Source organism: Lagenorhynchus albirostris, chromosome 1 (genome assembly GCF_949774975.1).
Source record: "Lagenorhynchus albirostris chromosome 1, mLagAlb1.1, whole genome shotgun sequence".
Classification (NCBI taxonomy): Eukaryota; Metazoa; Chordata; class Mammalia; order Artiodactyla; family Delphinidae; genus Lagenorhynchus; species Lagenorhynchus albirostris.
In genome coordinates, this window is record NC_083095.1 from 167,352,969 (window position 1) to 167,425,057 (window position 72,089).

The 72,089-nt window shown below is 45.4% G+C and overlaps 1 protein-coding gene across 1 annotated transcript; it reads right to left on the reverse strand.

Moving 5' to 3' along the window:
• Positions 1–9,955: 9,955 nt before the first annotated feature.
• On the reverse strand, positions 9,956–52,666 carry IL2RA (interleukin 2 receptor subunit alpha). The gene is made up of 8 exons (XM_060121003.1): positions 52,448–52,666; positions 22,751–22,933; positions 21,029–21,142; positions 18,420–18,641; positions 17,191–17,277; positions 16,777–16,848; positions 15,512–15,578; positions 9,956–10,231 (listed from the first exon to the last, which is right to left on the reverse strand). Exons 1-8 carry the CDS (start codon positions 52,509–52,511, stop codon positions 10,207–10,209), a joined length of 834 nt encoding a protein of 277 aa, XP_059976986.1. The 5' UTR covers positions 52,512–52,666; the 3' UTR covers positions 9,956–10,206.
• Positions 52,667–72,089: the final 19,423 nt, after the last annotated feature.

Consider the following 72,089-nt stretch of genomic DNA (forward strand, 5'->3'; position numbering starts at 1 on the left):
TTTGTTTTAAATTCTACCCCAGGATTCCATTACCCGCTTCTAGGAGGGGGGACGTCTCTCTTCCATTTCTACCCCGATGTCTCCAAGTAGTAAGTGAAGGTGTCCTGTTCCAGGCCCTGAGGCTGACATCCTGCAGGTCCTTGGGTGCCATCAGGTCCTGGCAGGAGATCCGCTGACATTCTTGGCCTCAACTCCCTCCCTGCACCCAGGCTCCTTCCTCGCTGAGGCCTGGAGAGTGTGCGGTCCTTGCCCGCAGTCCCCTCTGGTCCCCATATGGGCACCTGGAGACATTTGGATTCTGTTCAGGCCACGTTCGCCCCGAGGGGAGCTCAGAGCTTAGACCACCTCTGGAAGCTCTCTCTGGCTTTTCCCGCTTCTAACGGTGCAGTATTTGTGTTCCTGCCTACTCTCAAAACAGCCAGCCTTCCCTAGGCTCTTTTTTTTTTTTAAACAGCTTTATTGAGATATCTTTGACATATAGAAATTATATACACTTAGGATGTACAACTTGATGTTTGATACAAGTATACATTATGAAAATATCACCAGGATCACGCTAATAAACGTCTCTGTCACTCTACGGTTGCCCCTAGGTTCGTGGGTGTCCCAATTTAATGGGGTGCCTGTATCAGAACCTACCCCCTCCGCAGAGCGTGGAGCAAGGGAAGGTAGAGGCGCTGAGCTAGACCGCACCCCTTCTCTTCCTTCACCTTGAGGAGGACCGGGGAGAGTGTGCGTAGGGAAGGAAACCAGTTCTCCCGGTTGTCCCGCAATCCCCCACCTGTTTTGTCCCACACCTGATGGAGTGTTCTTTGAACAGCAGATTAACGTCTGGTGACTTTGTTTTCATGAGTACGAGTGTAGGTGGTTGCAGGGGCACAGAGGAGAGTTTGGTGCCTTAATCTCTAGCTCTGCCCAAACATCATACTTTACATATCACCCTATCACATTGTCTATGGAGCCGTCTGTCTGCAGGTTTCCCTAGAGTGGTGCTACGTATTTGTAAAACAAATATATGGAAAACTCAAAGTCCAAGGGCCCTAACAGAGGTTTCAACACTGTCGTCTTGATCTACGTGGACTGGATGTCCCGCTCACTGAAATTCACATGTCTCTGGGTGTGTCTGGTGAACCTATAGGGACAGGATGCAAGAATCTATTTGCAGTTTTGGAGAAGTGAGCCCAGGGGACAAGCATAGCGAGGAAGGAAGGGAGGACATCCTTGTGTCTGTCTGAGACTGTCCCGTTGGTCTGGCCCCTTGGCCGTGAGTGAGAACCTGATGGCAGGAAAAGCTATAGGCATGAGCTGAGGGTACAGGATTCACGGAGGACTTGGTGAGACTCCAGGGCACATGGAACTTGTTTTAGAGCAAATACAGTCCTGACAACCAGATCCCAAAGGTGTCTGAGTGAGACGGGGTGTGTGTGTGTGTGTGTGTGTGTGTGTGTGTGTATGAGACTGTGAGTGTTATGTGTGTGCCCATGGGTGTGTGCAGGGCTAAAGTCCTACACTAGCAGGTAGAGCAAGAGCAAGGAACTCTGGGTTATCACCAACAGCCTGGCTTGGTCTGAACCTACTGGCTTGTGAGGCCAGAAGACATTTCAGTCAGAGACCAGTCCCCTACCCCAACACCCCAAAAACCCAGAACCCTGCCAGGAATTTCAGACAGAAGTGAATTCTTTAGAAAGCATTTTATTGGGGGGTTAATTGAAACTGCACATATATGAAGCGTACAATTTGATATGTTTTGACATGTCTGGACCTGTAAAACCACAATCACACAAATGCCCCTTTGTAATCCTCACTCTGCCCCTCCCTGCCCCTCCCCTGACAACCTGCTTTCTGTCACTGTATATTAGTTTGCATTTTACAGAAATTTATATAAAACAAATGGAATCAAGCAATAAATACTCTTTAAAAATTGGGGTTAAAAACATAAAACACAAAATGCACCCTTTTACCCATTTTTAAGTGTACAGTTCGTAGCATTAAGGACATTCAGAATGTTCTGCAACCATCACCACCATCCATCTTCAGAACTCTTTTCATCTTGCAAAATTGAAATTTTGTACCCGTTGAACAGTAACTCACCGTTCCCTACTCCCTGCAGCCCTGACAACCCCCATTCTACTTCATGTCTCTGATTCTGACTACTCTAAGTACCTCATATTAGTGGAATCAGACAGTATTTGTGTTTTGTGATTGGCTTATTTCATTAGCACAATGCCCTCAAGATTCATCCATGTTGTTGCATATTGCAAAATTTTCTTCGTTTTTTAAGGCTGCATAATATTCCATCGTGTATATAGACCACACCTTATTTATCCATTCATCTGTTGATGGACACTTAGGTTGCTTCCATGTTTTAGCTATTATGAATAATGCTGCCATGAACACGGGTGTACAAATATCTTCTTGAGACCCTGCTTTCAGTTCTTTGGGTTTATACCCAGAAGTGGGATTACTGGATCATATGTAGTTCTATTTTTTAGTTTTTTGAAACTCCATACTGTTTTCTGTAGTGGCCGCACCGTTTCACATTCCACCAACAGTGCACAATTTCTCCACATTTTTGCCACCACTTGTTCTTTTTTTTTTTTTTAATTTAAAAAATTTTTTGCCTGCGTTGGGTCTTTGTCGCTGCACACGGGCTTTCTCTAGTTGCGTCAAGCCGGGACTACTCTTCGTTGCGGTGCGTGGGCCTCTCATTGCCATGGCTTCTCTTGTTGTGGAGCATGGGCTCTAGGGCGCACACAGACTTCAGTAGTTGTGGCGTGCATGCTCAGTAGTTGTGGCTCACAGGCTCTAGAGCGCAGGCTCCATAGTTGTGGCGCACGGGCTTCGTTGCTCCGCGGCATGTGGGATCTCCCCAGACCAGGGAACCCCTGAACCCATGTCCCTTGCAGTGGCAGGTGGATTCTTAACCACTGCACCACCAGGGAAGTCCCATTTTTCTGTTTTTTTTGATAATAACCATCCTGATGGGTGTGAGGTGGCATCCCATTGTAGTGTGAATTTGCATTTCCCTAAGATAAGGGATGTTGAATATCTGGGAATATACTTATGGCTGATTCTGGAGGAAACTGTTGCTGCCATAGAAATCAATGCTGTTGTAACTGCAAAAAATTTTGGAGCCTATAGTGGCAGTCAACCACTGTTCTCTTTACCAAGGCTGCCAAAGGCTGCTGGAGCCTACAGCCATCTCTCGCTGATGCAGATGCTGCTAAAAGCAGAAAGGAAGGTTTATGGCTTCTCTTTTTTCATCTGCCTTCCAAACTCTTCTTAGGACTTCCCCCTGGCCACCTAGCCCATGGCTGGGGCAAGAGCATCTGGGAAGTGTAATTTGCAAAGACCCAGCCCCTGACAGTCGAGAACAGGATGTGGAAGGACAGAAAGTTATCACATATCTGCTGCTGCATCTTTTACTTCTTTGCTGATTAATGGTATTTACCTGCACAATTAATCACTTCGCTCTAAAGCATTTACTCCACTGAAGATTTCAAACACTTTATACCTTCTCTTATTAGGGTCTATTCTATCAAGGTAATCTGAAGAGCTTAAGCCAGATTTTCTCTTCCGAGTCTGCTAATGGAAAACACATAGCCACCCACCTTGCGTGACTGCTTGAAGGTAGTTATTAGCCTTTTTTTTTTTTTCCAGATGGAATATTCTCTTAACCTACCCTCGTATCAGTAGGATAACATCATATAACTAGGATAACTTACTGTAGAAGAAGAGGTCATGGGTTTTGCATGGCACTCCTTCAGAGGAGGAATGGAATTACAAAGGGATTGGCTTTGAAAATCTCAGCAGCTGTCTCTTTCTGATTCCTGACTAGCTGGAAAGCACCGTCTGCTAGGAACATCCCCATGTGAGCCCATATTTTTGGAAAGCCTTCAGGGACACCTTAAATTAACTACAGTCATTCTCTGAAGATGAGTAAGAGAGTAGTCAAATTAGTGCAGAAAATTGATGCCATTGTCTCTGATATACTTGTTCACCTCCTGGAGGGAGAATTTTTTTAGATAACATTTGTGGAACAGAAAACATGTACTTACTTGAAAGTCTGCTTAAATGTCATATGCTTATGTATATGTATAGCTGATTCACTTTGTGATAACAGCAGAAACCAACACACCATTGTAAAGCAATTATACTCCAATAAAGATGTTAAAAAATAAAAGGGGAATATTAAAAAAAAATGTCCTATGCTAATTCTTGTCCCATTTTCCACTGAAAATATTTTGATACCGTTATGACTGTATAAGCCAAATTTGGGGGAGGTGCATGTAGGGTGGATGATTGTTATGGGATGTTGATACAGCTGCTCTAATGAGGGCAAAGGTCACAGTGGCCTAAAGGGAAGGGTATTTCTTTCTTTTTTTTGTTTTGGTAGTTACAACTGTTATAAATATCACATCTGCATTTTATTTTTTTAAAAAACTTTTTATTTTATATTGGAGTATAGTTGATTAACAGTGTTGTGTTAGTTTCAGGCGTACAGCAAAGTGATTCAGTTATACATACACATATATCTATTTTTTTTCAAATTCTTTTCCCATTTGGGTTGTTACAGAATATTGAGCAGAGTTCCCTGTGCTGTACAGCAGGTCCTTATTGGTTATCTATTTTAATATAGTAGTGTGTGTACATGTCAATCCCAAACTCCCAATCTACCCCTAGGGGAGGGTATTTCTGACTCATGTCCAGTGCAAGAGTAAACAGCTGTGGCGGGGCCCCTCCATATCAGACATCCAGGCTCCTCTGGTTTTATTTCCCTGTTAATGTGTAGTTTTTAATTCCACTGCTTGTTCGCTCCCACTACCAAGACCACCTGCCAGCCAGTGGAAGAGGGGAGGAAGGGCAAGGCACACCTGTTCTCTTCAAGGGCACCTTAGAAACTGCTCACTTTACCACACTCATGTCTCACGAGTCAGAACTTAGTCACGTGGCCCATTTAGCTGACGGGGAGGCTGGCAAACGTAATCCTCAGCTGGGGGAGGGCTGTGTTCCACTAAAACCTGGGCTTTCATTACCAAGGAAAGACTGGATTTAGGGGTCATAGCAATCTCTGTCAGAATATTTATTTTCCATAGTTGTTTTAAATTCCCAGTCTGACATCTCTGCCATAACTGAATTTGGTTCTGATGCTGGCTCTGTCTCTTCAGGCTGCATTTTATGCCTTTTAGCATACCTTGTAATTTCTTTCTTTCTTTTTTTTTTGGCTGGGCTGCGCGGCTTGCAGTATCTTAGTTCCCTGACCAGGGATTGAGCCCAGGCCCTTGGCAATGAAATCGCCGAGTCCTAACCACTGGACCACCAGGGAACTCCCTAGCATGCCTTGTAATTTTTTATTGAAAGCTGGACGTGATGTACTAGGTAAAAGGAACTGAGGTAAGTAGGCCTTATGGTGTGAGGCTTTGTGTCTGTCTGCCTAGGAATTAGGCTGTGTTTAGCGTTTACTATACCTGTGGAGGCTGAAATTGCCTATGGTGTCATTGTTTTTATCTCCCTGGCTTTCCCTGGGTTTTCTCTGCATTTCCCTAGAGACTTTTTCTTAAATAGTGTCTAAGATGTGTGGGTCTTTGGGCTGTGTTTCCCCGTTATTATACAGGAGCCATACTGATGTGATGGTGAGTTGTGGGGGAGGGATTGTTTTACAATTATCTTACAATTGTCTTACAATTAGGGGTTAAGTCTCCTTAGTGAGCCTGGGGCTGTGCTTCTCCCCCAACCCCTCAGGTGGGATAGAAAGCCTGGATAGGAATCCAGGAGTCTGGAGTTGATATTTCCCTTTTCCCGTGTGCAAGGTAGAGCAGGTCAGAATTGGGCATTTCCCTTCCCTCTGGTGTGTTAGGCTTAGATAAAACCCCAGATAGTTAGGGAAGTAGTTTCTCCCAGGGACAGCCTCCTTAAGGAGAGCAGAGTGTCTGGTATATTTCAAAATTGGTTCCTTTGCCCCCTCCCCCTGCTGCAAGCATGAGGGGGGTTTCTCTGACCGTCACCATGAGGACCTGGGTCACCCCCGGGAGGTAAAACTCATGGAGACGTAGGGCCTCCTATGACTGGACCCCTGGAGTTTATACCTCCCAGACTTGTGCACACCGAGCCTCCAGCAGTCATGGGTTTAGGTTTCCCTGCCCCAGTGTCTGCTCCAGGAGGCCGTTGATTCTTTGCATCCACCTGTCTGTCCCTTCACTTTGGGGGCAGAGCTTTGCCCTGTGGCTGACGATCTGAGACGAGTCACTGGTGTTCAGTTTGTTCAGGCTTTTCTTCTTACCCCAGGCCTGGAAACTGCTCATTTGCTTTCTGTCTCTTTGGAGCTGCCTATTCTGGACATTTCACATAAAAGGAATCATACAACATGTGACCTTTTGTGTCTGGCTTCTTTCACTTGGTACAATGTTCTTTAGGCTCATCTATGCTGTAGCCTTTATCAGGACTTGATTCCTTTCTATGGCAGAGTCATATTGCAGTGTGTGGAGAGACCATGGTTTGCTTATCCATTCCTCCGTTGGTAGGCCTTTTGGGTTGTTTCCATCTCTTGACTGTTTGGCTGTGATGCTGTTATAAGCAGTTCTATACAAGCTTCTGTGCGGACAAGGGTTTTCTTCCTTCCTATTGAACATGCCCAGGAGTGGAAGTGCCAGGGCCACCTGGTAATTCTTTAACTTTTTGAGGAACAACCACCACAATGGCTGCACCATTTTACATTCCCTCCAGCAATGTATGAGGGTTCCTATTTCTCCACATCCTTGTCAACATTTGTTATCTCCTCTTTTTTTTCCCCTTAAAGTCATCTTAACAGTTATGAAGTGGTGTCTCACCATGGTTTTGATTTGCATTTCTTTTTTAAAAAATTTTTATTGAAATGTAGTTGATTTACAGTGTTGTGTGAGTTTCAGGTGTACAGCAAAGTGATTCAGTTTTATATATATATATATATATATATATATATATATTCTTTTTTTACATTCTCTTCCATTATAGGTTATTACAAGATATTGACTATAGTTTCCTGTTCTATACAGTAGTTCCTTGTTGGTTATCTATTTTATATATAGTAGTGTGTATATTTTAATCCCAAGCTCCTAATTTATTCCTCCCCCCACCCCATTTTGGTAACCATCAGTTTGTTTTCTATGTCTGTGAGTCTGTTTCTGTTTTGTAAATAAATTCATTTGTATCATATTTTTTTTTTAGATTCCACATATAAGAGATATCATATGATATTTGTCTTTCTCTGTCTGGCTTACTTCACTCAGTATTATAATCTCTAGGTTCATCCATGTTGCTGCAAAGGGCATTATTTTATTCTTTTCTATGGCTGAGTAATATTCCATTATACATACATATATATCTGATTTGCATTTCTGAAATGACCAATGATGATGTGCTTGTTAGCCATCTGTCAGGACCTCTTCATATTATTAAAAAGTATTGAGGCTCCTCAAAACTTTTTGTTATGTAGTTACATCTAGTGATACTTATCATACTTAGACACTAAAACCAGGAAATTTAAAAAATATTAGTTATTAATTCTTCTATAAACAGCAGTAGTAAACTCATTATGTGTTACCACCAGAGCGATGACATCATCACATATCATGTAGCTTCTGGAAAACTCCACCATACATTTGTAAGAGAATGAGAGTGAAAAAGGTAAATAACATCTTAATCACAGCTGACCCTTGAACAATACTGGAGTTGGGAGCAATGACCCTCTGTGCAGTAAAAAATCCACGTGTGAGTTATAGTCGGCCTTCCGTATCCATGGTTCTTATGTATCTGTGGTTCCTCTATATCCCCGATTCTGCATCTGCGGATTCAACCAACCAGGGATTGTGTAGCACTGTAGAATTTACTTTAAAAAAAAATCCACATAGGGCTTCCCTGGTGGCACAGTGGTTGAGAGTCCACCTGCCAATGCAGGGGACACGGGTTCGTGCCCTGGTCCGGGAATATCCCACATGCCACGGAGCGGCTGGGCCCGTGAGCCATGGCCGCTGAGCCTGCGCGTCCGGAGCCTGTGCTCCGCAACGGGAGAGGCCACAACAGTGAGAGGCCCACGTACCGCAAAAAAAAAAAAAAAAAAATCCACATGTAAGTGGACTCATGCAGTTCAAACCTGTGTTGTTCAAGGGTCAACTGTATTATGAAAAAAATTTTGATCTCATGGACCTCCCTCCCCCAAAATGAGTAATGATAATCCAGTTTTATTCAAGTAAGATAAATAAGATTAAAAAAATTTTTTTTCTGGTCTTATATTCGTGTTAACATTAGTTTCCCCAGAAAACATATACTTGGGGGATGTTGATGATGGAACCTGATGGTACTTGGTTGGTCACAGAAAGGACAGAAAATGGTTCTTTAATCTAGATATGGACCTGCTGACTCCTGCCCATTTTTTTCATAACATTTTCCTGCCCTTTCAGAAATGAAAACTGGCTGCTGATTTAAATTTTTCATTAATCTTCATTATGTGATTTTGTTTAACCTGGACATCTAAGTCAACTGATTGAGAATTGAGATTTTTGGCAAAAGTCTGAATCTGCACTGAAATCTCAGCCCCTGAGGCTGATTTTTCCAGTGAGAGTTGAGGGTGGGAGGCATAAACCCCATGGTTCTCAAAGTGTGGCCCTGGACCAGCATCATCAGCATCACTTGTAACCTGTTAGAAATGTAAAGTCTCAGGCCCCACCCCAGACCTGCTAACTCAGAAACTCTGGAGGTGGGCCCAGCCTTCTGTGTTTTTTGTTTTGTTTTTTATTTTTGGCTGCGTTGGGTCTTCGTTGCTGCACGTGGGCTTTCTCTAGTTTCAGAGAGCGGGGCTACTCTTCTTGTGGTGCGTGGGCTTCTCATTGTGGTGGCTTCTCTTGTTGTGGAGCACAGGCTCTAGGTGTGTGGGCTTCAGTAGTTGTGGCACGCTGCCTCCGTAGTTGTGACTTGCGGGCTCTAGAGCGCAGGCTTGGTAGTTGTGGTGCACGGGCTTAGTTGCTCCACAGCATGTGGGATCATCCCGGACCAGGAATCAAACCCATGTCTCCTACATTGGCAGGCGGATTCTTAACCACTGGCGCACAGAGATGTCCCCCCTTCTATGTTTTAACAAGGCCTCCAGGTGATTTTGATTTGCTCAACGTTGTGCTAACAGTTTGAGGATCACTAGTGTGACCTTGTCCATAATCACATGCTCTCCCACCCCACTCCACCCCGACTTCCTTCTTTCTTTCCTTCCATAAACATTGAACGTATTGCTCCCTTATCAGTGTTTTTATGACACTTCTTTGAAAATGTACACATTTGCACATTGTGTGTCTGTCTGTAAACATCAAATTCATGCTGGCCAAACACAGAGTATCATTTATAGCAATCCAAGAGAAACTAACTCTTGAAGTGGCCCATTAGTCATGTACAGCTGGAGCTTTTTGACCGGAATAATCCATTACCTAGGATCTAGCTTATCCCCCTTCTCCTGACATTAACTCCAGTGAAATCTTTTCAAATATTGAAGCTCCACAGTTCCAAGGGCTTGGTTGTCCTCTTTTGGTATTACCCAAAGACTATTCCCCCATGGACTCTGTTCTTTAGAAACTCAGAATTGAAGGTTCAGTGGAGGGGGGCTAGTTTAGAGCACTGAGCTAAGGTCCAAAGCATTCCTAGTTACCAGTCCAGAGTTCTTAGGGGGCATTCATTAAAGGATGTGATCAGGAGAATGGGCTAGTCAACCAGAGGCTGGGAAAGGACCTACGTGGACCGAGGAGCAAGGTCCAGTTACATAGGGTAGAGAGCGTGTGTGTCTACTTACATTAGTGCTAGGGTTTTCCTTGGGATTTCTAAACTGGGAAGTTGGGATGAACTTAGCATGAAGCTACTCTTCTTTGTATTATACATGGCATGGAGAGAGTTCCATGCCGGTCATGCTTTAATGAACACATACACATGAAAATGGGACCAAGAGTTCTGGTTTTTCCTCCCTGTTCCTCCAGTGACCTTGGACTTGCTGCCTACGTGCAGGTCAAGCTCGCTCATTGATACTACAGAGCTGGCTTCACGATGGGGTTGCAGGTGCCTGGTGTCCTGTGATGTGACTTCAGAGCTTTGCAGAACCCATGGGATCAGGCGATGCCTCTTGGATGAGTGTTCAGCTGCCTTGATTTTGATTGTGGTCCATGACATCTGCGGGTTCTTCTTGCCCTTGGTTTTCTAGATTGTCCTTCTATTCTTCTTCCTGTAGTGATATAACAAGTCATAGTCATGGGTGTAATGCCACACCAAGAAGAATGTGGTCTGCGCCCTAAACGGATGTGGGTGGAGCATTCAACAGAAGCCCCCATTGACCCGCTAACTTTAAATCCCACCCCAGGATATTGTGACCTTCCCACATGCTGACCACCCCTCTAGAGATCAAGACTGGCAGCCCTGGGGTCCTCACAGCGTGATGGTCCAATCATTGTGCGGTGAGTGGGGCTGAGAAAGAGCCTGAGACCCAGACCGTTACAGGTGTGGAGGCTGGGTGGGTCTTAGGGAAGGGGCTACAGGAGGGGGTCTGCTCCAGGGCTACTCCCCACGGGGTACATGACCCTCATGTTACACGTCATCCTCGTGTGTAGTGACAACAGTCCCCTGTAACACTCTAACATCTGGTGTCATCCCCAAGTCAACCCTCTTCCTTAACCCTCACTTCTGATCCGCCACCAAATCCTGCTAACTTGACTCACGTATTTCTCGATTTTTTTCTCCTTTTTTTTAAAAATTTATTTTTAATTTATTTATTTTTGGCTGTGTTGGGTCTTCGTTGCTGTGCGTGGGCTTTCTCTAGTTGCAGCGAACGTGGGCTTTCTCTAGTTGCGGTGAGCGGGGGCTACTCTTTGTTGCGGTGCACGGGCTTCTCATTGCAGTGGCTTCTCTTGCTGTGGAGCGCAGGCTCTAGGCGCGTGGGCTTCAGTAGTTGTGGCTCGCGGGCTGTAGAGTGCAGGCTCAGTAGTTGTGGCGCACGGGCTTAGTTGCTCCGCGGCATGTGGGATCTTCCCAGACAAGGGCTCGAACCCATGTCCCCTGCATTGGCAGGATTCTTAACCATTGCGCCACCAGGGAAGTCCTTTTCCTCCTTTTTAACTTATGTCCACTGACCTAGTTCAAGCTCTCCTCGTCCCCTGTGTGGATTTATTCCATCGTAACATAATCAAACTGCCACCACCGTTACCCACCGTAACTCCAGCCTCTATTGTGGCCAGACTGTTCAGAGGGCCAGTGCTACCATTTATCGCATAATCGAGCTTCTGTGGCTCGCTGTCGTCCTCAGGATCGGGCCCGAGCTCCTCAGTCTGGCCTGATCTTCCAGGCCTTGGTCCTTGGCCATTCCCACAGCACCACTGTCACCACTGCCCCGTGCACTTTACACCCCAGTGTTCAGAACTGCTAGATCCTCCCAGACGTCCTCGTGCCCTTCAGGCTGCCTTACGTCTCCTCCTGCCCCTCTGACTTGCAGCTTCTCCTGCCATTCTTTATCTGGCCGCTGGTATCAGCTCTGAAAGACTTCTGGGTGTCCCCATATAGGATTAGGTTCCTTTCTCTTCGTTCCTGTAACACCTCAACCTTAGGCTTTAACAAATTACATTTAAAGTCTCAATTTTTTTCCCCTTCTCCTCCACTGATCTGTAAGCTCCTGAGAGCAGGGGCCATTCGTATTCATCCTTAGGCCCCTGGCAAGTGCCTGGTACATAGGAGATATTCTCGTAGTCATTTTAAAATTGAGATATAATTGACATAGAACGTCGTGGAAGTTTAAGGTGTACCATGTGTTGATTTGATGCATTTATATATTGAGATGTAATGAACACCGTGGTGTTAAAGCTAACACTTCCATCATATCACATAACTGTCATTTCTTCTTGGTGGTGAGAACATTTAAGATCTAGTCTCTTAGCAACTTTTAAGTATATAATACAATGTTGTTGATTATAATCACCTCTGCTGTGCATTAGATTCCCCAGAACTTATTCATCTTCTAACTGCAAGTTTGTACCCTTTGACCAGCATCTACGTAGGAGATACCCTATCAAAATTTTTTGGAAGTATACGGAAGACAACAGCTGCCTAAAAGGAATAATAAAACCAACTAGCTGTGCTAAGGGGTTTTCATGAATTGAAAACTCCTAGTTTTCTAGCTTGCGCTGTACCATAAGAACTTTCTGTGGTGATGGGAATGTTTTGTATCTATGTTGTCCAATAACGTGGCCATGTGTGGCTATCAAACACCTGAAATGTGGCTGGTGCAACGCGTTGACCGAATTTTTAATTGCATTTAATTTAAGTTTAAACTTAAATATCCACACGTGGCTAGTGGCGACTCTATCAGACAGTACAATCCTAGACTTCCCCAGCCCTTCCTCAGCCCATGGGAACATCTGGTTACTTCCTAATTTGCTCAGAGCTCCCACGGGGCAAGGCTCCAAGAACTGGTGTGTTGGCAAATGTTTAACAACCAGCTGTCTGAAAAAGGCTGCCTGTTTCCATGGTGTAAAAACTCCCACCACTCCCAGTTTCAAGCTACCTTGAATACAGAGTTGGGGAGAGACGTGCAGTATAAAACCATCATATAGATAGTATTTCCTTGATACAGATACACAGATGCAAATAACCCTGAGAATAAAGTAGTAAAATGCAGTAAAACAATTAGAAAGTGATTAATTTTGAGTACTTATTAACTTTCTCTTTTAATAAATTTATTTATTTATTCATTTTTGGCTGCATTGGGTCCTCGTTGCTCTGCGCGGGCTTCTCATTGCGGTGGCTTCTCTTGCTGTGGAGCACAGGCTCTAGGCTCGCGGGTTCAGTAGCTGTGGCTCGTGGGCTTCAGTAGTTGTGGCATGCGGGCTTCAGTAGGTGTGACTCGCGGGCTGTAGAGCGCAGGCTCAGTAGTTGTGGCGCACAGGCTTAGTTGCCCCGCGGCATGTGGGATCTTCTCGGACCAGGGATCAAACCCGTGTCCCCTGCATTGGCAGGTGGATTCTTAGCCACTGTGCCACCAGGGAAGTCCCTGACTTTGTTTTTAATATAATTTATTTAACTGTAAGTTTATATAATTTAATTTTTAATAATGGCTATGCTTAAAAGCAGTTCTCAAAATTCCAGAACATCTAGCTTTTGGCTCTCAGGAGCTGGGGTAAGTCAGCTCCCAGTAATTGCTTTAAAAAATTAAAAAAATCAAATGTAGTATTTCTGTTTGGCCACAAGAGGGCACCATCAGATGAAATTCAATTCTAGGAAGGCTTTTGGACCAGCTCTCTGGGTCAGTTTGAAGTGTCTGTTTAGGTCTCCTGGAAGACTGCAATTCTGGGAGATCTTGGAAACTCATATAGTTTCAGGCAGTTCTTGGTTTCACAACATCAAGTCCAAACCTTTCCCACTCCCAAATAGCTTCATCCCTTTGTGTCCGAAGGTTTGGGTCTTTAAGCTACCAAATACAAAGATCCTTGATAGGTATTAGATCCTGTCAGTGAGGGAAGGAGAGGATCTGTCTGTGCAGTAAAAATAGCGTCTTGGGCAAGTTACCTGCATCATCTCACAGAATCCTATAAAAACGCCTCAGGAATTGGCTAACACGTAGAGGGATTGGTAGGCTGCCGGGTATGCGAATAATTCCTAACACGGCAACCCTAGAGGGCTTCTCCTTTGCGTTGCAATCATTTGTGCTTTTTAATTGACAGAAGGAAAACCAGGAGTTTATCGTGGGCCTGACGATCAAGATAAGAATGGAAGGAATCTGATGATTTCTCTCTGGCTAGGCAGGCTGGGGGGTCGGAGGGCTTTGGTTCTTGGCGGGGGGTGGGGGGGTGACTCTGTCTTCTCAGGGTCTTCTGGGGGGTTTATATCAGGGTTGGCAGAGTGCACCCGGTGAGGAGGGGGTAGGGGATGCCCTGGGAGGTGGGGAGAGTGACAAGCTAGGTCTCCATAGTCCTCTGTCTAAAGGGAGGGAGAGACTGACTCTGTGTGTGTGTGTGTGTGTGTGTGTGTGTGTGTGTGTGTGTGTGTGTGTGTGTGTGTGTGTGTGTGTGTGAGAGAGAGAGAGAGAGAGAGAGAGAGAGAGAGAGAGAGAGAAATGATTTCACTCTCTTGATTCTTAACACTGTTAGTGCAGTGGGTCTCAAAGTTTGGTCCCTGGACCAGCAACATTGGCATCACCTGGGCATTTGTTAGACGTAAATTTTCAGGCCCTACCCCAGACCTGCTGAATCAGGGACTTTGGGGGTAGGCTTGGCAGGCTCTGCTTTAAGAAGCCCACAGGGAATTAGGAATTTGGGATTAACAGATACTATATATAGAATAGATAAACAATGAAAACCTACTGTATAGCACAGAGAATTATATTCAGTATCTTGTGATAACCTATAATGGAAAAGAATCTGAAAAAGTATATATATGTGTATTTATATATATCTGAATCACTTTGCTGTAAACCTGAAACACTGTAAATCAACTGTACTTCAATTAAAAAAAACAAGCCCCCCTGGGAGATTCTGATGCACTCATGGTTCAGAACCACGGGTCCAGCTCGGGGTTGTCTAAACTGGATGTGTATGTATTAGATGCGACTGAGGAGCTTTTAAAAAGTACTAACATCCCAGTAACAACAGGGCACACAGTACGTACATTGTGGTCCCATTCACATGAAATGTCCAGAACAGGCAAATCCGTAGAGATGGAACGTAGATCAGTGGTGGCCAGGGAATGGGGGGGGGGATGGAGAATTGGGAAATGTGGTGTTTCTTTTTGGGGTGATGGAATGTTCTGGAATTAGATACTGGTGGTGTATACGCAACAGTGCTGAAAACCACTGAATTACACACTTTAAAATGGTTAAAATGAAGAATGTTATCTCAATTAAAAATTAAAGTACTGATGTCTGGGGCCCACCCAAGCATTGGTATTTTTTAAATCTCACCGGGTTGTTCTCCTCTGCAGCCGGGAGAGTTAATGCAAATAAGTCCACACGTGGGGTCGCGTGGGTCAGGTTCCCGGCCTAGGGGCTCTGGTGTGAGCGTCTGCATTGGGGGGTGAGGAGCGCAGGAGAGGACCAGGGCTGACGCTGCCCTTGGTTCTCCGCTGCCAGGTGACAGGGGCAAAGAGGTCCTGGGCACTAGACAGAGGTTGCAGTTTGGGCCTCTGCTGTGCAACCTTGTCCACGTTGCTTAACCTGCCAGGGCTTGTAGCAAAGGTTTCAGGTTGCCATAATGTTCGCAAAATAAGCATGGACCCTGGCATACAGTAGGCGCTCAGTGGATGTTCGCTTCCTTGGCTTTCCCATTTCCCTGCGGCTGTAATTCTGTGGGTCGACTCTGGGAAGGCGTGCACTGGCCAGTTCTCCCTCTGCTGCTCCCCAAACCCCTGGTGGTCAGGGAGGAAGGGGGTGGGCTGGGGGGGAAGGGGTCCCTGCCCCGGTGCTTTCCTGCGCGGCGCTCCCCTCCCCCCAGCGTGGGCGGGGCTTCCTTGCCCACCCGGGACTCACCATTTCTGCTGCCAGGTGAGGCCGGTCAGGAGGAAGATGCTGATGAGCAGCAGGATGCAGCCGGCCACTGTGGACGGAGAGGAAGGTCAGGGGAGGGGGCCCCAGGGCTGAGAGAGCCCGTCCCCTTGTATCCGTCCCCACCCCGAGCAAAGGGCTCGCTGAGAGGCGAGCGCTGCGGTTTTTGCCGCCCCTTTTCAGAACGCGGCTCCCTCCCGGCAGAGTTTCCCTGGAGGCTCCAGGACCAGGGCCTGGGGGTGTGGACTGGAAGGACACAAACCTTTCCTCAGGGGGCTCCACTCTTTCTGTGGGGAGCAGCTGACAGGCACCCTCTTCAGAAAGGTTCAGAGTCCCTGGCCTCAGTTAAAGAGCCCGTGAGTGAGGCCCACGATGGGTAAAAGAAATGTTGAAATATAAAGATGCATGATAAACACTTAGCATCTCCTGAAAGTGTTGTTTCCCAGATGCTTCTTTCCTGTGGTCCTGAAGCTATCAAGTTATCCATACGTCCATCTGTCTATGTGTCTTAGACGTGCCTCAAAGCCTGTTTTGCTCCACTCACCCCCTCCCCTTATGAGATATAATTGACATGTAACATTGTCTAAGTTTAAGGTGTGCAATGTGTTGCTTTGATACACTTATACATTGCAAAATGTATTGTAATTACCATTTCTTTTTTGGGCCAAGAACATTTCAGATTTACTCTTAGCAACTTTCAAGTCTACAATACAACATTGTTAGCTGTGATCACCACGCTCTACGTTCAATCTCCATACTTGCTCCACTTCTCACTGGAAGTCTGTGCCCTCTGACACCCGCCTCCCCATTGACCCCACCCCCAGCCCCTGGTCACCAGCATTCTGCTCTGTTTCTAAGAGCTTGGTTTTGGTCTTTGTTTTGTTTTTTTCTCAAAGCCCGTTTTTGCCTCCCACCAGGAAACACCTGGAGTGTTGGTGGCATGCTTCTCTCTTCCGCTGGTTCCACCACATCCCCGCACCCTGGCCTCCCCTCACACGCAGGTGCCGGGTATTTTGTCCTGTAGGATCTGGTCGGGAGGCACTCGTTGAGGCTGGTTTGAGACCTCACTCCTAACTCACTACAACCGGTGCCTGTGATTCCGAGTCATGTTACTATCTGGATTCGTCTTTGACTTTTATAAACATTATATAGTGTAAAGAGCTAGTTTATAGTAACTAACCAAGCAACTCACCAACCCACCAAGCAAACGTCCCCTGCTCTCTGTCTGGTGCACGTTTGTCACTACCCACCTGCGATCTGATACTCGGTTGTAAATATGAACGTATCCATGGTCGCGGCCACTTCTGTGGGTGTTTGGAAATCTGTGCAAAAGAGAGAGAAGGGTGCTGGTCACTGCTGGTCGTGGGGCTGCACGGGCTGGGAGAGTCCAGGCTTCTCGGGGCTGGGGGCTTGGAAGCCACTGGAGAGCTAGGAGAGACCAAGGGAGCCTGGGGCCAACATCTGAACATTTCATTCTTCTGCCTCGAGGCGCCGCCCTCATCTTGTTTCTCCTGTGACACTGGCGGTGTTTGAGGACTGGGAGGTTGCCCGCAGGTGTGTGATCATCTCTAGTACCTACGGGCAGCTCCAGGCCAACTCCTCCCCTTATCCTGCATCATGGTTTAATAGCCAACCTTTTATCTTCCAAGAAACTCCAGCCGTACCTGTGGTACCTGCCATCCTCGTTGTTAAGGGAAAATCAGTTTCACTGCCAGGGGGAGCATCCGTGCTCTCCTGAGGCTCTTCATCACCTGGAGGAGAGAGTAAGGATGCTTGTGGAACAGAAGGTGGGGCGTGGAGGTCTCATGTCCGCCCCCTCCCTGTCCTCCTCAGCTGACCCCAGATGCACTAGCTGAGGTGTGAGTCTCAGTTCTCGGTTCCCCATTGGGGTCACAGCGAAGTGGCTCAGTGGCCACAGCAGAGCAGGAGGGAGGGACTTTTGTGACCCTGACCCTGGCTTTCTACAGAGCTCAGCAACTTTCTCCCCACGCTGCCTACTCAGCTCTGGTTTCCTTCTGTGGCTTGGAAACGGGTCATCATAATACAAATACCACCAAACCATTAAGCGAAGTAGAAATGCACAAAAGGAGAGCTTTTCTCTGTGACAGGTTCCCCGTTGCTCGTGGACACGCCTGGCGTGCAGTGTGGCTCATGGGGGTCAGGCTATGGGAAAGAAACACAGAAGCCTCCCTAGAAGATCCAAGAGAGAGATGTGGGGTCTGGGAAGCGGGGGTGAGCAAAGAAACCACTAACACTTAGGGTCAAATGGAAGTGACTTTTGACTGTAGAAATAGTAAGACTATTTCAGAATGAAAATAGCAGAAGACCTCAACGTAGGTGGCTTGTCTGCATGTGTGAATGAGCGTGCATGCGTGTGCATGTGTGTTTGTGCTTGAAAAGTCCCTTCCCTGCACATCTGCACTTTGGCAAAGCTCAGGTGGGACTCACACAAGAGGAGGGGGCATGCTAATGGTGTGGCATGGCACAAATAATGGATTTACATTATGTATCAGCAAGTTGGAAATGTGTGCGTGGCATGTGGACTTTCCTTTTTGAATGAGGAAGTTTTGGTAGCTTAGAGTCAGAAGGAAAATTTCAGGATCAGCTAGAAAAGGGGGCAGCAGGATCACCAGTGAGGTAGCACCCAGGGGGCTTCGGAAGACCTTTCTTCCTCTTCCATCTCCTGCTGTTTATCCCCATCAGGGTACAGGGGACCTCAGGTGATGAAGACCTTGGAGTTTATCTAGTCTGTTTTCTAGAATGAGAAAAAACAGAGGCCCCAAGAGAGGAAGAGACTTGCGCAAGGTCACGTAGCGGGTGGGTCAGGGATTCCAGGCTGGTCCGCCCGACAGAAGCAGCAAGGTGGTGGACCTGGCGGGGGGCATCTCCATACCTGGAAACTGACTGTTCTCCCCTTCACTTATGCACTCAAGCTTGGGCTGGGTCCACCTCATGTTCCCATAGATCATCTTGCAGGTGCTCTTGGTAGGGCCTCCCTGTAGGGGCCTGAATCCCTGAATGCACTGGTAGTAAACTGTCTGCCCCGCCATGAAATGGTAAATTCTCTTCAAAGGTTCACGTTCATATTCCCATGGTGGAGGCTCCTGGCAGTGACCTGGAAGAGGGAAAGGAAATTCCAAAGGCAAGCTGGGGAGACATTGTGAGTCCAGGTTGCCTCTTCCTAGAGACTGGACCATGGTTCTTACTCTTTTCTTTGTCCCTCCCTCCCTTCCCTCCCTCCCTCCCTCCCTTCCTCCCTTCCTTCCAGTAAGTATTGATAACATCTATGTGTTAGGACCTTTGCTAGACATGTTGTGAAAAGGCATAAAGACCCAGTCCCCCTGCAAGGAGCAGACAGTGGATCTGGTAAGGAAGCACATACAGGCAGAACGTGGTGAGGATGACAGCCAAGAGACAGACGCTTGCTCTCGGAATGCAGAGAGATGAGCAATTACTTCTGCTGATGGTGAGAGATTTGATAAGTAGACAGGCGTGCGAATGGTGGTCTCAGTTTAGGGCTAAAGGCAGGCTCAAGCCAATCTGGGCCAATGAAGTGTGGAGACCGTCTGGATCCCCACTGCTAAGTGCGTTGCAGCTGGTGGTCATCTTGGGGCCACGGCGGAAGGACTGGGGACAAATCCAAAGCCAGGAGGAGGGGAACACTAAGATGGTCTTGGAGAAATGGAGCCTGATCCCTGATCAAGCCATGCCTGAAGCTTGACCCAGGTGGGCCCTTTTAAGGGCTCTGAAAACTCCCATGCCCAGTAACTTTCCACTTACCCAACTAAAACCCAAGCCTGGCTGACCTTTAACCTCAGAGATCATGTCCTGCTCTGATTTAATCCCAGAATCCAACCCCTGCCCCCGCCAAATCTGGACATATGGACCACAGGTCCCTCTAAGCCCAGAAGTGTGAAACTGCATATATGCTCTGACCTTCCACAACCCCAAGGACCCATATAACCTTCCCCTGTGCCCTCTGTAACCCTCTGCAGCAGGAGGCCGAGTGGTCCCGTCCAGGGTGGTCTGCTCAGTGCAGCACCTTGCACATCATGACTGAACGTGTGTTTCAATCTCAGAATCAAATTGCCTTTACAGTCAGTAAAATTCATAACCATCTGAACCCATTTGAATTGGGTTTGCTTCTTTCAAGTGAAAACCTCCACGTTAAGACAATCTGTGAAGTATCCCTTAGCCAGAGCCAGCTGGTTATCTCTTGAGTAAGGACAGTAAACTTTGACCTCTTGAGAAAACTTTCAGTAATTGTGGAAGGTGATGCGGGAGAAACAGAGAGAAACAAATAATTAAATGTGTTCGGAAGCCTTGTTCCAGCACAAAGTCAGAGTGAAAAGGGCTGGAAACAGCATGTTGCAGAGTAGTCCTTGGATTAGTCATTGGGTTTTAGTTTTTTTAATTAATAGAAGCTGAAAATAAATTCAGACTAGTTTAAATAATCAGTAGCAAGATCCCTGTTCTAATTCAGGAGACCCAAGGCCTTATTTCAGTCCTATTATGTGAGTTTAGCCAAGTCTTTAAATGTCTCTGTGTCTCAATTTATTCAGTGAATTGAAGTAATATTTCCTGCTCCCTGACTCACTGGCTTCTGAGGTTCAAATGAGATTATATACAATGTTGTAAAGTTCTTCGTAAGGTTATAAAATTAGCATTGGACCATGGGGTCTCGTAAGGTCAGCTGGTCCCCCACAAGGCTCAGGTTTTCCTAATGGACTCTCTTTCTTCCTGATGTTATGGCTTGACTTCAACATTTTTTTTTTTTTTTTTTTGCGATACGCGGGGCCTCTCACTGTTGTGGCCTCTCCCGTTGCAGAGCACAGGCTCCGGACACGCAGGCTCAGTGGCCATGGCTCACGGGCCCAGCCGCTTCGCAGCATGTGGGATCTTCCCGGACCGGGGCACGAACCCGCGTCCCCTGCATCGGCAGGTGGACTCTCAACCACTGTGCCACCAGGGAAGCCCCAACGTTATTAATTTTGGGAAGTTGGGGCAGCAACTCGCTAGGCCACAGCCTATTAGCTAGGAGGTGTTTATCCGCAGCTTCCAGAGGCACCAGTGTGGCACCGCCCACTTCACCACCCTGTCCTGTAAGGAACGTCTGGAAGTAAATTGCTTTGCTTGGAGTTCACTGCCTTGTACTTAAGGGGAAAACACAGCATCTCTTTGAGGGCAGGGGTGACCGTCTACTCAGGTTTGTATTGTCTGGCCGCAGTGCCTGGCACAGTTTGTCCCCAAACATGCTTTTTGAATTGAATTGAAATGAAGTGAATTGAATTGAGTTCTATTTGGCCAGTTCCCAAACCCGGAGGCAACCCAGAGCCCAGGTTGGCTGCTGTAAGAGTGGCTTGAAATGCTGAGCAAACAGCCTGCAAACACTACACAATAGTTCTCGTCCACATGACATCCTTAGGAAAGAGGACAGCAGGACAGATCCTCCTCCTCTGGGGCACACATCCTGTACCTGCAAGAGAATGGGTCCCCTCTTACCTGGAAGGTTAGCTTGGCCTGTGGGCTGCATTTGGCTCTGCATTTCTGTGGTCGTTTCTTCATTCTGTTCTTTGAGTCCAGGAGTAACTTGTTTTCCTGGAGTCTTAGGGGAGGCTAGAGAGAATGGATGGAATGAAGAAGATAGCTTCACAAAAGTTTAAAAGAGAACACGCTCTTCATGTATTCATTTGCTCAAAAAGAAAGTCTTTCTAGGGTCTGTGATGTGCCAGGCAATATCGGGGGATACTGGGGTTATAAAGATGATCCCCACACACCCTGCCCTTGGGGGGCTCTCAGGGGGCCTGTTCCTGGCCAGTGCAGCACTGGCCTGTCAGTCAGGTTTCCTGTACATGATGTCAGTGGCCTACAACGTGTTTCTGAAGGAGCTGAGATTTTTCTGGAATTGTTTGTGTCTGTGTGTCTCTCCAAAAGGGATGCCATTCTGGCCATCAACCCCATCAACACTGTAAGTGGGGATGAGTGTGGTAGCGAGAGGAGCTATTAATTCAACAGCCCGCCCACTCCTCTGTTTCCCAAGGCAGTTCATTTAACAGAGAGAGGCCTTCCTAAAGCAATGACAATGGTGCAGCCACTATGGAGAACAGTACGGATGTCCTTAAAAAACTAAAAATAGAGCTACCATATGCTGCAGCAATCCCACTCCTGGGTTTATATCCAGAAAAGACGAAAACTCTAATTCAAAAAGATACATACACCCCAATGTTCATAGCAGCACTATTTACAATAGCCAAGACATGGAAGCAACATGTCACCAACAGATGAATGGATAAAGAAGATGTAGTGTGTGTGTGTGTGTGTGTGTGTGTGTGTGTGTGTGTGTATAGTGGAATACTACTCATTCATAAAAAAGAATGAAATAATGCCATTTGCAGCAACATGGATGGATCTACAGATTATCATACTAAGTGAAATAAGTCAGTCAGAGAAAGACAAATATCATATGATATCTTTTATGTGTGGAATCTAATCAACAGTGCTAATAAACTTATTTACAAGACAGAAACAGACTCACAGACATAGAAAACAAACTTATGGTTACCAAAGGGAAAAAGTGTGGGAGGGATATATTAGGAGTATGGGATTAACAGATACACACTACTACTTGTTACACACTACTATAGTAGTGTGTAACAAGACTTTACCGTAAAGCACAGGGAACTATATTCAATACCTTGTAATAATCTATAATGGAAAAACATCTGAAAAAGTGTGTGTGTATACACAAAACGGAATCACTTTGCTGTACACCTGAAACTAACACAACATTGTAAATCAACTATACTTCAATTTAAAAATTGTGATAAAATGTGCATAACATAAAATGTACCATAGTAACCATTATTAAGTGTACAGTTCAGTGGCATGAGCTACATTCACGTCATTGTGAACTAGAATTATTTTTAGTTGTTTAGTAATTATTAGTGTAATGTCTGTCCTCCCTCCCTCCCCCCGAAGTATAGGTTCCTTGAGGGCTGGGTCTGTCATATCCCCAAGTATCTGGAAGAGGCCTTGGAACTAGGAGACACTCATTCAATATCTGTTCAGTGAATGACTATTCTGGGAACCACCACCATTAGTTTCCACGTAGATGGGGCGGCCCGTTTTTGTCTGTAGGGCCGTGCGAATAATAGTTGAAACCCTGTCTCCCTCTTTGCTCCAGTTTTTCTCCTTCCCTCCGGGGTTACAAATGGAAACACTTACAGGTGCTGTCGCAGTGGCATCTGTTTTCCCAGGCAGAGTGGCTGGAGTTTCCTGTGCAGCGCATGAAGGGCGACCTTCTGCGGAAGCCTTTCTTGCAGTCGCAGTTTATCATGGTGCCCACCTCATACCTGAGGACCTTGAACATGGCGTTTCTGAGACTCGGTGGGTCTTCAAGACAAGCATCTGCCGAGACAAAAAGGCGCCTTAGGAGTGAGGAGCTTCCAAACATGGGCGTATGATCGAATCATGCATTCCTTCGCTCGACTTAAGGGGTTTTGTATGTACCTTGCCGTTTCCTGGAGAGAAACTAAGGCTGTTGAAGTTTCTTTAGAAACCTTCATATCAGAGATGGTTCAAAATTTAACTTCAGCCAAGTTCATCTCCAAACTACAGTGTCTTTCAAACGAAATGAATAGAAACGAATGAGGTTTATTCTGAATATGCCTCCTGCTGAGCAAGTATAGAATGAGGGGGCACAAGGGACATGAGCAAAGGGAGGGACGAACCACATTGATTTAATTGAGGGATGAGATGTGTCTGTGAGAAATACTTTGAAGGAAATAAAGATTGTCTGACTTTCTGTAATTAATGATTCTGAAAGGTTGTTTATTTTTGAAGAAATATTTGTAAAGTGCTTCACTCAATGTCTGGTGAGTAGGAAATGTGTGTTTCTCACCCACCTACCCACCTCTAAGTTTACCAAATTCCTTCTCACACCAAGAAGACCTGACCCTCCCTCGCCCCCCACAATAGTCACTGGCTTCCCACTAAAGACACTTGAATAGTTGAACACCCAACTATTATGGGAGGAAAAGGTGCTGGTCTCATCAGAGCAATGATTCCATTGTATATCTCGCGACAAATTCTCCTGCTTCAAGAGATGAGATTTTTCAGGAAAAAGTCACAGGCTGGATAAAGGAAGCAGACAGGAAGGACCACAGGAAACAGAAAAAAGGGAGGCAGCCAGGGCTCCCACATCTGGCCTTGCCACCCAGCAAACGGGCACAGGGTCCGGGCAGGTTGCTGCACTCGCTGCTGGCAGAGGACCATCTGTCGATCGTCTGTTAATCACTCAGGGTGGAGTGGAGCTTCTCTGAGCCCTCACAGTCCGCCCAGCATCTTGTCATCCTGGAGACCACCCCCAACCAAGATGCGGGACCCTCCTGACACCCTTAAGAAGGTGAGGTGAGGGACTTCCCTAGTGGCGCAGTGGTTGAGAGTCCGCCTGCTGATGCAGGGGTCACGGGTTTGTACCCCTGTTTGGGAAGATCCCACATGCCGCGTAGCGGCTGGGCCCATGAGCCATGGCTGCTGAGCCTGCGTGTCCGGAGCCTGTGCTCCGCAATGGGAGAGGCCACAACAGTGAGAGGCCCGTGTATCGCAAAAAAAAAAAAAAAAAAAAAAAAAAGAAGGTGAGGTGAACCTGGACAGCTTGTCCCACCTCTAACCAAGAAGGGACTACACAAAAGCAGTTTGAATAGCTCACTGGGCCAGCAGTTGTAGAGGAACATGTAAAATAATGTAAATTCCAGGACTTATAATAATCATAAGGCAAGAAACACAGCATGGTGGAAAGAGGAGAAGGATAGGTTTCTAAATTGTAGTTCTTCCAGCTTACTAGGTATACAGCTTTATTGTTTTTACATGTCTAAGACTTGGCTTCCTTTTTTGAAAAATGGGTATAATAATTATTTTACTGATTTCTTTTAAATATTACATGAAATAACATATTAAGGTAACTTGCAGAGCACCTGGCACATAATAGGCATAGAATAGATGCTAGTCAGTTGCAAACTATCATATATAGAATGGATAAACAACAAGATCCTACTGTATGACACAGGGAACTATATTCAATATCCTGTGATAAACCATAATGGAAAAGAACATGAAAAAGAATGTATATATGTATGTATAACTGAATCACTTTGCTGTACAGCAGCAATGATCACAACACTGTCAATCAACTGTACTTCAATAAAATTAATTTAAAAAAAAAAAAAAAGAATAGGTACTAGTTCCACTCCCTTTTTTTCCTGTCCAGAAAAAGAAAATGTCCAGGTAGAGACTCGGCTGAGTTTTACCTTAACCCTTAACTCCTGCAAAAGTTCATCTCTCCCTACAGCCCATGTCATCAGTACCATTCGCTGGCACTTATCATACATCAATACCAACCAACAATTTAAGTATCGGAAGGTAAATCTGTTGCTAAAACAAGATGTGTGTAATAATCAGAAAAGCCAAATGAAGGAACGAGGCAAGGATGTTCCCTGTTACCACTGCTTTTCAGCATCATATTGGAAGTCCTAGCTAATACAGTTAGAAAAGAAAAGGAAACAAAAGGTATCCAGATTGGGATGGAAGAAACAAAACTGTCTTTGTTTGCAGAAGACATGTTATCTATGTAGAAAATCTGAAAGAATAGACCAAAAATAAAACCTCATACTAATAAGTGATTACAGCAGGGTTACAAGATACAAAGCTAATATACAAAAGTCAACCACTTTGCTAAATACCAGCAATGACCAAGAGGAAATTGAAATTAGAAGCACAATACCATTTACATTAGCACCCAAAAAAGGAAGTACTTGGGTATAAGTAAAATATATATATATGTACAAGATCTACATGAGGAAAAACTATAAAACTCTGATGAAATAAATCAATGAAGAGCTAAATAAATGGAGAGATATTCCATGTTCATGGATAGGAAGATTCAATATTGTCAGTATGTTAGTTCTTCCCAACTTGATCTATAGATTGAAGGCAATCCCAATAAAACGCCCAGCAACTTAATTGGTGGATGACAACAAACTGAATCTAAGTTTATATGAAGAGACAAAAGACTCAGAATAGCTAACACAATATTGACTGAAAGGAGCAAAGTTGGAGGACATACTACCTGACTTCAAGACTTACTATAAAGTTACATTAATCAAGACAGTGTGGTATTGGTGAGAGGATAGACAGATAGATCAGTGGAACAGAATAGAGGGTCCAGAAATAGACCAACTGATCTTTGACAAAGGGGCAAAGGCAATACAATGGAGCAAAGATAGTCTTTTCAACAAATGGTGCTAGAACAACTGGACATTCCACATGCAAAAAAAATATCTAAACACACATCTTATGTCCCTCACAAAAATTAACTCAAAATGGATCACAGACCTAAAAGTAAAACATAAAACTATAAAACTCCTTGAAGATAATATAGGAGAAAATCTAGATGACCTTGGGTTTGGTGACAACTTTTTAGATGCAACACCAAAGGAATGGTCCATGAAGAAAAGAATTGAGAATCTGGACCTCATTAAAATAAAAAAATTTCCAGAGATTGGCACAACATTGTAAATAAACTATACTTCAGTAAAAAAAAAAAGTAAAAGAAAACAAACCAAAAAAAGGAGTAGGGTGTTTGTTTTTGTGTTATTTTCTTGTTACCATATGCTTTAAAAAAAATAAATTCTGATTTAACGGAAAAAAAAATTTCTGCTCTTAAGAGACACTGTCACGAGAATGGAAAGACAAGCCACAGACTGGGAGAAAATATTTATATGATAAAGGGCTGGTATCCAAAATATACAAAGAACTCTTAAAACTCAACAGTAAGAACCCTGATTGAAAAAAATGGGTCAAAGTCCTGAACAGACACCTTACCAAAGAAGATATACAGATGGCAGATAAGTATATGAAAAGATGTTCCACATCATGTCATCAGGGAAATGCAAATTAAAACAACAATAAGATGCCACTGCACATCTTTAGAATGACCAAAATTCAGAACACCTAATGCTGGTGAGGGTGTGATGCAACAGAATCCCTCATACATTGTGGATGGGAAAGCAAAATGGTACAGACACTTTGGAAGACAGTTTTGGCAGTTTCTGACAAAACTAAACATACTCTTAATGTACCATCCCGCCATCATGCTTCTTGGTATTTACCCAAAGGAGTTGAAAAGCTGAGTCCACAAAAAAACCTGCACACGGATGTTTCTAGCAGCTTTATTAATAATTGTCAAAAATTGGAAGCAATCTTAGATGTCCCTCAGTAAATGAGTGGATAAATAAACTGTGGTACATTCAGACAATGGGATGTTACTCAATGCTAAAAAATGAATTCTCAAGCCATGAAAAGACATAGAGGAAACTTTAATGCATATTACTAAGTGAAAGAAGACAATCTTAAAAGGCTATACACTGTATGAGTCCAACTATATGACATTCTAGAAAAGGAAAAACTATGAAGGTCGTAAAAAGAATTGGTAGGTTGCCAGGGAGTAGGGAGGAGGAAGGGATGAATATGTGTAGCACAGAGGATTTTTAGGGCAGTGAAATTACTCTGTAGGACACCATAATGATGGATACCTATTAGTCCAAACCCACAGAATATACAACACCAAGAGTGAACCCTAATGTAAACTATGGACTTTAGGCAACGATGATGCATCAGTGTAGGTTTATCAATGGTGACAAACGTACAATCTGGTGGGGGATGTTGATAATGTGACAATGGGGGAGGCTGTGCATGTGTGATGTCAGGAGTATATGGGAAATCTCTGTACCTTCTGCTCAATTTTACTGTGAACCTAAAGCTGTTCTAAAAAGTAAAGCCTATTAAAAAAGAACAACTTACAAGCACACAATGGACATTCCCTGAGCTAGATAAAATAATTGAAGGGGAAAAGAAAAACAGCCCATGAGGACTTCTGCTTCCGACCATGACAAAATTTATCTTCCTGCTGAAAGCAACTTTAAAACCAGACAAAATATGTGAACAAGAGTTTGCAGGCATTTAGCAACGGGCAGTGCAGCACAGCATTATTTGAGAGGAAGGAAGCACATGAAGTGAGCCCACCATTGCCATGGCTTTCCTCCTGGGGCACTTTCCTGCCAGGTAGCACCAAAGTGGAGCCAGCAGAGTGGTGGCCTCACTGACCTGAAGGGGGAAGAAATCAGAGCCCTAGGCTGCTGGCATGGGTGGACTTTGTGGGATGGGGCTCTAGAGAGGAGGGGGGCAGAAGTGTGTGTGAGGATACTCTTCGGGTTTTTAATCCAGCAGCTGGGCTGAATATGAACAGGGCAGGACCCTGTGACTTAGAACCAACTCCCTGCTGTGGAGACTGAGAGAAGAATAGTTATACCAAATTTTATTTACAAAAACAGGCATCTGTTGCCTTTTGCCAGTTGTGGCTATATTTATATCAGAGAGTAGATTTCAAAGTAAGAAACATTAGTCACAGACGACTTGGTTGGTTACATGAAATTACTGAGAAATCTCCAAAATAACTATGAGAACTTGTCAAATTTAGCGATCTCAATATACAAAAATCACTTGTGGTTATACTGTGAGCAACCAATTAGAAAATTAAAAATTTTAAAACAATCCCATTTACAATAGTATGAAAAGACATAACATACTCAGGAATAAATTTACTGAAAACTCACAAGGCCTTTACACTGAAAGTTCTGAAACACTGCTAACATAAAGAATTATATAACTGGAGAAATGCACAATATTTATGGATTGGGAGTTTCTTTTTTTTTTTTAAAGATGTCAACTTATCTTAAATTGATCAATAAACGTAATGCAATTACAATAAAAAAAATGCAACACACTGTTTGGCAGAAATTTGGCAAGACACAGACCTAGAATTTTAAGACAATCTTAAAATGATGTACAAATTTGGAGGATTCACATCATCTGATATCAAGACTTTCTATAAAGCTTCAGTGACCAAGACAGTACATATTGATAAAAGACAAATAGAATAATGGAACAGAATAGAAAATCCAGAAATAGACTGACATAGGTATATTCAGGTGATTTTTTGCAAACACACCATGGCAATTCAATGAGGGAAGGGAAAATCTCAACAAATGCTTCTGGAACAAGTGATAATTGTATAGGGAAAAAAGAACTTTACTCCACATACAAAAATTAATTTTATTGTATATTTAAACATAAAATATCCATCCATACACCAAATCCATACATTATAGATGTAAACATAAAAGATAAAACTATTATGTTTCTAAAAGAACATAAAGGCGAATAGCTTTGCAAGCTAGGGATAGGCAAAGATTTCCCAGGGAAGACACAAAAAGCACTAACCATAAAATAATAGTAAATTTAAAACTTCTGCTCTTCCTAAGGCATTAAGAACATGAAGAAATGAATGCTACGGGTAGACTGGGAGAAAAATCTTTGCAACACATATATCTGACAAAAAGACTTGTGTCCACATTATACAAAGAACTACAAATCAATACTAAAAGTCAAACAACCCAATAAGTAAATGGGCAAAGACTTGAATGGTCACTTCTCCAAAGAAGATATCTGATTATCAATAAGCACTTGACAATGTGCTGAAGACATCATTAGATATCAAGAAAAAGCAAATTGGAAACCACCATGAAATAGTCCATTAGAATGGGTAAAATGGATAAAAGACTGACAACACCAAATGTTGGCAAGGAGCTACTGGAACTCACTTCCATTACTGTTGGGAGTGTAAAATAATGCCAAAACTCAAAGTTTTTAAAATGAAGTTAAATATATACCTGCCCTATGATCCAGCCGTTCCACTCCTTGGTATTTATCTAGGAGGAGTGAAAGCTCATATCTACAAAAAGACTTAAGCAAAACATTTATAGTAGCTTTGAATAATCTCAAAAACATTATGTTGAACAAAAGAAGACAGACACAAAATACACACACTGTTTGATTCCATTTATATGAAGTTTACGAAAAGACAAAACTAGTATGCAGAAAGAAGTCAAAGTAGTGGTTGCTTGTGGTGGGTGGGGATTGACTGGAAGGAGACAGTAGGGGGATGGAAACATGAGTGTACATCTTTGCCCTGCTGACAAATTGAAATTATAATGGACTTGTCACAGTTCAAGTCAGGGGGCCATTGAGGACCCGGTCTCAGACATGTCCCTGCACCACTGAGAACTTGAATTTTCTCTGAACTGCATCAAACTTAAGGACACCACCAGCCATTTTCAAAACAATATCAGCCAGCAGCTGCAACCTTATGGTCTCAAGGTCTCCCCTTGAAATTATGCAACCATTTCAGACCCCAACCAATTCTTACTCAATAAGCACCCTTACTGCTTGCCAGCTCCAATTATAATTCTTGATAGACAACTCATGTCACTAACTGTAACCTTGTGGGGGTTTGCCTTTATAAGTGTCCCCTATTTTGTAGCTGGGGAAACAATTCAAGGTCTTCTTGAATCTGTGTCACTGGGGCATTCCTAACAAACCCCAAATAACACCTTTTTATTTCAATCAGGTCTCCGTTTCTGAAATTTTGGTTAACAGCCCAGACTCGTCAAATTGTACACTTCAGATCTGTGCATTTCACCACATGTAATTTTACTTCAAAAAAATCATTAAGAAGTATATTGAGCAATTCTCGTGATTATCCACTAGCACAAATAATCAAGGATTGACCTCAGCCGCATTTGGAATCTGACGACTCAACCACAAACCAAGAGAGTTTCTAAACACAGAAATTTGAAACGAAGGCAGACAGATTGCCTTCGGGGCAACTTTGTGTCCTTAAAAACTATTTACATGATGATGTGCTTTTCTAAATTAGGCCATGGGAATTTCCAGGATCATCATAAATTAGCCTGAGCATCTGAGGCGGTCATGCGGGGACAAGAGAAATTTCCAGAACTTCTTACTCCCACAGACTTGCCTTTTATAAAAGCATCTTTCCTGGAATCTAGAAGCACTGAAACTTCCCTGGTCTATAGCTAAGAACTAGTAAAGAACTTGACTATAACCCTTTTCCCTGGAACCACGTGAAGAGTGTTCCTAGTATCACCTGAAGAAAGTGTGTGTGTTGGGGGCAGGGGAGTGTGCAGGAAAGGTAGACCTGGGGTGCCGGCAGTGTTTCTTTTAACAGGAATAAATCTGGGATTTTTAAAAGCCCTTCTCAGGGCGGTGTCGTAAAAGAAACAGCAGTACAACATCTTAAAAAAAAAGGATGAAAACACTTTATCTCTCCTGAAATCTTGCAGAGGAACATTGAAGGGCAGTTCTGTTTATGTGACTCAGCAAAATGTCTTTACAGCCTCCTTCCCCATATTATCACTTACAAATTTTCACACAGCATGGCAGCTGCCTCATTCTCTAGTTTTACTCCAAAAGCTCTAAAATTTCTTGAAATTCAGCAAACAGGGGCTGTTTCTGCCTTTACTCTTGCACCCACCTTTCCAGATCTATTTCTTGCTTCCACCAGAGGCTCTGACTTTCTAACAGAAATTATTCTCTGCGCTCAGCTCTGGCCCATTCTCCCAGCCCAGGAGGCAAATGCAGAATTTTTTTTGGAAGGTGGGAAGGGAAATGTTTTTCTCTCTGTCATTTTTAAGTATTGGTGCATTTCCAGATTGGATGTCATTTTCTTTTCTGAGAGCTTTGAAAGTGTGTGCTGCCTGCAGATTGGAGGAAAAAGTTGAGACTACTAGCCTCGTGTTGGGACTTGGGGTGAATGCTCAGAGCTGGGACACTGGGGCCCCTGGAGGGGTCCTACCATGGGCTCGGAGGAACATTGATGTGGTCTTGCCTCCTACCTTTTATGTAGGCAGAGGGGAAAGAGAGCCAGTAATTATCATTCATCCTGAAAAATCCCAAGGGATTTTCCCGGAAGGCCTTGCATTGACAGTTAAACTGAGCTCTTCCGATGTTGAAAGTGTTTCACATCTTATTTCAAATTTTTGCTAAGAATGGTACCTGGAAAGACACAGGCAGGACCCCATATGTCCCACCCCCTGCGCCCACCCAGCCTCCATCCCTGTCCCTGAAACACTGTCCCAGGTGCATCCTCCCTTGGGATATTTGTAGGCTTGTTGCCTCCAGGAATTCCCGGCTCAACTGAAATGCAGGAATTCATGGCTGCCTTTGACTTCTTCAGCCGACATTAGTGACGGTAATTGAGAGCCACCTTGCCCTGGGCTGTGTCACCGCACAGGTCTGGGAGGAAGGTGGCTGAGGGTGACGGACCCTGGGACACGCTTCGCCTTTTTTTCTGTGTTGTTTTGCCTTTTGTTTTCCCTCCACTGAATTGCTAGAGGCTCATCTCCTCCATCTCACCACGCCCATGCTAGGGAGGGAAAGATTAGGCATTCGTAGGTTACACAGCAACAGATTTAGGGATTCAGACCAGCTTTTCTGTCTCCCAGGCGTCTGCTCTCTCCTTTCCGCCACTGTTCCCAGAAGGACAGTCGTACAGCTTCTACTGCTTGGGTTTCCAATAAAAGATGAGAAACTTGGTGAAACGAGGCACTCCCTTCTCTTCCTCTAAGTGGCCTGTCACTCACTAAGAGAGACAAGAGATGCAGACCAGGGCTTCCTGATTGGATCTGGAATGCTGACACCCTTTCTCTCATTTAGCATATGACCTCAACTCCACTCCCCTAAATAAAGCTACCCCTTGGTGTCTTGCTGTTTTGTTTTTAGAAGGGAACAGAACTAAGGTAAATTTTGTGCCGATATATTTTTGTGTTCCTCGAGTTAACCAGAAATATCAACACCTGGAAGGCAGTCGGTCCTTTGAGCTGGGAAGTTGGTTTCCTACAGCTGGTAGGACTCTCTGCTTCACTTGTTCACAGCAGAGCTTCTCAAACTTTAATGTGTGTAGGCGTGGCTTGGGGGGGCTTGTTAAATGCACATCTGGGCACAGTGGGGTGAGTGTGGAGGCTGAAACTATTTCTCTCAAGCGCCCCAATGCTGCAGGGGCTGTAGCCGCACTCAGCACCCAGCAGTGGCTGCCCCGTCTTCCCCCCTCTTCTGCCCCCTCCGGAGGGCCCGCCTCCCCAAGGGGACCGAGAGCGGGGCCCTCAGGCGGGGCTGAATCTGCTTACAGAACACTTCGTTCCCAGGCAAAGCATCTAAAAGGGTGCAGTGAGAGCTCCCCTGGCTGGAGGGAAGGTGGGTGGGTGAAAATGGCTGTGGGCAAGGTGATTTTTTTAAAAAATTCTTTTCTGATGTTGTTCAAAATGAGAGAGCACTCATCTGGCCCTTGTGGCCTGTGTAACGTGAAAGATAAGGAAAAGGAAGGGGCTTCAAAAGGATGTGGACAGGGTCTGAGACAAGATTCTTTGCTCTGTGGATGAATCAAGGTCAAGTTTTGTTTACCCATACAGCCCAGCCAACACTGAGTGCATGGCTTCATCTTTGTGTCCTTCTGCTTGGCCGTCTATACAATAGGGATCGGGGATGAACATTAGAATAACTCACTAAGCACAGAAACTTCTAGATGATGATTTACTAAGCTTTATGCAAGGGACATAGGAGTCCATCAAGAGTTTGGGGCACTGGATAAAGAAATTGTGTAGTTCTTGGCCTAAAGACATTCATCTTCTGTGTCAGATCTGAGAAGAAGCCCAAGATATACCTAATGTCAAAGACAGTCTCCAAATTCCTTGGGAAATCCACCCAGCATCTGAGCCTTATAGAAAGCGGGTATTTTGGGTTCAAAATAAAATATTATAGGACATGTTGACTATTCCTCTCAATAGGATCCCAGGATCTGAGAGCTGGGAGAAACCCCAAAGATGATTTAGGTTAATCTCCCCTTTTGTTGATAAGGAAACAGGCTAAGTGCCGTTCCTCCAATTGTGGCAAACCTGGGAGTAGAACGGAGCCCTGACTCCCAGTTCAGTGCTTTCTCATCATTATCTTCAGGAATGAGTATGCTTCTCACCCTGCTATGGAAGGTTCTCTCTAGCTAGGAGTTAGAGCTATGTCTAAAGTATCTGGGTTACTGGGAAGTGTTTGTGAGATGTTGTGGTTTAATTCAGATCATTATCTTTGAAGTCAGAGAGCTCAGGTCCTCCATTTGGGGCTATTTATGTAATAGTAACTCACATCTGAGCCATGCCTGTGTGCTGCTCACTTGTAGAGATCACCTTCCATGCTCACTACAACCCTCAAAGGGACGTATTGTCACCCCACTCTGTACAGCAGGAGATTGAGTTTCAGAGAGATTCAGTCAATCGCCCAGGTCACACAGCTCAAGGTAATGGGATCAGAATCACAAGAAAGCCCACGATTGCTGCCCTTATGTCTACCTTTAAAAAAAAATCTCACTTTTACTTCCAGGAAATTCTTTCAAATAGCAAACATAAATGTCTTAGGAAGAAGCAAGGAAGAAGAGATCAGAGTGTGGAGAAAAGGTTTGCATGGACCTCAGGTCGCCATAGAAGTTCAGAGGGTGATGCAGTTGGTTTCTCTGTAGGAGTGAGATTCAAAATGTTGAACAAGCAGGGTAGCAGGGTCAGGAACCACGGATGCCAATGAGGATGAAGCCGAGGGTCCTGGAGCCCTGTCTGCCACACAGTAACCCTTCAGTGCTGATATGTGGGAGGAGCCAGGGGAATGAGTAGGGAGGGTCATTTGACAGGTTCAAAGCAGCAGGTGTTTACCCACAAGCTTGGAAGTATTTCAAATTTTAACAACCAGTATGACGAAGGCAGTGATTCTCAAACCTTTTGGTATCAGGACCCCTTTATACTCTCAAAAATTACTGAGGACCCCCCCGCAAAGCTTTTGTTTTTGTGGGTTATGTCCATCATTGTTTGCCATATTAGAAATTAAAACAGAAAGTTTGAGTACATGTTTATTAATTCTTTTTTTTTTTTACATCTTTATTGGAGTATAACTGCTTTACAATGGTGTGTTAGTTTCTGCTTTATAACAAAGTGAATCAGTTATACATATACATATGTTCCCATATCTCTTCCCTCTTGTGTCTCCGTCCCTCCCACCCTCCCTATCCCACCCCTCTAGGTGGTCACAAAACACTGAGCTGATCTCCCTGTGCTATGCGGCTGCTTCCCACTAGCTATCTACCTTACGTTTGGTAGTGTATATATGTCCATACCACTCTCGCTTTGTCACAGCTTACCCTTCCCCCTCCCCATATCCTCAAGTCCATTCTCTAGTAGGTCTGCGTCTTTATTCCTGTCTTACCCCTAGGTTCTTCATGACATTTTTTTTCTTAAATTCCATATATATGTGTTAGCATACGGTATTTGTTTTTCTCTTTCTGACTTACTTCACTCTGTATGACAGACTCTAGGTCCATCCACCTCATTACAAATAGCTCAATTTCTATTAATTCATTTTTAAGTAACAGTAACAAGCCCTCACACATATGAACTCTTCTGATCTTGACAACTGTACTATGAAGTGGACATTATCATGATTACTGCCATTTTACAAATGAGACATCAAGGCACAACGAGGTTTGGAGAATTGCCTGAGGTCACCCAGCGAGGTCGCCCAGCTAGAGCACCCACAGGGATGGAGCTGGAGGCTCATCTAGGCTTCCGAGCCGTGGTCTTGACAGGATGCTGTGCTGCCTCTTCTAAATTCCTACCTCTAGCCCTGAGCTCTAGTCTAGACGGAATGCCTTCCACCTTTCCATCTGGCCATCCTCTGGTACTTCAACTCTGTTCAAAACTTCTAGGAGAAGATACTATTTCTTCTTCTACTTAACATTGCCATTGAGGTTTTAGTCAATTCAATCAGATGAAAGAATGTAGGGGCATAAAAACTGGAAAGAAAAGAAATAAAGCTATCTCTGCTTGCAGATTATACGGTAGTGTGTCTAGTAAACCCAAGAGAATCAATGGTGGGAGTAATAAAATAATGAAATAATTTTAAAAGAGAGCAATCAAGAGTCATACTAAAGAAGTGTGGCATGGGGTGGGTAGGGAAGAAACACTTCTTTTTTACAGGATAATGCCAGCTAAGGAATACAGAAAGATGGATCACAAGGGAATTGTGTGCAGAAAGGTGGATTTCAAGGGAATTATGTGCAGAAAGATGGATCGTAAGAGAATTACGTGCAGAAAGGGAATTAGGTTGAGTGAAAAAAGCCAGTTTCAAAGGTTACATATTGTGTGATTCCATTTATTTTGCAGTCTTAAAAATGACAAAATTATAGAGATGGAGAGCAGCTTAGTGTCTGCCAGGGATTAGAGAGGAAGGAGGCCTGTGGCTGTGGCCATGATAGGGCAGCGGGAAGGATCCTTGTGAAGAGAACTGCTGTGTATCTTGGCTCTGGTGATGGTCACATGAACCTACACATGTGGGACAGTTGTGTAGAACCAAAGACACACATGCACGGATGAGAGCATATAAAATTGGTGAGATCTGAGTAAGACTGATGGATTGTAGCAAGGTCAATTTCCTGGTTGTGATATCATGCTATAATTTGGAGGTAAATTGAATGAAGGCTATATTGGATCTCTCGATATTATTATTTACAACTGCATGTGAGTCTATAATTATCTCAAAATAAAAAGTTAAAAACATAGATTTACAATAGCTGGTCCAAGATCAAGCAGAACTAGAATTTGAACCCAGCTCATTCTAAACTCCACAGCCCAACATCTTAACCATTACAATACAGAGCTTCAATACATAGTTATCAAAATCTACATAATCTTTTACCCATGCATCCTATATCTGGAAATGTATCCTGAGAAAATCACAAGATAAAAACTTTATACATAAAAAAATGTTAAAAACAAACACACACACAAACAATCCTCTGTTCCTCTTCTTGTCCTTGTTTCTCTTGGTGACCCTGACATTCCTGTGATGTGACACTTCAGCATCTCCCTTAAATTCCACTTTCCTTTGCCGTCAGGTCCAAACCCTTCTCAAGAGTCCTTGCTTAGACCTCTGCGGGAGCCTCGCCCACGCCCCCTCTCTTCTGTAACGTTCACCACTCTCCTGCAGCCCTCCCAGCTGCAGACCCGCCAGAGCAGTAGCATCTTATCATTTCCCTCCACCTCCCGTGTCTCCCCGCCTCCGATATGTCTTTTAAAATATCGTCAAGCCAAGCATCCTAGGGTCCCAGAGCACAGAGCTGATGCGCTAGTGTCACGGTAAATGCCTGCAGGTGAGGTATTCTCTGCCTCCGTGATTCACCGCTGGGTACCACAACTGCCCCTCCCTCTTTTTCCTTTAATCTGGGAAGTGAGTTTGTCAAACACTGGACTCCCTCCTGTCGGGAGGGATTGACAGCATTTCCTTGCTTTGCTTTGGGGACTGAGTCTGCCGATCAAATAGCAGATGGCAGATTCCTCAGAGCCATTAAGGAGCTTGTGACCATAGGAGCTTCTTAGATACTCCAGGTCACTGCCTTTGCCACGCTGATTGGTTTTCTGGGCCTCCTGGCGTGGTGCCCCTGATGAGGGGGTGGAATCCTTCCTGGCCTGTGAGCCAGGTAAGGAGGAAGGCTGCTCCTGGCTATACCTCGTATGAAGGGTGATCAGGGTTCACCTGGCAGGTTCGGCAGAATATGTCACCCTGGCAGGGGGAATGCCAGGTTCAGGGGACTATAAGTGGAATGTTTGCTGGAGTGTGAATGGCAAGGGTGTGAATGACAGAAATGTATCTGTGGAAATAATGTAAGTGAAAGGACCTTGATATCTGTAAAATGTCCCACAAGTCTTGATTGTTGCTATTATTATCTCTCGAGCAGTGTTGTTTTTAGGACCAAATGATAAAATATGTAAGGTTCCTTCGTGAGTTGGAAAAAAAATTATCTAAAATGTTAGTTACTTAAAGCTTGATTGTGTCAGAGCAAGGAAATGGAGTTTCTTTTGACGTCATCTTCTAAGGACTATTTATGAGAATTCTGCATTTGTTTCCTTCCTCTCACCTATATTCACAATGGCCTTCACATCTAATAAAACATGGTCAACTTCCTGATCACTGCCAACTAGCTCCCCATGGTTTAATTTGAAAACTTCCAGTCATTTCTGGTTGTTGTTGGCTGTCCATGTCACCTACTATTTATTTAAACTGTTTCTTCAACGTGGGCAGCCGTAGGCACTGAAAGAATGCTTGAGTGTATTGGCAATTGCGTCGATATTATGGTCTATTAATCAGTTAATTCAGACACATATCCATCTTTGTTCAGCATAAATGCTGAGGGGAACGTGGCAGAGCCAAGTTTGTTTGTGCTCAGGGCTGGGGGGACGGGTTAAGGCAATTTAATGGCATCAAAGAAAAGGTGTCTGATTCCCTGGGTAAGAATAAGAGGGGAGGCTGTGTACTCTGAAGGGGAAGATCTCAGTGCAGCTGGGCTCATTCTGCAGTAATTAGCATCCTTCATCTGTGAGTTCTGTGTGTGTCTGACCCACAGTTTCTGAGACCCGGCTGGGCCTCCCAGGCCAAAGAGTCAGAATTTCCACTACCCAAGAATGAGTGACTCATGGGGTAAGATCCTTCTGGAGAACATCTTCTTCCTTAATCAACACTTATTACCAAGAAAAAAGAAGGTGGGGGAGATGGGTGGGAATCCAGTTATTTTCTCTTTCCCTTGGAAGGGAAAAAAGGAGACTGAGAACCGACAATATTCCTCCCAGAAGCTGTCCCTGAATCAAAGCTCTCGTGTTTCGGGGTCTCACATGCTTCTGTGAATGAAATTTTGGGGGTGGTTGTGTTTTGCCCCTGGGAGCCTAGCTGATAACAAACTTCTGTACTTGAAAGGGTTAACCACAAGTTTACTGCAGAATGTCAACCTGATGAAAATTAAAGGTTGTCAGATAAGAAAAACAAGGGGGATAGAAATAGACCCGTGTTTTTTCTCTGAAATTGAAAAGCAGTTTTCCTTCAAATCTTTGAAACCCATTTCTTGGGACGAAATAATGTTTTTAGTAGAAATGTGCTACGTTGGTGAATCCCACCCACTGTCCCACCCATTCGGGTCTCTAACAGCAGCTGGCCACACTGACACGGACCCTAAGTGTGGCAGGCACCCCAAATCCACGTGTACAGAGCCTGGGGGGACCCGGGTCAGGTGTTGCCAGCAGGAACCCACACCTGCCGCCTCCACTCCACCTCCCGGGGATGCCCGCCATCCCCCTAACTCCGGGACACTCTTCTTCACGCCTGCTCTCATGAATCACACTCAGTTTTAAACAAGACACACGTGTGTGCTGTTTGGATTCAATGTTTGAGGCCCCCCTGCCCCCCCAAATTCGTATGCCGAATCCTTACTGTCCAGCGTGATGGTGTTAGAAGGTGGGGCCTTGAGGTGAGATGAGGCCATGAGGGTGGAGCCTCAGGGGTGAGTTTGTGCCCCTGTAGGAGTCATGAGAGAGCCGGCATCCTCTCTGCTTCCAGCCATGTGGGGACACAACGGCCCTCCCCCAAACCCCACCATGCAGGCCCCCTGATCTCAGCCTCCAGGAATAAGTGAGGAATGAAGTTCTGTTGTTCTGAGCCCCCCAGGCTTTGGTATTCTGTTAGAGCAGCCTGCACAGACATCACCGTGCGTTTTGGATGGGGATCAGACCCTTGCGTGGAGAATGTCAATCCAGACATGGACATGGAGGCCCCAGACTGCCCGGAGGGGAAGGTGCTGATTTAGGTTCTGGGGTTCTTGGTGCTTTGGGAGCAGCCCTGATCTGCTTGTCCACTGTGACTCGCTTAAGTCGGGTTCAGGGTAGACAAACAGCAGCCTGAACGTATTTCCCAAATCTGCATGTCGGCAGGCGCTGCCCCATAAACAGAAGAAGGATGAGGATGTGTCAGAGTGGGCGCATGATGGGGTGGGTGACACAGGGTCGGGAGGAGGTTATGTTAAGATCGTCGATTAAATGAGACCCAAAGCCCTCCCCGGTACTCCAGGGACTGGCCTCAGAAAAGCAGCCTCAACTGAAAGGCTTTTGATGAATTCAGTCTGTGGACTCAGCCTGGGCTGTCCTCCCTCAGCCGGCACTGAAGGAAACGGGCTCCGTGTTCCCCAGAGCGCCCTTTAAAGGGCCAGCTCTGCACCATTCCTGTCTTCCCTAAATTCTTAGGTAGCACCGAAACCCGGCCCTCTGTTCAGTTCCGTAGGTGGGTGCTGTTCCTTTCAACAGACACCTCAGGCTTGACGACCACAGGTGATGGTCCTGCAAGGGGCATTTGTGTCGGGCTTCTTATAGAATTTAAACCCCAGGTGGCAGCGCTTTCCCAGGGCCTGGGAACTTAAGACCTGTTACCGTGATTCACTGGGAATTGCTTTGCGCTGAAGAGGACAGATGGGACTCGCCAAGGATGTGGTAATTGTAGCGTGAACTAGATAGACTTCCTTCCGTAGTGTGAACTGATACCTTCAGTCCTGCTTACAAATGGACCGGATGCAGGTAGGGGAGCTTGCCGGCCGCTGGGGGGCTGAATGGCTCGGTCAGCACAGGGCTGAAGGGATGACTTTTCACTCCGCTATAGGGTGTTTATTAAGCCGTAGAATGTCGGGACAGAAAGGGGCTTAGAGACCCTCCCTATCCATCTCCTCGCATGCTTAGACAGTGCCCACTCTGTCCAAGGTGTGTGAGACATTGCACACCGGGCACTGATCGGGGTACATGTATGGACCTCTCTGGTCCTCACAGCCCCCTATGAAGTAGGCTGTTAGGAATATTCATGACAATTAATACAATGATTATTATATAGTACATTATTATAATTAAAATATTAAATGTATAATAAATTGATATACAAAGTACTACAGTATGATTAATATAGTTATAAATAAGAAACATTTAAATATGATTAATTATTACATAGTCATTCTTACTGGCTCTGTGTCATACCCGATGGCGGTGAGGCCCCGACAGGGTCAGTGACCTTCGCAGAGTCGCACAGCTGGTCGGTGTGAGGCCAGCATTTGGATCCGCAGCCTCACAGATGGAGGTGCTTGTGACCCCGTTCGCCCACAGTTTCCTCCCTGTGTCTCAGCTGCATCCTGTTCCTGTGGCCACTGTATGCTCTGACCGTCCCCCGCCCCGTCCCACATGTGTCCCGCATGGTGGGAAGGCCATTGTGGGCATCTTGGGGTGGGGTGGGTGCTGGAGCTTGAAGAGCAGATGCTGGGTGCTAACGTGCAGAGATCATTCGGGCTGGGGCTTCATAGGGAGTGCCAGCCAAGGGAAAGGAATAAGGATTTTGCCCAGGGTTCCTGGGCAGCTGGGTGGATAGTAGTGTCTTTCACTAAAATGGGAAATAGAGGAGGAAGACCAGGCCTGGGGCCACAGCTCTGGCTGTACTGAGTTTGAGAAGTCTGTGAGACAGCCCTGTGGAGAGGTGCTCTGGGCCTTGGCTGTGCAGATTGGAAGCCCAGCAAGCCATGTTTACTGAGCACCTACTATATCCTGGTTACTGTAGGCAGGCCGCCGCGTCCCACTTTATACCCACAGCAACTGAAGCCCATGGAGGTTAGAAGAACCTGCCCATGACCAGCTCCCCACTAGGTCACTCAGCGCCCTCCGGGGCTGCACCCCCTCCCCCTGTCCCACCTGCCGTCATACGCACGGATGCCAGAGCCAACGCTCTAAAGCCCAGACTGCATCCTTCCCTTGCCCACGCCGCTCTGTGGTACCCATTCCTCCCAGGATACAGTCGAAGCCCCTGTACTTGGCAAGGCTCCATGACATAGCTCACAGCCCAGCCTCAACAGCCTCCACCTCTGCCCCCCCACCTGAGCTCTCCAGCCTGGTGGACTATGCTCTGTCTTTTGTCGTTAACCTTGCTCACGACTTCGCTTCCACCTTCTCTACTTCTGCTTGTCCTGCAGGCCTCCCTTGCTGTCACATTTCTCTGGGAAGCCTCCTGGACCTGTCTCTTTGGTTTTGGGCATTCCGCTGCACTCCCAAGCTACCCGCCATTTCTTTACACAGTGCTTGCCACACCGTGTCCATCAGATGCCTCCACCCTGCTGGAGCCTGCAGAGAATGGTACCCAGCGATTGTTTTAAAGGAAAGGAGAGTCACACAAGTCCAAACCAGGATCTGAATCCAAGCCTGCAGAATCCCAAATTCATGAGCCCTTTCTGCTCTCCCAAGGTGCTTTCCAGTTGGGAAGAATTCCAAATAGGCCGACGAGACGCGGAAGATTATAAGAGGCGAGGATGCCCCTAGGCTTTGAAATCATAGGCGAGGAAGCTACGGTTGCAGAATAGGAGACCTGCGGGCTGGGGTGCCTGGAGCTGGGGGGCCTGATGTGCAGAAGACATGCAGATGGTCCAGGTCAGAAAGAATATGGGATGCCAGGCAGAGGAAGTGTGCCCCACAGGCAGCGGGGAATGATTTGAGCTCTTTGATCTGGGGAAAGGCATCACGAAAGTTGTTTTCAGGAGAATTAATTTGGGGATGGATCAAAGAGTGACTTAAAATGAGACCTGGAAGGCTTACCTAAGAAGCCCAGGGGAGTTAATGAGACCTGTCGACTGTATGCTTCCTTTGTACAGGGATGGAGCCGGTAGCCCGCCTCCATCACTTTCTTGGGCACGGGAATGACTGCTTCACAACTTCAGTCTCCTCATCTGTAAAATGGGAATGATCATGGTGGTACCTGACTCACAGGGTCATTGTGAGGCTTCTGTGAGGTAACAGGTGCAGCGCACACACTTACTCTCCCAGGAGGAGGAGGGCGGGAGGCTGAGGTGTCCTGACAGCTCTGCTCGCAGACCCTCTGCACAAGCCCACTGCAAATTCAGGCTAGAGGAGTGAGGTTAACGAAGCCCTGGGAAGAGGGAAAGTGAAACTTGATGGCCAGTGAAAGGCGTTGAAAGCCAAAAGTGAGATAAACAACGACCCGTTTGCACATCAGAGTCGAAATGCTCACCCTTTGCGGCACCCGTGCTCTCCTGGGTGTCAGCAGGGTGTCAGCGGAAACTGCCCTTTTATTTTTAAAAGGTTTTGGGGTTTGTAATTTTTTTTGTAGTTGTTTGTTTTGCTTTCCACTTAAAATAAGGAGTTTTCTCTTCACAAAGATCCTTTTATTCTAAATCAGGCTCTGAACAGAGGTGTCACTACCACAGGGACCGGAAACGGATACCACATTCAGCTGGGTGTGCAGGCTCTGGCGGGTTTCATCAGCCGGGGACGCCGTGACAGCCCCAGCCGCAGCCAGGAAAGATGCCAGATGCGCAGCCTCCCCCGAAACTCCCGGGAAACTCACAGAGCCCCGAGGCAGGAAGAAGCTGATGTCAACTTAGCCTTCGGGGATTTCAAGCAAAACTCTTAGAAATGATTCCTCTGCCCTTTATTTGGTATCACGATCTTTCTCTGAGGAGATGAGCCAATTTGCTCCAAGGACCTCATTTCATGAAACTATGTATATGTAGTTATACACACACACATATATATACACATATTATATACACGTGTGTGTATATATATACACATATATACACATAGTATATATGTATGTGTATACATACACAAACATGTATACATATAAACACATACTATATATATATATGTTTTAAAGAAACACTGTTGCTTTGCTTTTAAGTATATAAGGTAACTGGACTGACTAGGTTCCCTTCATCTCTTCCTTGGAGAGGAAGGTCCTTCCTGGGCGTTTAGAATTGGGGAGTGGTTCACACTCCCCTGAGGACATGCCATCGGTCAGCACTGTGTATAAATGGTACTTCTGCAATACCTGGGGGCTGCGGGAGCCATTAGTTTCTTCTTCAAGGAATGTAACTACTCCCACCTGAAATGTTCCCACTTTCTTGGTCAGGGACTTTCTCGAGCAAAAGAAAGCTTCTGCACATCCTCTATGTTGTTATAAATTCAAAATCTGTGGTGTTTGATTTTAATAACTTCAGTAGCTGATAATGACCAAGTAATGCTCTCAGCCCTCCTTTCTGTCCCAGATGTTAGTGTAAAGGTGAGGCAGTTCTTGATTCAGTAGGTACGGGGAGGGCTTCCCTGGTGGCGCAGGGGTTGAGAATCTGCCTGCCAATGCAGGGGACACGGGTTCGAGCCCTGGTCTGGGAAGATCCCACGTGCCGCGGAGCAACTAAGCCCATGCGCCACAGCTACTGAGCCTGCGCGTCTGGAGCCTGTGCGCTGCAGCAAGAGAGGCCGCGATAGTGAGAGGCCCGCGCACCGCGATGAAGACTGGCCCCCGCTCGTCGCAACTAGAGAAAGCCCTCGCACAGAAACGAAGACCCAACACAGCCGAAAATAAATAAATAAATAAAGAGGTACGGAGACTCGTATAAGAACAAACATTTATCTGTGTGTTCCATCCAGTCTTTCTTTGTATTTGCATTTTAGATCTCAGCTTGTGTTGGCATTATCTGTGCGATATATTTCTCTCCTGCTGGATGGTGTGTTCCTGGAGGCCAAGGACTGGGTTACATTCATCTCCTAACCCTGTATCCGACACATAGTAGTTGCTCAATAAATATTTGCCGAAAGAATGAATCAACAAAGGAATGAAGCAGTGCCTGAAGGTGATGCCACAGGCGAGACTGTCCCTATCCACCCTCCTGTGTCCCTCCTCCACCTGTCACACCCATCCTGTCTACCTTGGCAGCAGTGTTTTCACTCTGAAAAACTTCACAGCAGAGAAGATTCCCACCATCATGCCTCAGAGGCACACCTGTCCTCACCTTTGTTTTCTTATTGCTGAGGATACAAAAAGCAGCAAGACTTCTGAAGGAGGTATCTATTTTGGGCCCAAACAGAAAAGAGTGGGTGATTCTGTGGGCAGAGATTCCTGAACGTGGTGGGGTTGACTCATGCCCGGAGGTACTCAGAATTTCCTCTGTTTCGTGGGCGTCTGGGGCAGACGTGGCTCGACTCGAGTGCTTTCTTTCAAGCACAGTCAAATGCAGGAAAGACACCCCTAGCTGCTGTTTGGGGCGTAGAAGGAGGGGGAGAGCGGGATTCAGAGAATTTAAGTCTGCAGGGGCTCTGTGTGCCTGAAGAGGTCACCTCCTAGAGGAGATGGAGGGATCGCTGCTGGGCATCTGGGGTCGGAGTCTGTAGGAACAGGCTCGTTCACTTACGCACAACCAAAGCAGCAGCGGGACCTCTTCAGAGCGGACTCTCTTCCACTTTTAAAAAAGTGAAATTAAACTTGTTTACTAACGTGGGTTCAGGAGAATCATCAAGAACGAGGGCTCTGCACCACTCCAGCCTGGTTCAAATCCTCGCTCCCCACCCCAGTTGTGTTCCATGGGCTAACTTACTCACTTCTGTGAGCCTCAGTTTACCAGGTGCAAAATGGGGGTGAGAGCAAGGCCGACCTGATTTTCAGGATTATTGGAAGGAACACTACGTTTTCACATAATGCCTGTAAGAGAGCATGTAGGCTGTGAATATTAGCTCTTGTTATTATCATTTGTGTTTAAAATGTTTCTTGGGGAGTTCCCTGGTGGTCCAGTGGTTAGGACTCGGTGCCTTCGCTGCCGTGGCCCCGGGTTCAGTCCCAGGTTGGGGAACGAAGGTTCCACAAGCCACGTGGCATAGCCAAAAAAAAAAAAAAAAGTTTCCTGCAACAAGGCTGAAGGCAAATAAGCCTCAAAGGAAAAAGTGGGTACTGGGATCAGGGTTTGTGCCAGGCCTGCCCCAGATAGCCGTCTGTTCTCCAGTTCACAGCTTCGCCCACCACTCAGCTTTCTCTCTCAAGAGGGCCTCCTGAAGACCAGCGGGCTTTCCACGCTCTTTCTTTTAAAGGAACCAATCGCCTTCTTAGTACTTACTTTTTATTCTTTAGAAAACTGCTTCTCTTTCTTCTTCTTTTGGGAAAAATTATTTAACTGTTCCTAGCCTCCTGATGCCAGCCTGGCCTTTCACTGCATCCAGAATGATTGGAAAAGGGGGGAAAGCAACCCAGGAAGCAGGTCTGACTAATCTGACCCAGGCTATTCACCTTACTTGGTCCCTTGTGAGCTTCTGGTCACCCCCCACCCATGGCATCCACACTTAGGTGCCTTAGTGTTTCTGCTGCCTGAAATCCTCCTGGGTACCTGACGCTGGGTTCAGAGTTCAGGCACCGTGGCTGATGGAAAGCCGCGTGGCCAGGGTGGGTGGGGGCAAAGTGTCACGTGGGCGGTCAGGATGGAGGTCCCAGAGCTCTGGCCTTGTGGTGTGCCGTTGGCCAGGGCTAGGTCGGGGCACAATTTGGATGTAGGGGAATAAGACCCCGGACTTCTTGACTGTTACCCAGAGGTGTCATGTGCTCCTGGTGATGCTGATTCAGTGACCCATTGTGGGAATGAAGTCTACCAGACCCCAACAAGGTGTGTAGACACTAGAGGATCAACATGAGAGGAGGAGAACACAGGTGCTTCTTGTCGGAGCAAAGGTACTAGTTTTTATCAGATCATCATTAGCCATTTGAGCCTTATCTTGCATGCAGCCAATACAAAATATGAAAAAGTTCGTTCGGGTTTTTCCGTACCATCTTACGGAAAACCCCAAACAAACATTTTGGCCAACCCAATATTTGAAATATGCGTCATTTGTTTCATTGCTCTCATTAACACCTCAATTTTCAGTTGTTACTCAAGGAGCATGACCCACGTATATAACTGTAGCAACATCATTAGGAAACACCACCCTCCAGCCTCTTCTGACATTCACAAGCACAAGCTTAGAGCCACCTTCTCCAAGAAGCCTTTCTGAACGCTCCGCGAAGCACCTTACCCTGCTTTGGTCGCTGTGGCATGTGTCAACTTGGCTACATACCACTTTTTAATATTTGATCTTGTGTCTTTCCCAGACTGGTTTTCCCATTTTACTTGCAAGTTCTGTGTGGGGTGGACACAGCACACATTTCGTCTCTCCTGTGACAGCCTTGCTACTCAAAATGGGGTTAGGGCATTAGCAACATGGGCCTCACAGGGAGCCTGAACCAGAATCTCAGCCCCCATCCCTGACATCCTGAGTTAGAATCTGCCTCACAACAAGCCCCTAGGTGATCTATAATAGATTAAACTTCGGGAAATACTGTGCTAGGGCACCTATTCCTAGTGAATAGAAATAAAACAATGGAATTGGACCAACCATGGAATCATTATTCTGTGGATTTCAATCCTAACCGCATCTTGAATCATCTGAGGAGCTTAAAAATAATGTTATCCTTATGTCCAATTCTCATCCCCAGAGAGTCTGACCTAATTGGTCTTAATTGGTCTTGGGTGAGGCTTGGGCATCATTTGTTAAAGTTTCCCAGACGCACACTTAATGTGCAGTTCATGCTAGGAACCAGTGCTCTAAATACATTTCCCAGTTGGACTTGTGTTTTCTCCCTGATGGAGGCAAATCCCAGAGTAACCTCCAAACAAGTCAAACAGCCAAAAACTTCCTGAGTAATCTTAGAGTGGAAAACACCTAGAGATGATTCTATTATTGTTTTCCCCTAAATGGGTGACTTATTTGAAAGCCTGAGAGGGGGAGGGATTCAGTGATGGCTGTTGACTCGCTGGCAAACACTGCTGCCTCCATTGGCAAGTCTTCAAGGTGGGAGTTGCTCAGCAGATGTTTTATCTCCAGTCTTAGGCCAGAAGCAGTTTGAGAGCAAAGACCTTTTCCATCTTGGTAATCCTAACGCATGGATGGATGGATGGATGGATGGATGGATGGATGGATGGATGGGTGAATCAATGGATGGAAAGATGGATGGATGGATGTCACTGAGAGTCGACGTGAAGACCTAAGGGGAATATTGGACTGGAATTTGGGAAGTCTGGATTCTAGTCCTGGCTCTTCACTTTTCCTGCTTGCCTTGTGTCCTTGGTACCTTTTTCTTACTATCTTGTCTAGGCACCCAGGCCTTTTAGGTTGCTTTTGCCAAACCAACTATAGCTCCCTTACCAGGGAGCATAACTTCCTGTGTCTCATCCTCTGTGCTCACAACTATAGCTGTTCAGATATTAGAGAACCTCATTGGAGGTCCTTCCTGGAGACCCTGGTTGATAGGGAGGCTACAACCCTAAATATTATCCTCAAAATTTTGTGCATATGTACAGTTTTCTAAGGAGACAGTTAACAGCACTCATCAAATTTGCTCAAGGACTCACCACTCAAGAAAGATTAAGCCAGATGGAGTCTTGCTATCACTTTGTTCTTCCTGTTGGGAGATTCAGGTTGTATGTATAAGAGTGACAAATGAGGTCTGTTTTTATGTGGTGAGGTTCTATGGACCATTTTTTTTTTGCCCCCTTGATAATACTTGGGGCAACGGCTGACTCCACCGAAGCAGAACTTCCTGAAGAAATTACTAGAAAGGGTGGCCAAAGAGGGGATGAGGGAGCTCGTTAAGGGTCTCCAATCTCTCTTCCCCTGATACCTGCCTGGATGAAGAACAAGAGAGGAGAGTGTCTGGAAGTTTAGATACCCCCAGTGGCTTCAGAGGGCCCCTGGGTGGGCCATGACAGGTACCAAGGTGACACACATTGTTAGCCTGGAGAGAAGGAATCCTAGCTTCTAAGTCCAAAGGGATCAGAGGCCATTCCTGCCTGGCTTGGGAAATCTCTACACCACTTTTGACAAATTTTCATTTAGGCTCTGCTTAAATACTTGCAGAGAAAGGGAGCCCAGGGGTTAATGGAGAGAAAAAGGTTAGAGGAACTCTTTACTCTGTTTGGCTGTTGGACATTCACCAGACACGAATAAACCCACAGTTCAAAGTTTTACCTTTTTTTTTTGGCCTTGCCACGCAGCATGTGGGATCTTAGTTCCCTCACCAGGGATCGAACCTGTGACCCCTGCATTGGAAGTGCAGAGTCTTAACCACTGCACCACCAGGGAAGTTCCCAAAGTTTTACCTTTTCAGCGGCATCCCCCACCCAGCCTCTGTCACCTTTCCACTCAAGTCTCCTTCCTTTTCTGATTCTCACTGCCGCCTAAAGTCTGGGGCAGGGGAGCAGATGATGAACAAAAGCCAAGATCCTCTCCTAAAGCCAAGAATCTACTGGTTTGCCATCTGGGTGCTCGTTCATTTGAAAAGTATGAAAGACACATATCCCTAATTTCACTTTCTAGGAGGGGAAGTTAAAACATAGAGATTGGAGGGCAGCAGAGAACAACTGGAATTCCGCCCCATCCATCTTCCCAGCCAGCATACGCGCCCCTCTGTGTCTCCCCTGACGTGGCTGGAAAGCCTTGACCACTTTCAGGGATGCAGGGCTTATAGCTTTTTGAAACAATCGATTGAATTAAGGTCCTCTTTCCTTTTGTCATAGGGAATGGCCTCGGATAAAGAGAAGGAGGTTCCCACTCGTGAAAGCCCTCCCCTGTGAGAAGCAAGGAAATCATTTGAGGACAAAAATGCCCGAAAAGCAAACAGCAGGAGCCTCACCCAGCAGTGAGAAGTGTTTCTGCCTTGACGTTTACAACCTTGCCTGAGTGCTGCGCGGTACCTTCCAGGAGTTGGAAATAACCTACAATGATACGTCAGCCTCGGCACTTGGGCCCGCAAAGGTCTCTTAACCCCGACCCTGCTGTGTATGTCTTCGGTTTGGAAACTTTTTCATCCAAAAGTACGCTGGCTTGAAAAGGCCTTTCGACAGAGCTGATTTTATTTCCTGTTCAGATTTCTTGACATAGAGCGATAGAGCTAGAAGTCAGTCTCAGGATCAGCTCCATCAACCTTTTCATTTTGCAGAGAAACTGAGGCCCAGGGAGGTATAGAAATTTGCCAAAAATCACGCCCTTCACCTCCTCCAACGATGGTCGTTCGGAGGTGCCTTGGACCGCTTTCTGTTCCCTGCGAAGTTCAGTATCCCTGACTCTTCTATCCACTGACCTCAGGTGACATGGCCCCCCTTCCCAAAGGAACTCTGTTTATTTTTACAGTTTCTACTGATCATTGGAAATGAAGGGAGCGGGAAGTGAACTTGAATGACCACCACGTTGAGGGCTAGCCTGACTTAAGGGTGACTGTCGCTATGATAGGAATGACTTCAACAAGAAACAACACAGAAGCCTCCAGACTACTCAGGGCTTTAGCCAAAGAAGCTAAGAAGCCTTCTCTTCGGGTGAGTGAAGTTGAGGATAGGAGCTGTAGAGCTCATCAGCTGTCCTCTATAGCATCTCTAGCTGACTGTCCGTCAGTGAAGTCAACGCTTTTTGGTGTCTTAATTCTCTCAGATCTCAAAAGGAGCAGATGTACAGGTGATAAACAGAACTGCCTATTTAAGACATGCTGTTTTTAAAGAAAGTAGCAACTGTTTCATGAGGTACTTCCTAAGTTTACCGAAGCCCCATATATATATATACATCTTCTCCAAAGTACATCTTAAAGATGAGCAAGGAAACAGTGGTAATAACACCTTGGGATCTAGAGAAATTGAATGATTAAATATGAAGAGTTAAACATTTTGTGTTTTAATGATACATGTGAAGATGGAAATTCCAGTGTGGGCAGTCATCTTTACAAGAAAGGATAATTAGACAAAAATATCCTCTTAATGGGTTTCCGCATTTTTTTTTTTTTGAGTCTAGGGCATGAAGATTTGATCACAGAATTCCTAGAATGAAAGAAGGATGATCAAGGCATAGATAAACTCTCAGAATTTCCACAGTGCTGAGAAAGGCACCTTCAATAACGTGCCTGTTGGCAACATCAGGAGAATTCTCTTTTCAACCACATCCCAGGACCCAGTAATACAGAGACTCAAAACACTCACGTTGACTAATACATCCCCTGTCACCCATCACAATTTTAAATGGTGGCTTTGGAAATTTTCAGACTGAAAATCTGCCTTATGAATCAGCTAGAAATTGCATCTGTTGACAGTCTGATTGATTTCGTTAGCAATTCTCCCTTCTGAGGAATAAAAAGATTTGTTTATTTGAAGACTGGGTTCCCTTGGGAGGAAAAAGCCTGAGATGAGATTATTTCTCACCCTGGAGTGGTTCCTAAGCCATATGTGGATCCCAGAAACTCAGCCCGTATCATTCTCTTTAGCTACCAAGTCCTCACTTGCCTCTGGATGGGACCATTTCATGCCCTGTCTGTGCACTTACTCTCTCTACGGAATCATCTCTGTAGAGCTCGGACCCTGTCTGCAGGGACCAGAAAGAGCACATGGCTGAGAAAACTGGGCTTGAGTCCTGGCTCTGTCACTGCCTGTGTGACCTCTGAGTTTTGAGGTCTTCTTCATCTCATGGGTTGGTGACATCCACCTTGCAAAGGGGCTATGAAGAGGAAAAGAAGACTTACACGTCTGGCACATAGAAGGTACTCTATAAATGGTCATTTTTACTTTCTAGTAGTCTTTTATTGACTCCCAAATGAAGTTTAAATTTTTAAACTTGTTACGAAGGCCTTGGGTCATCCATTTGACGCCATCCTACCTTTCCAGTCTTAATCCCCAGCAACCCCACATCCCCGTCCAAGGCTGGGGGCTGTTCCCTGATGCTCTGCTGTGTCTTTGCTCCTGTGGGCCTCTCTATCTGGAATCTCCACTCAGGGAAATTCACTGCCCCCTCAGGGCACTTTTTGCTGCTGCTTTCAGGAAGCTTTCCCTGATATACCCCTGCTCCCCTAGATCTTATCCCATTCCACCCATACTGCTGTTATTATATCTATGCCTTTCTTCCCCTTACTAGGTTATATGTCTCTTAAGGAGTGAGGCTATGTCTTGTTCATTTTAGTATTTCCTACAGTGTTGAAAAGGGGAACAAGACGTATTGGATAGATTTTTGAAGAGGCGAGTGTATGAAGGAGGCCTCACTGCTACAAGACCATTCAAATCTTCAGATAAGTCATCATCGGCTGGCAATAACACGCGTTTACTTGAAATGTGTTTCCCAGAGATGAGGCATGATTAACTGTAAAGACTTTTCTGTTCTGGCTTGGCTTGACCTCCCACTTTGCAAAGACCCTGTGGAGGTAGAAATCTCATTATGAGCCTTCCTAAAATCATGCCCACTTTTCACTTTAAAGTAAAGAAGATCCTACACCTGGGTCACTTCACAGCCCAGTGACTTGGTCATTTCCCCTAAACAAGCAAAAAAGACTCCTTATGCATCACCCTGTTTCACTTCTTAACGTATCTTTCTGTGACCACTTAGCATCATTATATATCTAGAAACGAAGGATATAAAATCATAGACTCTGATATCTTACCTGTTTTCCTGCATAAGCAAGGGAAGATGTTATTAGAAAGTTCACACTCAATTAAGAAGGAGGTTTGAGGTAGAAGTTGGTGGTTTCTTATTGCTTAAAAAAAAAAACTGACAAACCCTTTTGAAAGGATGAAAGGAATTCAAAACTTTCATATATATATATATATGTATATATCCACACACATACATACATGCATATATACACATAAGAACATAAGAATTAATGTTCTGAAAGTGATATGCTTATTTTTTTAAAACTTCTATAAAGTTACACATATAAGAAACTTCCTAGGTATTATTTCCCGAGACAGTAAAAAACAAAGTATACATCCTTGAGGCTTAACTCTTCCGAGATCTTAAATGATCCCAATGTTTCGTATATGAGTTAGTAATGTCTGCCAGACATTCACCTGGTCTTAGACTCCTAGTAGATTCTTAGTATTATCTTACAGCTTTGTGGGTGCAGTGGAAAACTGAATTCAGTGGAAAATCCAAGTTCTTGAGGACTCTGCTCATTAGTATGCTAACATTCAAATATCACATCACCCTATTCTTCCCAGAATCAGCCGTCAAAGACTTTGAGCGACAGAGAGCCCACCGTTCCAAGTTCTCTTTATAGGTCGGCGATAATTGAGGCATAAAATGGGCCCCCGGTGGGCTGTGGACATAGGGGTAGAACCCAGGATTCAACCCCCTTCCCTGTACTTTCTACTTAGGTGCCTCTCGGATTCTGTGGCTGGGGAGAGTCGACATCCTTAGCCTTCCCAGGACTCCGAGGACACCAGTGACCCCTTACCTGTCACGCAGCCAGGTACGACGATGAATACGAAGAATCCCCACATCAGCAAGCCTGGCTCCATCGTCCGGGCCCCTGGGATCAGCTGCCGATGTGAGGGCCAGGAAGAAAAGGTACTTCTCTGCAGAATGCTGGGTTTCCTTTCAGCCTCTTGCTGGCGTCGCACTGGGAGGCTGGGGAAGGATCAATCCGCCCAGGTTGTCATCCTCGCTGGTCCATCCGTCTCTAGGACAGTCAGCACTTGCTCTATATAAGTATTAGCCTGGTTTGTTCAGTCAGGAAATCGTGCCTACCACTCTCTTCTCTAGTCTCAAATATAGGAAGTGGTTTTAACCAGCTTTTTTTTTTTTTTTCAAGTTCAGTTGCTGGGAGGTGTGGGCCGGGGTTGGTGAGAAGATTGGGGTTCGTGTATGAATCCTTTCTTCAGCGTTCCCCTGAAAAGGGGAGGGAGATTCCCCCTGCCGTTGAAGGAGGATGAGCAAGCACTTCTTGGCAGTGGTCTCAGCTAGAGTTTCATGATCTGGTGTCACTGTGAAACTGAGGTCCTTCCCCAGACTTGCAGCTCCCGGAGGAGTGGGCAGGTGCCACACAAGATGGGGGGCAAGGTCATGCCAGGAGTGTGGGGGAGCAGTCTTGGTCCTGGACGGGAATTTCCTAAAGCTGTCTGACCACGGATCCCTTTAAAAAGTCTAGTGGGCATCCGGGTGGGGTCTCCATACTCAGAACTCATGAATACTCTCCCAAGATTTATAATCAGTACTAGCCATAATTATTTCACCCCGATGCTCTGGGTTCCTGCATGGGAGTTGTCATTTTATAAGATGTTTTGCCACCAGATGTGTCTTTCTCTTAAAAGATCATTACTGGGGACTTCCCTGGTGGTGCAGTGGTTAAGAATCCGCCTGCCAATGCAGGGGACAACGTGTTCGAGCCCTGGTCCGGGAAGATCCCACATGCCGCGGAGCAGCTAAGTCCATGCGCCACAACTACTGAAGCCCACGTGCCTAGAGCCCGTGCTCCGCAACAAGAGAAGCCACCACAATGAGAGGCCCGCGCACCGCAACGAAGAGTAGCCCCTGCTCGCCACGACTAGAGAAAGCCCGCGCGCATCAATGAAGACCCAAGGCAGCCAAAAATAAATAAATTTGTGGAAAAAAAAAACCCAAAACAAGGATCATTACTAAAATGTGGACTTTGGTTTTCGATGTTGGGGGTACTCAGGACTTTTGCTGCCATGTGTGAGATCTTTAGTTGCAGCATTCAAACTCTTAGTTGCGGCCCGTGGGATGTAGTTCCCCGACTAGGGATCGAACCTGGGCCCCCTGCATTGGGAGCGCAGAGTCTTAGCCACTGGACTGCCAGGGAAGTCCCTTCCCTGTTAGAGATCAGAGCTATCTTCTGATTTTCACGAAATGGTTGACTATGTTTTGCTAAGTGGAGATTCATGTAATCATGTAGTTATAGTAAAATACAATTTAAAAGATATTAGAAAGCAAGTGAAAATATTGACAAAAGGAAGAACCATCCAGGCAAGCCAAAGCAATTCATGGTTCCGATATGTGTTGTTGATAATTCTCTAAGAACATTCTGATATTCTCTAAGAAAGGTAATTATGATCTCTGAAAAGGGCTTTGAAAGGCTGCACATGGACCAAGAGTGGTTTCCAGATTAAGTACCAGAGTTTGCAGAGAAAAGCATGAACTGATCTCTTTCCACGAGTGAAATACTTTATCGAAATGTGACAGGATTATCTTTTACGATTCCAGAGCAGGCTTACGCTCATTGCTGGAAACATTTCAACCATGTGATGAGTGCGGCAATTCCTGTTATCTGCCGGGCTGTCCCTGTTATTAAGCTGGAGACTTTGCCTGGCTACAGTGATCATCGTATAGTTTTGAAATAAACTTACAGAAAAATTGGAAGTATAATATAAATAACTCCCCCCCACAAACCATGGAAGAGTAGCTGCCACTGTGATGTTCCAAATACAGAATTGACGATGTTCACTTTGATCCCTTGATCCAGGTGGTGTCTCCCAGGGGCCTCCACTTTACAGTCACTATAACCCTAACCCTAACCCTCTTTGTAATAAGTAAGGACTTGGTGATAAGAAGTAAATATCGTGTTACACATCAGACTTTCAATTTATTCATTTATTTGTGTGTACAGACTCAGGATTTTCTATCTTTTTCACTGGGTTATAATCTATCGCTGTCATTTATTTCAGTGCTCAAACTGTCTCCTGTTTGTCCACCGCGAGTCCATTCAAGGTGGCTTCTGTGTCCTTTTGACACATCCCCATCATTCTTTCTGTACTTCTTTGCTTTGGGAGCATAAGGAGATTCTTCCAGGCTCATCTTGTACTTTCTCTGTCCCAGCCCTGGAATCAGCCATTAATCCAAAGAGTCCGGGTTCCTTCAGAGGGAAATAGTGTTTTGATGCCAAGATATGCTCATTGCTATTGGGATGGCACTACTCCTAGGCTCCCCCAATGAACAGAGCTAGGGACAGAGGTAAGGAATACATGCATGTACACACCCACCCACCCACACACACTGATACATCCCAACATCCCAATTCCACCTGAGCACCACAGGATTGAATTCTAGTTTTTTTCCTTTTCTGTATGTGTTGGTAACTCTCTTCCCTGATGGTGGGAAATTGGCTTCTGTTTACATTTGATCAGTCCCCCTGTATGTTACCAGTCTCTCATCTCTGCCGCCATCCCCTTCCCCACACAGGTACCCTATTCTGCCTGCTCAGGCTCTGAATCCCTGTTCTGAGCCCACCCCCAGACTCCAAGGGAATGGCCCCCTCACCTGGTCGGGCTCTGACAGCTCTTACCAGGTCACCCCCCCCGCCCCCATGGATGTCCTTCTGACCCTGCTTGGGTGCTGCACCCCCATCCCAAGTCATTCCCCTTGGGAATGACCTCCTCCCCTTGTGTGAGCTCTGACAACCTTGCCACCAGCACTAGGTGTCAGCCCCCTCCCCCCGCGTGGACTCTGATAACACTAGTGTATCTGCCTGTCTTTGTGGACCCCCCCCACCTGATCAGGTTCTGACTCCCCCCACCGGGTTGCTCCCTGTGGGGACCCCTGCTCCGCTCTGCTTGGACCCTGACTCCTCATCTTGGATGGTCTCCCCATAAAGACACCGTCCTCACCCCCTTTGGGCTGTGACCGCCCCCCAACTCTGGGCTACAGTGTCACCTCCCACCGGACACACAGTTGTCTCCCCTCCTTTGCTCCACCAGAAAGCTTTAGCTGAATTATTCAGAAAGGGAAGGAGAAGAGGACGGTTAGTGCCCACACTTCAAGATTAAGCCGTAAAAGGAAAATGAGGCCAAAATGTGCCATCCAGGCAAGCTCAGAGAATGAGCACACGTGCAGTGAAGAAGCAAACAAATCATAATGACCTCCAAGCTTTTAAGGTGCTTCATATGTTTTTAAACTCTAGCGGGTCTTAGGAATTAATATTTCTTCTTGGAAAGTAACAGTTACCTAAAGTTTACTAAAACCTTCAGTTTTATTTTTTTATTATTTTTTTAAAATTTATTTATTTTTGGCTATGTTGGGTCTTTATTGCTGCGTGCGGGCTTTCTCTAGTTGTGGTAAGTGGGGGCTACTCTTCGTTGCGGTGCGCCGGCTTCTCATTGCGGTGGCTTCTCTTATTGCGGAGCATGGGCTCTAGGCACGCAGCCTTCAGTAGTTGTGGTGCATGGGCTTCAGCAGTTGTGGCTTGCGGGCTCTAGAGCGCCAGCTCAGTAGTTGTGGCGCACGGGTTTAGTTGCTCCACAGCATGTGGCATCTTCCCGGATCAGGGCTCGAACCCGTGTCCCCTGCATTGGCAGGTGGATTCTTAACCACTGTGCCACCAGGGAGGTCCTCAAAACCTTCAGTTTTATATCAGTTTCTTTTTCTTCTATGAAGTTAAAGTAAAATTAAATTTAATGATATATATTTACAAATTTTTGAGGATCAAAGAAATATTAACCAGGACTTATAAGGTACATTTGGACTGAAGTAAGTAGCAAACATTAATCTCACAGATTAATTCACTGCTATGTAAAATAATCAAAACTTGAATTGTAATTTTTTTTGCTTTACAACAGAACCTCCCTCAACCCCTCCTCACAATAATTGGAAGAGTTAAATCCATTTTATTAGTAACAAGATAATAGCAAAATAGATTAAACATCTTTTATTTTACATTTTTATTATTAAAAATAATATACAAACTATGAAAACAAAAATAGTGATTTGGGGGGTCTTTTTTATAATTTAGAAACTTTATTCCCACCCCCACCGCCAATTAGCAGATGGGTTTCATATTAGTTCAACTGGAGGTTTTCTTCCTGTAGTTGTCTGGGGGGTCTTTTTAGTCTTTTTAGGCCTCTCACTGTTGCGGCCTCTCCCGTTGCGGAGCACAGGCTCCGGACGCGCAGGCTCCGCGGCCATGGCTCACGGGCCCAGCCGCTCCGCGGAATGTGGAATCTTCCCAGACCGGGGCACGAACCCGTGTCCCCTGCGTCGGCAGGCGGACTCTCAACCACTGCACCACCAGGGAAGCCCAAATAACTATAATTTTTATGAGTGGTGTTGCTGAATTAGAGCCTCGTATCAGAGGCTCACATTTGACATCTTATCCTGCACTGGAATGCTGAGGAAAAAGGAAGAATGTAGAAATTGCACACTGCTCAAAAAAATGATCAGTTGTTTTATCTTGGGAAGCTCACTTCTCCATTTTTAAGAAATTTCAGGTTGGAATTTTTCATTTTCACTTTGAAATGTTACGACGTGTTTTTAAGTCAGTCCCGTCGGGAGAACCATGTTAAAACTCTTTTAGTCGCAGAGCCAAGTCAACATGATATAAATGTGGGGATTCGTTAAACTGAATAATATCATAAACACATGATGAAATTAAAACCCCAGCTACAGAACAGAGACTAGAGACCAAGAAGTTGACAACCACACCATGACAGTTGGTGGGATGGAGACGGCCAGCAGGTCCCCCAAATCATCCTTCCCTTCGTCTTGGGCGAATGATTAGAGCACATTCCCTAGCCTCCTGGAGCTAAGTGTGGTTCTGTGGTGATGTTCTTGCCAGGAAATGTTAGCGGAAGTGATGTTTAGCACCTCTGCCTGGCTTCCCTTCTTTCCAGCTGGCTGGAATGCTGTGACCAGAGTAATCGTAGAAGTTGGGTGCCCCACCTGGGTTTCTGAATGCCTGGAGCACAGCTACCTATGACCTGGAACATGTACCTCAAATTGCTATATAGGAAAGTGGTAGATATTTTTGTACATCAAGTCACATTCTTGTTGGGTCTTTTGTTACAGCAGCTTAGCTTACCCTGACTAATATCATTGGTCCCAGTAGACCGATCAAACATCACGTGCTCCTGTATCGGTGATTTCCTTGGGGCAGCAGGCTTGCTTAGGAAGGACTCATCCATTCTCAAATCCCGTAAGAACAACCATCATAATAGCCTCAGTCTTACTCATCATAAATGGAAAAAAACCCCAGCATTTTGTGAGCTTCTAACCAAAAATGTTTTACTTTACCTTTTCAAAATGTAGGGCTCTAAACACTAAATCTAGCTAAATGATTCAATTGTTTGACATGTTATTCAATCCAGGTTTCTTCTTAATATTATTTTAAAGTTTCACAGAAACGTCTTGACCTCTGAACCAAGACGTTGCTGAAGTTCAAGTAGCTAAGCAACACCTAGTCCACTAGTACAGCAGCAGAAAAAATATCTTTAAGTATTTAATGGATTGCAGTGATGAAATATTTACATTCATATTAATGAAAAGCTTTAAAAATATATCACAAAGTCCCCTGAATTTTTCTAACAAAATAAGAAGACCAGGTGTCTCTCGGCGCTAAGATGGACTCATGTAAGACAGATAACTTGGTTATCTTTTACAGTTTGCACTGAGCTGAGCTTTCCGTCTTGTCTCCTGATCTTGACAGCACAGTGTCAAGGCCGAGATGGGAGGAGAGGAGGAGAAAGCTGATCGATTCTGTCGTGAATTGTGTATAATTTCGTACTGAGGCTCCATAGAGCAAAGCTGCTGCCTTTAGTGGATTTACGATTAAGAAGGAAAGACACTTGACTGTCACTTTCTAATCCTTTAGCCTCGAAACCCTGGGTTAAATCCATTTCACCCATCTTCACTCATCAAGGTCATTTTAAGACTTGCACGTCCTTGAAGTGGCATGTAGCCTAAACAATAAGATATTTGCCCAAGCTGTCTTTTAGGAGTTTGGAGTCAGCTGTGTCTATTTCAAGCTGAGCTGGTTATGAGTAGACAGGACCATTGACCCTTCAACTGGGCAGGTGCACGTGTCCACGTGGTGACCTTTTGAACATGCGGAGGCCTGTAGCTTAGTTACGCCTGCGCAGAACGACCATCATCACACCTTTTCCCAATCAGCTTTCCCCACGCTCCCTACACCTCAGATCACCCTGCTCCTTTAGTCTTCATCCCATAAATGCCCCGGCCCCTTGCCTTAGGGGAGCTGGATTTGGGACTTGTTTTTCCATCTCCTCGTCTGGCTGCCTTGTGAATAATCCCTCTCTGCTTCAAACCTCAGCGTCCCAGCGTTTTTGTCTTGCTGTGTTGGGTAAGATGAACCTAGTTCCGTAACAGACTGACTCCATCATTCACTATTCCTACGCCTTTTTTCCCTCTGGTCTGGTGGTTAATCTTTGGTGGGGGGAGGGGTGATTAGGCTTTTGAGAATCTGATGGAATCTCTGATTTCTTCCCTTGGAAAAAATGTACATCAGCACATCCCCAGGAATTTGGCAGGCCGTTTCAGGAGACTCTCGGTCACTTTGAGGACCTCAAATTAAAGATCTTCATGTCAAGTTATGGGCCTCTAGGAAGCTGAACTCACATGACTCAACACACTGTGTAACACACGTGGGTATCCAACTGCTATTTTTAAAGATACATACCCATAAAAATGTAACTGGCATCTATTAAAGCAACTTCAGACAAATTCTTTGTGAGCACGTGTCGAAGATTTGTTTCAGGCCTACTGCAGGGAGGTAATTTCCAATCAATCCAGGTCACAGTTTTCTTTCCTGGTAGAGATTCTTTATGGAAGGAAAGCTGGCTAGTTAACACTGATTATGTTCAAGAAAGGAACATTTGGTTAAAGGTAACTAGGTTCCTCCCAGGAGAGATGGTTAACTGTGCAAGCTGAATCTCAATTTTTCAGGAAATTGCTCAATTCTATTATCAGAAACACTTGGTACTTCCCAGAAGGGACTGTTCATTGCATCAGACAACACATTTCTGACCAACACTGCCTTATCTGAGGTTTGTGACAATTTTGTAGCAGTAAAAGATGACAAATAGTAACGATCATGATAAAAGCAATAGAAATTCAGGAAGGGAAAACTACTAGGTTGATATGATCTGGACCGGCTAAGAATTGTCCTTGAAGCATGGCTGTCACCTTGGTAGGTGGATACTGAGGTGGGAAGGCGTGGTCTATGGCCAAATAGAAACAGAGGTAGGTAGACAGGTGGTGGGAGCCAAGGGTAGAAATGTCAGTTGGATTTAGACTGAGGTGGACCTCAAAGGACAGAATGAGATGTTTGGACTTCAGCCACTGATAATGTCTAAAGAGGGGTGGGACATAATTCAAGTGACATAATTAGCCTGAGCTGGTACAGGAGTGATTTAAGTTGCAGGGGAGATTAGAGGGACAGAGATGCTCTTTGGGCATGAAATAATGAGGACCCAAATGAGGTGATGATGCAAATTGGAATGGCAGAAGGATTGATGTCAGAATATCTTGCAAAGGAAAAATGCAGTTTTTTAAAAAAAATTTATTTATTTTTGCTGTGTTGGGTCTTCATTTCTGTGCGAGGGCTTTCTCTAGTTGCGGCAAGCGGGGGCCACTCTTCATCGCAGTGCGCGGGCCTCTCACTGTCGCAGCCTCTCTTGTTGCGGAGCACAGGCTCCAGACGCGCAGGCTCAGTAGTTGTGGCTCACGGGCCTACCTGCTCTGCGGCATGTGGGATCCTCCCAGACCAGGGCTCGAACCCATGTCTCCTGCATTAGCAGGAAGATTCTCAACCACTGCGCCACCAGGGAAGCCCAAAAAATGCAGTTTTTAATACCTGGTATTGGAAGCAAGAGGTAGAGGATGGAGGTTGTGAGCTTTGGCAGAAGTGAAATTCATTGATTTGAGTTTCATCTTTTCCTTCCCTTGAACACTCCCAGGCAAAGTTGCTAGTAAATGTGAAATAAAGAGGGCAGCGGGGTGGGGAGTGGGGCCGGGGCGGGGAGGGGAGGTGGAAGACGATGGCAGATGATTCAATCCAGGTGTGTGAGGCTGAGGTTAGGTGAGTTCCAAAAAGCTCGATTAATGGATAGACGTTAGTTGTTCAGTCCTGGTTGTTCTCTCATTCCCACTCTCTTGTTTGGTCTTTGAAGACAGGAACTTTGTCTGTGTCATTTATCACCCAGAGCATCCTAAGCCTTGGCTCTCCAATCTCTCCCTCCATCCCACTAATGAAGAGCTTATAACAAACTGTTTCTATTGATCAGAATCTACATTGGGGAGGAGGGGGTCTAAAGGAGTAGCAGGTGAAAAAGGAAGAGGCGGTGAGAAATCAATCACCTTCTTTCACTTTTCCTTCACTCGCCATTATGGCTTGTCAATGGTCATTTCAACAATGCCCCTAGTCCCAAGTGGCACAGATTCTCCTATGAAAGAAAGATTAAAAAAGTGGGTCATGAGGGCTTCCCTGGTGGCACAGTGGTTGAGAGTCTGCCTGCCGATGCAGGGGACACGGGTTCGTGCCCCGGTCCGGGAAGATCCCACATGCTGCAGAGAGGCTGGGCCCGTGAGCCGTGGCCGCTGAGCCTGCGCGTCCGGAGCCTGTGCTCCGCAGCGGGAGAGGCCGCAGCAGTGAGAGGCCCGCGTGCCGCAAAAAAAAAAAAAAAAAAGTGGGTTATGAAAGAATGAATGCAGAAATTAAAAAGGATGAAATAAGAGAAGGCTGGGGTAAGGAAGAAAGAGATAAGTGACCACAGTGAGTGATGGTGAGTCCCACCTGGTGATGCTAGCCCCGACCATCGTGGGAGAGGGTCATCCTGGAGACTAAAGTTTGCTAGGGTGAGCTCTCTACTGAATCCACGTATTACTGTTTTCGGGTATTAAAACACTAGTTCTCCAAGGCGTCCTTGCAAGGATGGGTATGAGTATGCACACTAGAGAAGCCAAGGGCGAGAAAAATTGCTCCACAGAAAAAAGAAATGGTGGATGAATGAGGGGGAAGGAGGGTTGAGAGAAAGTGGCAGAGAGGGGATTAGGATAGAGTGAAAAATTAAGGGAAACTTTGGGGGGATAATAGAGAGCTCAGAAGAGATTTTAAAAAATCACTGGAGGGTAACACTTCACGATTTGCTTTGCAATGTTCTCCCTTTTCCCCAACATTCCACAATTCCACAAAAATCTTGAGTCAAATGCCCATTTCTTGTTCATGCCTTTTGGAGTTGCATTCGCTTTGAGGATGCGTTCAAGTGCTGAGCACGGCTTTCTATGTGAGGTTGGGACAAGAGGGAAACATATTTAGCTCAGAATCACATGATTTCTCCCCTTTCTTTCCTGCTTCTGCCCTTTTTACCATTTCATTTTTTCTAACATCTTCAAGGGAAGTCCAAGAAAGAGAGAAGGTGAGACTTGGATAAAAGGATTTCACTTCTGTCAAGTCATCCATCTACAGATGTTGACTGAGCACCTATAGTTAAACAAGTGCTGTGATAGGACCTGGGGAATCCAAGAAATGAGGGCATATCCCCTCTCAGAGGGTGCTCACGATCTACGCAAAGAGAAAAGGAGGTGGGCCCTTGACAAGGGAAATGACTGATGGGTTTGCAGGGACGCTTAGCCGCCCAGGCCTGCCCTGCCTCACCCAGCTGCACCACATGAAAGCAGCCTTGCTCTCTCATCTCACACCCTCCTTTCTCTAGCAGAGCGATGTGCTGAGCTGTGGTCTCAGAGTCAGAATCCAAGAGAAGAGAACCTTTGCCTTCTTGGATAATGGCAGTGTGATGACCACAGGTGGTACAGGGAACCTGTTGTTTACATAGTGGGTATGCCTTATGCGGTTCCATAAGAGGTGGTTTTCTCAGGCCTGTGGTGTCCCAGCCCTTTCTCTGCCCCTTATCTCTTAGCTGTGGACCTGAAATCTCCACTGGAGGTCCCACAATTTACTTTACTCCATAGTTCATGCACTCTGGGGGAGCATTCTTTAGTATAATTCAATTCAATGAGTACTGGGAGATGCACATGCTCTCAAAGAGCCCACCATCTAATTTGGGGGGTTGGGAATCAGAAAAGCTCCCAGCTAACCGCAAACACATCTGTCAGATTGGTAATCCCTCAAGTAGAGAATCAATCAATGCAAGAGAGGCCCGAACGCCGAAGCCTTCAATCTGTGTTTGTTAGATGGTGGACTGTATCTGCCGTGATTGATGCCTGCCATCATTGAGGGGATGAGCAGTATTGATGTAATGCTGCTTCAGATTTGGCCCCAGTTGGTTCTGTGAAAACAGTCTTATTTCTCTCAAACTAGTGTCAAGAGAATGCTGCTGCAAATTCTACGAAATCTACAGGTACATCCTGTTATTGAGACGCTGAGTTGAATTTCTACAATTTGTAATTTCCACCAGATTTTACTAGTAGCAGGGTACCGTGGAAAATCAAAATCCACTTTGAATCAAATTCCTCTTCCCCTACTCACATGTCTAGTTTCTAAGGAACTGTTTGATTGCTGTGAATTGCCCTGCGCATAAAATCCTGGGAGCGAACAGTTGGTGTGTATGAATCAGAAACCAAGTCCTCTGTCTCTAATGGTTAAAAATTGACTTTGCTATCATTTTGTAGCTTATGAAGACTATTCCTATTGGATGCCACAGAGGTTGTCAAAAAGTGACGCTCCTTTTCTCCCTTTCTGTTTGAGAGCAGGATACATTTGCTAGATGGAAATCAGCAAACCCCCCTCACCTCTTCCATTGTGGCTCTAGTTCAGGGATGGGTAGTAATGCATTTTATCTCTCAAGCCAGAGCTGATCAATTACCAATAGTTGCCTGGAGCAGATTCTGGGCCCCATCTGAGCTCAGTGGCTGTGGGTATTTGGAGGGGGTATGTAGGAATACCTGTATCATTTTGTTTGTTTGTTTGTTTGTTTGTTTGTTTGCGTACGCGGGCCTCTCATGTTGTGGCCTTTCCCGTTGCGGAGCACGGGCTCCGGATGCGCAGGCTCAGCGGCCACAGCTCACGGGCCCAACCGCTCCGCGGCATGTGGGATCTTCCTGGACCGGGGCACGAACCCGTGTCCCCTGCATCGGCAGGCAGACCCTCAACCACTGTGCCACCAGGGAAGCTCCCCTGTATCATTTTTTGTCTAGACCTCTACCTGGGTTCCCAAGTGGATTCCCTGGCTCAAATGTATTATTACCTCTTACTCCTCCATAATTCTTACCCATTATGTTCAGCTTAATCTTTCTGAAGAACACGGTAATTTCCCCCCTTCTTTTATCGAAAACTTAGAATCTTAGAAATGTCCTTAATGTCCTTGAAATTAAGCCCAGATTCCTTAGCCTGGCATTCAAGATCCTTCATCATCTGCCCTAGCCTATCTCTCCAACACGAATTCTCCCCCCGATTCTCCTTCATGCTGTCTCTGCTACAGAAAAAACAAACAAAATGAAAATCATCAACTGCTCACTAATCCCCTAGCATGGCCCTCTCTGTTCTTGGTTCTGTCTGCCAAATCCTTAAGTCCAAATCTAACTTACTCTTTAAGATCCAGCTCAAACACTACATCTGTGCTAAAGGGAATCTCACCTAATCCCTCTGTCTGGACGTGCCCTCTCTTCCCCATGTCTCAGTAATACCAATAATAATCACTGACATTGATGAAATGCATGCTACAGGGCAGGCACTGAGCTAAGCTTTTCATATGTGTTATCCCACCTACTTCTCACAGAAATTGGATGAGGTCCTTGTACTATATCAGGATTTCCATTTTACAAATGAAGACAGACTCTCCTTGTGGTTGTGAAATGCCCACACTTACAATTAGCTGGGAGTGGTGTCATGTCTGGGTCCCCAGGTCTCCCGCCACATCCCATCACTCTCAGGGCACTTCCCAATTTACAACTGTGTCCAGGGTCTCTGGAGACACGTCTGATCATTCCTACTCGACTCTACGTGTCTTAGAGGCAGGAAATGCCTCCACGTGCCCTTTCATTCCCAGAGCAGTACCTGGCACAGAACAGAAACTCACTAAGAATCTGTTGAATGTCGATTGCGTGGGGAACCCATTCAGACCTCTGCTTTTGAGAGCCAAGAGTAATATGGTATCAGTCTTCACCGGTTTTCATCAGGCTTTTACTTTATGAAATTGGGTTTCGGGAGAAATCATTTGATTGTGGCATATCTGAGTCCACACTTACACCAAGAGTTCGGTTTATACTCACACCTTCAGTTTTAGGAGGCAGGATGGTCAGTATTTTCAACCAAGAATCCAGAGAATCAGATGCAATCAACCAGCTGATGTAAGGAGCTGAGTGTGTTCTCTTAAGCTCTGGACTCACCTCTTCTTAAGAGCAGATGGGCCTCCAGGAACTCAGCTGGGCAGGCCAAGCAAGGGGAGGGGCATGGAGGGAGGAGTATAACATTTTGCTTCTTTAGGTTCTGAGCAACTTTGATCCTCTGTTTAAAAACTTGCCGTTTTTCCACAATTCTTGCCGGCAACTTCTAGTTTCAGAGCTTGGGAAAACAAAATGAAACAAAACAAAAATAAAAACAAAGCAGGGGGCTTCCCTGGTGGCGCAGTGGTTGAGAGTCCGCCTGCCGATGCAGGGGACACGGGTTCGTGCCCCGGTCCGGGAGGATCCCACATGCCGCGGAGCGATTGGGCCCGTGAACCATGGTCGCTGAGCCTGCACGTCCGGGGCCTGTGCTCCGCAACGGGAGAGGCCACAACAGTGAGAGGCCCGCGTACCGCAAAAAAAAAAAAAAAGCAAAAAAACAACAACAAAAAAACAAAGCAGGGACTTTGGGGGGTAATGAAGCCAGAAGATTATTTCATAATGGGCAAATTTTTTTTTATGACACCTGGAGGACGAAAACAGAACAGAGGAGCTCATTTGAAGAATCTAGAAGTGACATTAGCTAGTGGTTAAATTCATGGAATCCAAATATCTGTCTCATCAGTCAGGTGAGGTATTAACAATACCTCGAATTGATAAAATTATTTCTTTCTGAGAAGTTCAAAGCTTTTTGAGTAACCTCATATTTTTCCTTCCCAAACTACTGTGACATATTCTGTTTCTTGTTTGCAAAACGACAAGATTGAGAGCTGTTGAGACTAGGTTAATTTCATCCTGGCTGGAGACAGGATTAATTTCTAATTTACTCACTTGGCTTTTTCTGAAAAATCCCTATCTTGCCTATTGTTACCTGTATTTCCTACCTTGGCGACTTGGCTGTTTTATACAAAGAAGGGAATTCTTCATTTTCTGCTGAACTCATTTTTGAGCTCATTTGCCGTTACCACTGCTATTTGTTGATACCTACTGTTTGCCAGGCACATTGCACTGGCATTATAGTGAGAATAAAACAGACAGCAATCCTCGCCATTATTATGGTGCTTAAGTTCTGGTGAGGCAGACAATAAACAAATAAACACATGAACCTACAGTGTAATGTTCCATGGTGATAAGCGTTACAAAGAAAAACAATACAGGTAGGTAAAGCAGGCCAGGGATGGGGATGGAGAGGATGCTTCTTTAGGTGAAGAGGTCAAGAAAGGCCCCTCAAGGACTTCTCTGGCTGTCCAGTGGTTAAGACTCTGTGCTTCCACTGCAGGGGGTGCGGGTTCTGTGTCTGGTAGGGGAACTAAGATCCTGCATCCTGTGTGGCACAGCCAAAAATTAAAAATAAATTTTTTTTAAAAAGCCCCTTGGGGCTTCCCTGGTGGCGCAGCGGTTGAGAGTCTGCCTGCCGATGCAGGGGACACGGGTTCGTGCCCCGGTCCGGGAAGATCCCACATGCTGCGGAGTGGCTGGGCCCGTGAGCCATGGCCGCTGAGCCTGCACGTCCGGAGCCTGTGCTCCGCAACGGGAGAGGCCACAACAGTGCGAGGCCCGCGTACAGGAAAAAAAAAAAAAAAAAAAAAAGCCCCTTGGAGGAGCTGACACTTGGCCAGAGACTTGGGTGAAGTGAGGGAACAAGGCATGTAACTCTTTGGGGGAAAATCAGGAATGAGCTCAACATCTAGGAACAGAAAGCAGGATGGTGTGAGTGGATGAGCCAGAAGACAGAGGTAAGATGCATTTGGAAATGTTAAGAGGGGTGGCTTGTTTCAGGGTCTGTAGACCAGGTCAGGAGTTTGGGATTTTATTCTGAGTCGATGGGAAGCCACAGGAAAGTTGAAAGCAGAGGAGTAAAGTGACCAGGTTATCACCATTGTCCAAGCGAGATGATGGTGGCTTGGTCTGGAGGCGGTGAGAAGTGCCCACTCTGGGGATACATTTTAAAAGTAGAGCCCATACGGAACAGGTACCACAGATCCGCAGGTGGCCCGGATTGCTAGTGACGAAACCCACGATCAGTCAGAAAAGACCCTGCTCCTTGAAAATAATCAAGGGGAACTGAGAGCTATGTTCCGGGTCCAGAGCAGGAACAAGGAAGTTAGCAAAGGAAGGAGAGAAAGAGGACAGAAAGCATGCTGGGCAAATCTTTCAGTCTCTCTCTGCCTCAACTTCCTCATCTGTAACATGGGAGATACAAGTTCTCTCTCCCAGGGTAGTTAGTGAAATCATGAACACATTTAAGGAGTCTGAGCTGTAGACTGCTAGTTATCCTCCAATATCCATTTTCCCCTCTCTCTGATCTTTCACTGGGCCCATGGCTTCCTGGAATCAAGACTCTCTTCTCAACCTCCCTTGCCTCCATCTTACCCATCTGATGACTAAATTCTGACCCTAACACTGTAAACACAAGTATGGTGTGAAGCTCTGGAGAGTGTCTGTAAAGGGAGGACATGCACTTCTTTGTCCCTTTCTCCTCCTGAGGGCTAGAACCAAGCAGCCATCTTGGGCCATGAAGTGGAAGTCATTGGAAGAAGACAGCTGAGCAGCAAGAAAGAATGATTGATGCCGGCTTTGAGAAACCTCTCTTCCAGCCTCTAGGCTCTTGATTGTTTGAGACAGAAATAAATTTCTATCATTTTGGCAAAAAAAAAAAAGAAAGTAGAGCCCATAGGACTTGCTTCATTGATTGGATGAAGACGTCAGGAAAAGAGAAGAATCAAGAATGACTCAGACCTTTGGCTTGAGTACTTGTAAAAGAGGTCGCCATTGACTGAGATCGGGAAGCCGAGTAGGAGTTGGTTTAGGGTTCTGAGGGAGAACTGGAATCAAGAGTTCTGTTCTGGCCATGCTATTTGGCATCCAGGGGGAGATGTGGTGTAGTTGGTTCGTGAACAACTCATACGAGAGGCTGTGTCCTAAAGGGGAGCAGAGGATGTAAGGCAGTAGCTGGAGGGAGTTGTGAGGCTGTTGAGGAGGGATTTTGGGGGGGAGAAAAGATGTTGTTAGAGCAGTTTTAGGTTCACAGAAAACTTGAGCGGTAGGTACAGAGATTTCCCATTGACCCCCTGCCCTCACACATGCACTAGCAACACGCCACCAAAGTGGGACTTTGGCTACAACTGATGATGCTGCATGGACACGTTGTCATCACCCAGAGCCCACAGTTGACATCAGGATTCACTCTTGGGGTTGTACATTTTATGGGTTTGGACAAATGTATAATGACGTGTATCCGCCATGATAGTATCACACAGAGTAGTTTCACTGCCATAGAAGTCCTCTGTGCTCCACCTGTTCATCCCTTCCCCACTAACCCCTGGCAATTAGCGAGGTTTTTCAAAAGATTATTTTGTTTTCTAAGAAGGAGTTATTACAGTATAGTGGTATGCTGATTAAAATGCTGAAGGGAGGGGAAGAGAGAGAGAGAGAAAGACAAGATTGCAGGTACAAAGTCTGAGTAAAAGTCAGAGGATCTGGTGCAGAGATGAAGGGACCAGCCTGAGCTAGCAGCATAGACAGTCCTTCCACTGTAACAGGGGGAAGAGAGTAAATCATGGGTCAGAGGTAGGTCTGCTGGTAAATGTGGTGGAGGGAGGTGAGATGAATCTCTTCTGTTGCTTTATGTTCTCAGTGAAATGAGAAGCAAGGTCCTTACCTAAGAGAGAGGGAAGCAGAGGTATTAGATAAGACATCTCATTTAACAAGTTTTATTGAGCAACTATTATGGGCCAGTCATCATTTTTGGACCCAGGGAAATAGCCATGAACAAAATCATGCTCCTGCTTTTCATGGAATTGATATTCTAGTAGATTTGAGAAGGGGTGAGAGGTAGGAGTGGGTATTAGTTTTGCTATAGTAATGAATGACCCCAATGTTTCAATGGCTAACAAAAGTTTCTCACTCTTGCTGCATGTCAACTGAGGGTCATCTACAGCCCTGCTATGGGCTGTGGCTCTCCTCCAGGATGAGGTTAGACTAACACTCTGCTCTGTCCTCATTTTTTCATGCTCAGATCTCAGCTAGAAAATCAGCCCCTGTTTGGCACGTGCCAGCCTTGTGACACAAGAGAGCTTGCAGGAACATGCTATAGCTCTTAGGGCTTTTTGGGTGCAGTGTACATCACATACCACTGGCCAAAGCAAGTTGTGTGGCCCCGGCATGACACCAGTGGGTGGGGAGCTAAATTCCTTCGGCAAGAGGCATTGCAACTCGCAAGAAAGAGAGCAGGCAGGGACACAGAATCCTCCAACAAGAAGGGGGGTACTTTTCTATTCTCACTTTGTCTAGCCACAGCTTTAATTATTTTGGTCACTTGTAAATCTATACATTCAGCCCAGATTTTCCCTCTCAGCTACAGCACAACACATCAGGCTGCCTCTGAGAGATTTACCCAGGTGACCATCATCTCTCAAACTCAACATTTCCCAAACTGAACGTATTATCTTTTCCCCCAAGTCTTTCTCCCGGACTCCGTGACCTTTGTCACCTTCAAAGGTCGTCCAGCCTAGCAATTGGGACTCTAGTACTCTTCCGTTTCCTCTTCTACTTCCTCCGCATTCCGTTGATGGTCAAAGTCCTTTGGATTTTAACTCTTCTACATTCATCACCTCTTTTCCCCACTCAGTGGATTTATTTCAGGTCCTCAGCATCCCTCTCCTTGACCCGAGCTCCTCCATCGTCTGCACCTCCACCTAAACTAGGAATCAGATTATATCACGATCTATGTTACATGGAAGTAAATTCCCAAATCCTTATCAGGGCCTACAGGGCATTTGTAATCTAGCCTCTTTTCTTTCCACACTCCTCTGAGCAACTAACTATGCCAACTACTACTCCCCAAAGTTCTCTAAGTGTGTCAGGCCACACTTCATACCTCCTTGGCTTTGCTCAAGCTCCCTCTGCCTGGGAAGTCCCTCCACCCCTCATCTGTCAAAGTCAGCCCATCTTTCTCCTTTTCTGAATTTTTATGACCTTCACCCACAAGTAGAGTAGACCATTCTCTTTTGTACCTGTTGTAAATGTGCTGTGATCACTGACAAAACATTTTGCACTTGTTTGTTTGTCTGTCTCCCTGTTTTGGGGGGTGGTGGTCCAGCCCTTCCCTTGGCCGCATGTTTGTTCATTTGTTTTAAATTAATTTATTTTATTTTTGGCTGCGTTGGGTCTTCGTTGTGGTGCACGGGCTTCTCATTGCGGTGGCTTCTCTTGTTGCAGAGCACGGTCTCTAGGCACGTGGACTTCAGTAGTTGTGGCATGCGGGCTCTAGAGCGCAGACACAGTAGTTGTGGCGCACGGGTTTAGTTGCTCCACGGCATGTGGGATCTTCCCAGATCAGGGCTCGAACCCGTGTCCCCTGCATTGGCAGGAGGATTCTTAACCACTGCGCCACCGGGGAAGCACCTGACCTCATGTTTTCATTGGGAGGGTCTCCTGCTGGAGCAAGCAGCTGGCCTCTCATCCCACCCCCAACTTCCTCCTCTCCATGGAGAACTGACCCACTTGATGGATGGGTGATATCGATCTGACCTCTGCTCCTCAGTTGGCTGGAGCCAATCTACTGGAAATTCAAGACCACTAAAGATTCACTCTTGTTTTCTTCTATTACCATTCCCTGAGCCAGCAATCTTCGGAAGTGGGTCTACTCTGTGTCAATCTTAAGCCAGAAATCCTTTCCCCCCCAGCTTTATTAAAATATAATTTGTATATACATTGTGTAAGTTTAAGGTGTACAATGTGTTGATTTGATACACTAATATATTGCAAAATAGTCACCACCTTAGCATTAACTAACACCCTCAATCACACATAGTTACCATTCTTTTTTCTAAATGGTCACATAGTTACCGTTTCTATTTTTTGCGGGAAGAACGTTTAAGATTTACTCAGCAACTTTCAAGTGTATGATGCAGTACTATTAACTGTAATCACCATGCTATCCACTGGATCCCCAGAACTTATTCAGTTTATGACTGGAAGTTTGTAACTTCTTACCAACATCTTCCCATTTTCCTCACCAACCCCCAGCCCCTGGTAACCACCACTTTGCTCTGTTTCTATGAGTTCAGTTTTTTTAGAGGCCACGTGTAAGTGAGATCACATTGTATTTGTCTTTCTCTGTCTGACTTATTTCACTTAGCATAATGCCCTCAAGGTCCACCCATTGTTGTCACAAATGTCAGGATGAGAAGCTTCCCAATCTTGGAAAGTAGGTCTTGTCTGCAGACCCGGCCTCCTCGGATGGACTATTGAGAGCCCAAGGTCTGCCAAATCACGCCTAGATTTAGGTGAAAAATCTAAAGCCATGTTCTCGAATCCTTACTTAGTAATAATGCTGATATGCTGATACCTGAAGTCCCTTTGCTTTTTAAAAAAATTATTAGTTTTCATTGTAAACCAAGGAGGGAAACAGAAGGTATTATCTATTATTTATGAATTGTCTAAAGCTTCAACAGCTCCCTTCTAGATAGAAATTTCCTTGAGATCTTATTCATCTTTGAATCCAAAGTGCCTGGCACAGGTCATGGCACATAACAGTGGCTCTGTAAATATTTATTAAATACATTTTTACTGAAGTATAATTTTAGCATCTGTGACACTAAAATGCACAAATCTTAAATGTACAGGCTGATGAATGTTAACTCACATATGCACCCTTGTAACCACGATCCCAACCAAATCACAGAACATTTCCACCCCCTAGGAAGTGTCCCCAGTCAATATCCCCTTCCTGCCAGAGGTAACCACTTTTCTAATTTCTATCACCATAGACTAGTTTTGCTTGTTCTTTGGCTTCATATAACGGGAATCCATACAGTGTGTTGTTTTTTTTTCAGGGGGTTTGTTTCTTTTACTCAGCATAATGCTTTTGAGATTTATTCATGTCATTCCATATATGAGTAAGCTATTCTCTTTTTTCTATTACTGTATAGTATTCCACCATATAAATATACCAAAATTGCTCATCCATTTTTCTATTGATGGACATTTGCAGTTTTTGACTATTATGA

What these genes read in the sequence shown, in the direction of transcription:
- IL2RA (XM_060121003.1), bottom strand. Translation starts at nt 52,511, where the DNA reads ATGGAGCCAGGCTTGCTGATGTGGGGATTCTTCGTATTCATCGTCGTA. An exon ending in GGAGAACAGTCAGTTTCCAG is followed by an intron (nt 17,278 to 18,419) that starts GTATGGAGATGC and finishes TCTCTCCTCCAG; the next exon opens with GTGATGAAGAGCCTCAGGAG. An exon ending in AACCGAGTATCAGATCGCAG is followed by an intron (nt 15,579 to 16,776) that starts GTGGGTAGTGAC and finishes CTCCGTCCACAG; the next exon opens with TGGCCGGCTGCATCCTGCTG.